Below are 72,089 nucleotides of genomic sequence, written 5' to 3'. Positions count from 1 at the left end.
TCTCATTGATGGCAGGTGCCCACCCCGCTTATGTGCATATTTAGATAGTGGGTGCCCACCCCACATGGTGCCTTATGCTTATCTGAAAGCGGGTGCCCACCCCGCACTTTACCGAAGGAAGAATCACCGCTGCCGGCCTGGGCCGGAAGTCAGGCAGCATCATGCCTGTCGTGGGGCGGGACTTCCGCCTTTCCGAGGGAAGCCCGCGCCCACGGGATTGCCATGAGACAAAGTGGTTCGGCGGGGCCCCATGTCAAAGGGAGAGCCCCGCCGTGGTGTCCGAAGTGAAGAGGAGTCCCGGGTCCCAGGAGGGGGCCCGGGTGAAGAGACGTGCAGCCGGATCCCCAGCGAGGCTCTAATGAGCGAGAGAGCCCCGCCTGCTGCCCGCGGTGTCCAAAGTGAAGAGGAGTGCCTCCCCAGACCAATCCGGTGAGTGGGGGCTCCAGGGGGCCCATTGTCGGAGCCGATCGCGGCACCATGACGGTAGAAGTACCGAGTCAGAGCGGCCCCGGATGGCAGCAGGCCGCTCCAATAAAGGGGGCATGTTTGTGTTTACAGAGCCTATGTGGCTCCAACGATGGGGGCAAAGTTAATTACAAGCCCAGTAGGGTCCCGAGGGCACAGAGGTGCCAGGGCCCCTTTAGTTTTGGCCACCCCAGCTGCCCCGCTAGACAGAGGGTAGCTGCAACGGTTTGCGCATTGATTGTTCTAGAGCCTAGAGGGCTCCAATGATTGGCGCAGTTTGTTCTAGAGGGCTAGTGAGAGCCCCCTGCCACAGTTTGACTTTACAGCTGCCCAGCAAGTAGTGGGCAGCTGCACTGTTTAGGTCTTTTTTTCCTAGGGACTTGCTTTTTGTGAACTCAGGAGTGGGACACACTCCTTCGCCCCTACTTTGGCCTTCCAGCTGCGCAGCACTTAGTGCCAGTTGCAGCGTTTAGGCCCTGTTCTTGTCCCCAGCTGCCCAGCAAGTAGTGAGCAGCTGCTACGTTTAGGTTCTGGTGCAACCTGGACCCTAATGTGATTTAGGTGCTATTGTGATTTATATACTAATGCTTTGGGTGTTAGGAAATTTACCGTGTGTAGTATGTTTTGGGCACCCTGTGTTTTATACCTCTAGATATGATTTCTGCATAGGAGGTTGTTTTACCTGTTTAGGTTTATGTTAGGGAGATTATACTTCCCTGTGTGATGTACGCCCCTAGTGTAATTATACTTAGGAGGTAGGGTCTAATGCAGGGATACTCATAGTACGGCCCGCGGGCCGCTGGCGGCCCGCCTGGCCTTCATTGGCGGCCCGCGGACCTTGTTCGATTACATGCCGCAGTTCCTTCCTTGGAGTAAACAGGGAAGATGGCTGCAGAAGCAAACGTTGTGAATACGCTTGAATACGTATTCACAACATTTCCTCCTGCGGCCATAGTCTCTGCTTACTGCTTGCCTCTGATTGGCCTGCCTGCCTCCGAGTCACACACGGAACCGGTGAGTTAGTGCAACAAAGAGACCTCAGAGCGATGTAGGAACACACCGCCATTGAAAGTGAGAGAGGCGTGTAGTCCGGAAGGGGCGGAGCTAAAAGGATTCCTTGTAGTCGCCTGGAAGAGTGCCTGAGGAGAGGTGCGTGTGGATGGGGGTTGTTGGGGTTAAAGATGTTTATGGAGCGGTAAAAAGAGGCTGGATTAAAACCCGAGCTTAGTCAAATCCGAGTAGATGCTGTAGCGCAGCCTCTTCTCTCCTGAAACTGAGTTGCTTTCGAGGTAGAGTTGGCATCTCTCAGTCAATTCATCCCCATTTGGAGGTTGTCACACACTCATTGGACTCGGTGGCATACCTCAAATAATCAAAATTACCCCTTACACCTCCCCTACACGGGAGCATCTCCCTGTAAAATGCTTATTCTCCAGTGATTTCAACAGCATAACACCCCCAAACTGCTCAATGTCACCCCTTGTCGCAGATTCAGCATGTTTCTTGTGTAGTTCATGCCGTCAAATAAAAATGTATTATCGAAATGTGCTCTTTGTAGTTGCATCTGATTGTGAAATACAGCATTGTCTAATGTTTTGAAAGTTTTTTATTTTTTACTCTAGCTCCGCCCCCCACTGATCCCACCCCCACTGACTCCACCCCTACCAGTGCGGCCCTCGGCCACTAACCACACTGTAATTTTGGCCCCCAACAGAAAGTTTGTGAGTACCCCTGGTCTAATGCGTTAGACTTGTGAGAGATTGCATAATGTGTTTATGCCCCTGTGATGTATACAGGATAGGTTTTATACCTGATTCTATTGTGATAATGCTGAGGTCATTATTGCGCCAGGAGTTACTGGTTGTGCTCTACAGTTATAATTTGTGTTACAGTTGGTATATGTTCTACATTTACAATTGGTGATTTGTGCTAATTCTGACAGTGGTCCATGTAGCCCTGTCTTGTGTAAATAGCCCCCTGTAAAATTCTTCCCAGTGCCAGTTGGCACAGTGTAAATTATGTGATTACCATCTAATGTGTTTATTATAATACAAAGGCTATTTTTTATATATAACCTTGTGTGGAGTTTCTTTTGTGGTGGGCCTAGGGTGTTGTTGCTGTGTGCACGCGCAAACGCTTTACACATTGCCTCCGGGATAAGCCTGACTGCTCGTGCCAAGCTACCAAGGGGGTGAGCAGGGGTTATCTTTGGCGTGTAACTCCCCAGCCCTGACTTAGAGTGGTGGTCTCTGCCTGGCTTTGGCGCAAGCCTTAGCTAACCAGAGATCCCATTTCTAACACCTGTGAATAGTTAAGAGTGTCTAAAAGGTCTTCTAAGGAGTGCCAAGAGACTTTCTGATGAGTGGATGAAGAGGCAGCGGCAGTTCTAACTTGGGGCATGTTTAAGAAGGAGGTAAGAGTAATTCCTGCTTTTCTGGCCTGTAACTTCACCTATTATCTGGTTTGACCAGTAATGAATATCTCCTCTCGTACCACACCTCTGGTGCTCCCCTGCAAGAGAGCCCTTCTCAGTGCTCCAAAAGGTAGATCCCAGAGGAGAGTCTGTAAAATGAGGAAAACAGGAAGGAAGAAGGTGACCGCCGAATCCGATCTAATTGCTCTTTCAAATGGGAAAGCACCATGCTCACTTGTTACTTCAATAAAGAATTTTGTTCTCAAACATTTTAATACAGGAGTCCGTTCGTTACCGGAGGAGGGGATCAAGATACCCCACAAACCACCTAGAGTCTAAGACTTAGCAACAGATGTACTGTGTTCAGCAATGGATGGAGTGCAAATAGCCAACCTTTCGGTGTCTTCTTTGTAGACTGCAAGTGAGAGCCCAAGCAGGGGCCCAAGATTGTCTTCTTCACCACGTTTCGATATTTCTTTATCATCCTTCTGCTCCGATGATCCTGAACTCTCACAGCCGAATTGCAGAGAAGACCATCCAAATCGAATAATTACATCACCTTACATGGCCTCCTTGGTCGGGAAACCAAACTCAACATTTGGATCCCAGGGAGGGTTCATAACAATCCAGCCTACCTCCTTGTCATCTCAGCTGGATGTAATGCTTCTTATGCAAACTACTTTACATGGCATTTTGAAAGCGCTAATGTCGATAAGGTCAAATCAGGTGGATCACTCAAAGTTTTTGAAAGACATTTAACATGAACTTCAACATTTTAAAAACAACACCGCAAATGTAGGCGAAACCATGATCACTAAGCCGTTTATTGCAGCACTGATCTCAGAGCTTTGGTGGGGGGTCGTAGTGTCCTTTTAGGAAACAGTGAGGGTCAGTTAAATTTGGTAGGCTCTGGCTAAATTTCAAAAGGCCGTATGCTTGTGAGGAGAAAGCACAATCTTTTTAATCCTTTTAAATTTTCCTCAATGTTCCACTGTGCACAGAGGGCCATTACTCGGAATAGATTTTTAGGTGTCCATACCCTATGTGCGGGCAAAAAGAAGGCCCTGAGTACAAAGGGATATAGACTGCAAGGGTCCTTGCTCCCAAGATCAATACTTGAGGCCCCCTGGTGATAGATCCGTAGATGTATCCACCTATAAAAAAGGCAAAAGCAAAATTTAGTATTAAAGCTATCTCCGATTCCATTCTTTTACCCTGAAATATCCGCCCCTCTTTAAATAATAAAGGCCTAATATCAGCTCGAAATAAGGTGTCTGAGCCCTTGATTCCCAATAAATCTCTGGCCCTAAATCTTTCCCCAGCTTTGAGTTGGCGTCCCCAGAGCTATTGCTGGATATTACCCACAGGGGGGAAAAAGCAAAGAAACTACAGCCTTTGAACCTCTCAAAAGCCCTCTATATATTTAATCAAATCCCCTCCCTTTCAAGAATATCTTCATTGGATTTAACCTCAGTTGGGTTTCAACATGGCTAACAAGGTAGAGAAGTTTCCAGAGTCTCTTTTATTTCGCCCTGTATTTCGCAGCTAGTGCTCAAGGCAGTAGAGGATTTAGCTAAGGTAGGACTACAAGCTTTCTGCCCTTCTAAAAGGATCTCCATCCCACTAGATTTTCAGCCAGGCCCTATTCCACCTGCTGTTTTAAATATCCATGGTGGATTATCTGCCTCCCATAGGGAGTGGTTTATACCTTACAAACACCTCACAAGGCCTGGAAGTTCATGGCAAGGCAGCCAGTCGCCCACAAATCTAAGGATGGTTATAGTAAATGACAGACCACTCAGGCAGCCTGAGCAATCGGTATGGGGCCAGGGTAATAGGTTATCTCCCTTGCGAAGCATTTTGGAAGATGGTGACTGGAATACCAGGCTTAGTTCCCCCTAGAGTGAGGGGTCCTCTCTAAACCTGAGAGTCCTGTGTTGGAATATCCATGGGTACGGACGCTTTAGGGACAGTGGTGAACTGGAAGAAAGTTTGAAACCCTTTCACTTGGTGTTCCTTCAGGAGTCCTGGTTGAGAGAGGACAGTAGAAGGTTTTATGGTATTGAACAGTAAAGACCGAGCCGGGGTAAGGAGAGAGCGTCCGCAGGTGTCCTAACCCTAATATCTAAAAAGGTGATTAAGAAATCATTGGAGATTATAAACGTGTCATGTAGTCTGCAGTCTGTTGTTGAAATGGGCTTGAGCAACAACATTAATAGATTCTTCCTTCTTTTAAATGTCTATATCCATAAAGAAGACCATTGGCAAATGAAAGGCTGGCTGGAATCATATGAACTCTCCTTCCAGCATCTGGCATCAAAATATCCGGAAGCAGTCATAATAATGGCTAGAGATGTCAATGCCCATCTTTTTCCTCTACAGTTGGATTTACAGCTGGAGGAAGCGCTGGAATTTTATAACATTCCTCCAGCGCAATTTCCTCCTGGTGTTATTAAAAAGGAGATTACAGTGCTGAGCCAGTGACTGGTGAATTATGGTTTGATTTATCTAAACGGACGATCCAAAAATAAAATACCAGCAGCAGCAACTTTCCGGCAGGGTCTGTCAACAGGCCGAATTGAATATATATTTGTGTACTTTTGGCACTTCAATCTCTTCATGAATTTTGAAGTGGAAAAATATGAGGGTAATGACCACTGGGCAACTTCAGCAGTTCTTAGCCTGTGCGAGCCAGTGACCCCAGAGAGGGTACTGCCTCTAGAGGTGTCCTACCAGCGGAGCCTTTCAACATGCTAAGATCCCATTAATCTCCAACATCTAGCCGCCTTTCAACTAAATGAGAAGACTGATATCCTCCCTAACTGTGTTGATAATATCATTGTGTGGTACAATATAATTATACACCAAGTTGTGGGCTGTATCACAGTAAATATAAGAGAGAAGGGATTGCTAGTAGGCCCCATCTCAAGGGGGGGTCGGGTCTGGTTTGATTCTGTTTGCCAAGGCGAGGCAATTGGTGAGACAGAGAGCCAGGAGTGCCAGGCAGCACCCAGGTACTTTAGGTTTCCAGGAGCTGGCTAAGCTTAAGCTACAATATAAATCTCTTGTGCAGATGAAAAAAGCTGCCTTCTACCACAGTAAGTGGGACGAGATGCAGAAAAGTATCCTCTGCTAGGATCAGCAAAAGTTATGGGCAAATGTCAATGAGCCTAGTGCTCTTCATAGGGGTACCCTTACATGCATGAACCCGGAAGATCAGTGGGCTACCTATTTGACAGATTTATATAGGAGACCTAGGTGCCGATCACGATCCGGTAAAAACCGGGTACGAACCGTCGGACGGAGCATATTCTCCGTCCGACGCGTACCCGGTCGTCAATTTCTACAAACAAGGAATTACGAATCGCACGGGTACACCATGACCGTACGATTCGTAAAAAAGTCCGACCGAACAAAAAAACACCTACCAATGCGATCCGGGAAAGTGCCGACCTGACGTCGGGACGCTCGCAGCCAGCCATTCACGACCCAGGAATCACGATTCGCACCGACGTCACCCCGCACGGTGAATATTTTGCGGCAGCCAAAAACTGCCGGGAAATCAGGACGACGCGAACAAGGACCACCAGTACGCGACGGACAGACGACGACGCGAACAAGGAGGACCAGTACGTGACGGACACACAGGACGACGCCACCAAGGAGGACCCGTACGCGACAGGACGACGCGATTGGAGTACCAGTACGCGACGGACAGACATGGACCCGAACCTACGAGTCATCCCTGCCCTCATAGCAGTCCACCTGCTCTACAGGCACCGACGCAGACGCCGCAGAAGGTCAGAATAACTAAGGGAGGGGGGAAAGTGGGGTGGGGTGGGGGTGGCACGACCAGGGCAGACCACAAAACAACCACATAAGTCACACATGGCCTGGACATACCTGACTCCCATGCCCTGGTCACCACGAGGGGGTGGGGGTGTCCCGGGTGAAGAGACGTGCAGCCGGATCCCCAGCGAGGCTCTAATGAGCGAGAGAGCCCCGCCTGCTGCCCGCGGTGTCCAAAGTGAAGAGGAGTGCCTCCCCAGACCAATCCGGTGAGTGGGGGCTCCAGGGGGCCCATTGTCGGAGCCGATCGCGGCACCATGACGGTAGAAGTACCGAGTCAGAGCGGCCCCGGATGGCAGCAGGCCGCTCCAATAAAGGGGGCATGTTTGTGTTTACAGAGCCTATGTGGCTCCAACGATGGGGGCAAAGTTAATTACAAGCCCAGTAGGGTCCCGAGGGCACAGAGGTGCCAGGGCCCCTTTAGTTTTGGCCACCCCAGCTGCCCCGCTAGACAGAGGGTAGCTGCAACGGTTTGCGCATTGATTGTTCTAGAGCCTAGAGGGCTCCAATGATTGGCGCAGTTTGTTCTAGAGGGCTAGTGAGAGCCCCCTGCCACAGTTTGACTTTACAGCTGCCCAGCAAGTAGTGGGCAGCTGCACTGTTTAGGTCTTTTTTTCCTAGGGACTTGCTTTTTGTGAACTCAGGAGTGGGACACACTCCTTCGCCCCTACTTTGGCCTTCCAGCTGCGCAGCACTTAGTGCCAGTTGCAGCGTTTAGGCCCTGTTCTTGTCCCCAGCTGCCCAGCAAGTAGTGAGCAGCTGCTACGTTTAGGTTCTGGTGCAACCTGGACCCTAATGTGATTTAGGTGCTATTGTGATTTATATACTAATGCTTTGGGTGTTAGGAAATTTACCGTGTGTAGTATGTTTTGGGCACCCTGTGTTTTATACCTCTAGATATGATTTCTGCATAGGAGGTTGTTTTACCTGTTTAGGTTTATGTTAGGGAGATTATACTTCCCTGTGTGATGTACGCCCCTAGTGTAATTATACTTAGGAGGTAGGGTCTAATGCAGGGATACTCATAGTACGGCCCGCGGGCCGCTGGCGGCCCGCCTGGCCTTCATTGGCGGCCCGCGGACCTTGTTCGATTACATGCCGCAGTTCCTTCCTTGGAGTAAACAGGGAAGATGGCTGCAGAAGCAAACGTTGTGAATACGCTTGAATACGTATTCACAACATTTCCTCCTGCGGCCATAGTCTCTGCTTACTGCTTGCCTCTGATTGGCCTGCCTGCCTCCGAGTCACACACGGAACCGGTGAGTTAGTGCAACAAAGAGACCTCAGAGCGATGTAGGAACACACCGCCATTGAAAGTGAGAGAGGCGTGTAGTCCGGAAGGGGCGGAGCTAAAAGGATTCCTTGTAGTCGCCTGGAAGAGTGCCTGAGGAGAGGTGCGTGTGGATGGGGGTTGTTGGGGTTAAAGATGTTTATGGAGCGGTAAAAAGAGGCTGGATTAAAACCCGAGCTTAGTCAAATCCGAGTAGATGCTGTAGCGCAGCCTCTTCTCTCCTGAAACTGAGTTGCTTTCGAGGTAGAGTTGGCATCTCTCAGTCAATTCATCCCCATTTGGAGGTTGTCACCTACTCATTGGACTCGGTGGCATACCTCAAATAATCAAAATTACCCCTTACACCTCCCCTACACGGGAGCATCTCCCTGTAAAATGCTTATTCTCCAGTGATTTCAACAGCATAACACCCCCAAACTGCTCAATGTCACCCCTTGTCGCAGATTCAGCATGTTTCTTGTGTAGTTCATGCCGTCAAATAAAAATGTATTATCGAAATGTGCTCTTTGTAGTTGCATCTGATTGTGAAATACAGCATTGTCTAATGTTTTGAAAGTTTTTTATTTTTTACTCTAGCTCCGCCCCCCACTGATCCCACCCCCACTGACTCCACCCCTACCAGTGCGGCCCTCGGCCACTAACCACACTGTAATTTTGGCCCCCAACAGAAAGTTTGTGAGTACCCCTGGTCTAATGCGTTAGACTTGTGAGAGATTGCATAATGTGTTTATGCCCCTGTGATGTATACAGGATAGGTTTTATACCTGATTCTATTGTGATAATGCTGAGGTCATTATTGCGCCAGGAGTTACTGGTTGTGCTCTACAGTTATAATTTGTGTTACAGTTGGTATATGTTCTACATTTACAATTGGTGATTTGTGCTAATTCTGACAGTGGTCCATGTAGCCCTGTCTTGTGTAAATAGCCCCCTGTAAAATTCTTCCCAGTGCCAGTTGGCACAGTGTAAATTATGTGATTACCATCTAATGTGTTTATTATAATACAAAGGCTATTTTTTATATATAACCTTGTGTGGAGTTTCTTTTGTGGTGGGCCTAGGGTGTTGTTGCTGTGTGCACGCGCAAACGCTTTACACATTGCCTCCGGGATAAGCCTGACTGCTCGTGCCAAGCTACCAAGGGGGTGAGCAGGGGTTATCTTTGGCGTGTAACTCCCCAGCCCTGACTTAGAGTGGTGGTCTCTGCCTGGCTTTGGCGCAAGCCTTAGCTAACCAGAGATCCCATTTCTAACACCTGTGAATAGTTAAGAGTGTCTAAAAGGTCTTCTAAGGAGTGCCAAGAGACTTTCTGATGAGTGGATGAAGAGGCAGCGGCAGTTCTAACTTGGGGCATGTTTAAGAAGGAGGTAAGAGTAATTCCTGCTTTTCTGGCCTGTAACTTCACCTATTATCTGGTTTGACCAGTAATGAATATCTCCTCTCGTACCACACCTCTGGTGCTCCCCTGCAAGAGAGCCCTTCTCAGTGCTCCAAAAGGTAGATCCCAGAGGAGAGTCTGTAAAATGAGGAAAACAGGAAGGAAGAAGGTGACCGCCGAATCCGATCTAATTGCTCTTTCAAATGGGAAAGCACCATGCTCACTTGTTACTTCAATAAAGAATTTTGTTCTCAAACATTTTAATACAGGAGTCCGTTCGTTACCGGAGGAGGGGATCAAGATACCCCACAAACCACCTAGAGTCTAAGACTTAGCAACAGATGTACTGTGTTCAGCAATGGATGGAGTGCAAATAGCCAACCTTTCGGTGTCTTCTTTGTAGACTGCAAGTGAGAGCCCAAGCAGGGGCCCAAGATTGTCTTCTTCACCACGTTTCGATATTTCTTTATCATCCTTCTGCTCCGATGATCCTGAACTCTCACAGCCGAATTGCAGAGAAGACCATCCAAATCGAATAATTACATCACCTTACATGGCCTCCTTGGTCGGGAAACCAAACTCAACATTTGGATCCCAGGGAGGGTTCATAACAATCCAGCCTACCTCCTTGTCATCTCAGCTGGATGTAATGCTTCTTATGCAAACTACTTTACATGGCATTTTGAAAGCGCTAATGTCGATAAGGTCAAATCAGGTGGATCACTCAAAGTTTTTGAAAGACATTTAACATGAACTTCAACATTTTAAAAACAACACCGCAAATGTAGGCGAAACCATGATCACTAAGCCGTTTATTGCAGCACTGATCTCAGAGCTTTGGTGGGGGGTCGTAGTGTCCTTTTAGGAAACAGTGAGGGTCAGTTAAATTTGGTAGGCTCTGGCTAAATTTCAAAAGGCCGTATGCTTGTGAGGAGAAAGCACAATCTTTTTAATCCTTTTAAATTTTCCTCAATGTTCCACTGTGCACAGAGGGCCATTACTCGGAATAGATTTTTAGGTGTCCATACCCTATGTGCGGGCAAAAAGAAGGCCCTGAGTACAAAGGGATACAGACTGCAAGGGTCCTTGCTCCCAAGATCAATACTTGAGGCCCCCTGGTGATAGATCCGTAGATGTATCCACCTATAAAAAAGGCAAAAGCAAAATTTAGTATTAAAGCTATCTCCGATTCCATTCTTTTACCCTGAAATATCCGCCCCTCTTTAAATAATAAAGGCCTAATATCAGCTCGAAATAAGGTGTCTGAGCCCTTGATTCCCAATAAATCTCTGGCCCTAAATCTTTCCCCAGCTTTGAGTTGGCGTCCCCAGAGCTATTGCTGGATATTACCCACAGGGGGGAAAAAGCAAAGAAACTACAGCCTTTGAACCTCTCAAAAGCCCTCTATATATTTAATCAAATCCCCTCCCTTTCAAGAATATCTTCATTGGATTTAACCTCAGTTGGGTTTCAACATGGCTAACAAGGTAGAGAAGTTTCCAGAGTCTCTTTTATTTCGCCCTGTATTTCGCAGCTAGTGCTCAAGGCAGTAGAGGATTTAGCTAAGGTAGGACTACAAGCTTTCTGCCCTTCTAAAAGGATCTCCATCCCACTAGATTTTCAGCCAGGCCCTATTCCACCTGCTGTTTTAAATATCCATGGTGGATTATCTGCCTCCCATAGGGAGTGGTTTATACCTTACAAACACCTCACAAGGCCTGGAAGTTCATGGCAAGGCAGCCAGTCGCCCACAAATCTAAGGATGGTTATAGTAAATGACAGACCACTCAGGCAGCCTGAGCAATCGGTATGGGGCCAGGGTAATAGGTTATCTCCCTTGCGAAGCATTTTGGAAGATGGTGACTGGAATACCAGGCTTAGTTCCCCCTAGAGTGAGGGGTCCTCTCTAAACCTGAGAGTCCTGTGTTGGAATATCCATGGGTACGGACGCTTTAGGGACAGTGGTGAACTGGAAGAAAGTTTGAAACCCTTTCACTTGGTGTTCCTTCAGGAGTCCTGGTTGAGAGAGGACAGTAGAAGGTTTTATGGTATTGAACAGTAAAGACCGAGCCGGGGTAAGGAGAGAGCGTCCGCAGGTGTCCTAACCCTAATATCTAAAAAGGTGATTAAGAAATCATTGGAGATTATAAACGTGTCATGTAGTCTGCAGTCTGTTGTTGAAATGGGCTTGAGCAACAACATTAATAGATTCTTCCTTCTTTTAAATGTCTATATCCATAAAGAAGACCATTGGCAAATGAAAGGCTGGCTGGAATCATATGAACTCTCCTTCCAGCATCTGGCATCAAAATATCCGGAAGCATTCATAATAATGGCTAGAGATGTCAATGCCCATCTTTTTCCTCTACAGTTGGATTTACAGCTGGAGGAAGCGCTGGAATTTTATAACATTCCTCCAGCGCAATTTCCTCCTGGTGTTATTAAAAAGGAGATTACAGTGCTGAGCCAGTGACTGGTGAATTATGGTTTGATTTATCTAAACGGACGATCCAAAAATAAAATACCAGCAGCAGCAACTTTCCGGCAGGGTCTGTCAACAGGCCGAATTGAATATATATTTGTGTACTTTTGGCACTTCAATCTCTTCATGAATTTTGAAGTGGAAAAATATGAGGGTAATGACCACTGGGCAACTTCAGCAGTTCTTAGCCTGTGCGAGCCAGTGACCCCAGAGAGGGTACTGCCTCTAGAGGTGTCCTACCAGCGGAGCCTTTCAACATGCTAAGATCCCATTAATCTCCAACATCTAGCCGCCTTTCAACTAAATGAGAAGACTGATATCCTCCCTAACTGTGTTGATAATATCATTGTGTGGTACAATATAATTATACACCAAGTTGTGGGCTGTATCACAGTAAATATAAGAGAGAAGGGATTGCTAGTAGGCCCCATCTCAAGGGGGGGTCGGGTCTGGTTTGATTCTGTTTGCCAAGGCGAGGCAATTGGTGAGACAGAGAGCCAGGAGTGCCAGGCAGCACCCAGGTACTTTAGGTTTCCAGGAGCTGGCTAAGCTTAAGCTACAATATAAATCTCTTGTGCAGATGAAAAAAGCTGCCTTCTACCACAGTAAGTGGGACGAGATGCAGAAAAGTATCCTCTGCTAGGATCAGCAAAAGTTATGGGCAAATGTCAATGAGCCTAGTGCTCTTCATAGGGGTACCCTTACATGCATGAACCCGGAAGATCAGTGGGCTACCTATTTGACAGATTTATATAGGAGACCTAGGTGCCGATCACGATCCGGTAAAAACCGGGTACGAACCGTCGGACGGAGCATATTCTCCGTCCGACGCGTACCCGGTCGTCAATTTCTACAAACAAGGAATTACGAATCGCACGGGTACACCATGACCGTGCGATTCGTAAAAAAGTCCGACCGAACAAAAAAACACCTACCAATGCGATCCGGGAAAGTGCCGACCTGACGTCGGGACGCTCGCAGCCAGCCATTCACGACCCAGGAATCACGATTCGCACCGACGTCACCCCGCACGGTGAATATTTTGCGGCAGCCAAAAACTGCCGGGAAATCAGGACGACGCGAACAAGGACCACCAGTACGCGACGGACAGACGACGACGCGAACAAGGAGGACCAGTACGTGACGGACACACAGGACGACGCCACCAAGGAGGACCCGTACGCGACAGGACGACGCGATTGGAGTACCAGTACGCGACGGACAGACATGGACCCGAACCTACGAGTCATCCCTGCCCTCATAGCAGTCCACCTGCTCTACAGGCACCGACGCAGACGCCGCAGAAGGTCAGAATAACTAAGGGAGGGGGGAAAGTGGGGTGGGGTGGGGGTGGCACGACCAGGGCAGACCACAAAACAACCACATAAGTCACACATGGCCTGGACATACCTGACTCCCATGCCCTGGTCACCACGAGGGGGTGGGGGTGTGTCCTGATAAGCCAGCGACCGCCACAACGGAAGTCCGTCACCACGCGAACCGGCAACACAACCAGACAGGTACGTCCCGTACCCACGACTCAAGAGCGTGGGTATGAGTCGTACCACGCCCACACACACGTCACCCCAACAATGGCGGGACGGATCGTACCCACGTGGCAAAGGCCTGGGTACGGCCCGCACAAGCATCACATAGCGTGGGGACGGACATGTACGGACCCTACCCCCACCCGCGTATGCATGGAGCGTACCCCCACCCCAACAGTGTAAGTACGACTCGAACCCTCACCCGCGGACGTACGGACCGTACCCCCCATGCCAACAGTGGAAGTATGACCCGTACCCCCACCCGCGTATGCATGGAGCGTACCCCCCATGCCAACAGTGTAAGTATGACCCGTACCCCCACCCGCGTATGCATGGAGCGTACCCCCCACCCCAACAGTGTAAGTACGACTCGAACCCTCACCCGCGGACGTACGGACCGTACCCCCACCCCCACCAGTGTAAGTACGACCCGTACCCCCACCCGCGTATGCATGGAGCGTACCCCCCATGCCAACAGTGTAAGTACGACCCGTACCCTCACCCGCGTATGCATGGAGCGTAACCCCCATGCCAACAGTGTAAGTACGACTCGAACCCTCACCCGCGGACGTACGGACCATACCCCCACCCCCACCAGTGTAAGTACGAGCCGTACCCCCACCCGCGTATGCATGGAGCGTACCCCCCATGCCAACAGTGTAAGTACGACCCGTACCCTCACCCGCGTATGCATGGAGCGTAACCCCCATGCCAACAGTGTAAGTACGACCCGTACCCCCACCCGCGTATGCATGGAGCGTGCCCCCCACCCCAACAGTGTAAGTACGACTCGAACCCTCACCCGCGGACGTACGGACCATACCCCCACCCCCACCAGTGTAAGTACGAGCCGTACCCCCACCCGCGTATGCAAGGAGCGTACCCCCCACCCCAACAGTGTAAGTACGACTCGAACCCTCACCCGCGGACGTACGGACCGTACCCCCACCCCCACCAGTGTAAGTACGACCCGTACCCCCACCCGCGTATGCAAGGAGCGTACCCCCCACCCCAACAGTGTAAGTACGACTCGAACCCTCACCCGCGGACGTACGGACCGTACCCCCACCCCCACCAGTGTAAGTACGACCCGTACCCCCACCCGCGTATGCATGGAGCGTACCCCCCATGCCAACAGTGTAAGTACGACACGAACCCTCACCCGCGTATGCATGGAGCGTACCCCTCACCCCAACAGTGTAAGTACGACCCGTACCCTCACCTCGAATGCATGGAGCGCACCCACACCGTGTATGTCCCAAGCGTACATATCCAGAAATTGGAGGTGTGTGTGCAGAGTCCTCCCAGCAGTGCCCAGAGACAGGAGGGTGTGTGCAGAGTCCTCCCAGCAGTGCCCTGAGACAGGAGGGGTGGGTGCAGAGTCCTCCCAGCAGTGTCCAGACCCAGGAGGGGTGTGTGCAGAGTCCCCCCAGCAGTGTCCAGACCCAGGAGGGGTGTGTGCAGAGTCCTCCCAGCAGTGCCCAGAGACAGGAGGGGTGGGTGTGGAGTCCTCCCAGCAGTGCCCTGAGACAGGAGGGGTGGGTGCAGAGTCCTCCCAGCAGTGCCCTGAGACAGGAGGGGTGGGTGTGGAGTCCTCCCAGCAGTGTCCAGACCCAGGAGGGGTGTGTGCAGAGTCCTCCCAGCAGTGCCCTGAGACAGGAGGGGTGGGTGCAGAGTCCTCCCAGCAGTGTCCAGACCCAGGAGGGGTGTGTGCAGAGTCCCCCCAGCTGTGTCCAGACCCAGGAGGGGTGTGTGCAGAGTCCTCCCAGCAGTGCCCAGAGACAGGAGGTGTGTGTGCAGAGCCCTCCCAGCAGTGCCCTGAGACAGGAGGGGTGGGTGTGGAGTCCTCCCAGCAGTGCCCTGAGACAGGAGGGGTGGGTGTGGAGTCCTCCCAGCAGTGCCCTGAGACAGGAGGGGTGGGTGTGGAGTCCTCCCAGCAGTGTCCAGACCCAGGAGGGGTGTGTGCAGAGTCCTCCCAGCAGTGCCCTGAGACCGGAGGGGTGGGTGCAGAGTCCTCCCAGCAGTGCCCAGAGACAGGAGGGTGTGTGCAGAGTCCTCCCAGCAGTGCCCTGAGACAGGAGGGGTGGGTGCAGAGTCCTCCCAGCAGTGTCCAGACCCAGGAGGGGTGTGTGCAGAGTCCCCCCAGCAGTGTCCAGACCCAGGAGGGGTGTGTGCAGAGTCCTCCCAGCAGTGCCCAGAGACAGGAGGGGTGGGTGTGGAGTCCTCCCAGCAGTGCCCTGAGACAGGAGGGGTGGGTGCAGAGTCCTCCCAGCAGTGCCCAGAGACAGGAGGGTGTGTGCAGAGTCCTCCCAGCAGTGCCCTGAGACAGGAGGGGTGGGTGCAGAGTCCTCCCAGCAGTGTCCAGACCCAGGAGGGGTGTGTGCAGAGTCCCCCCAGCAGTGTCCAGACCCAGGAGGGGTGTGTGCAGAGTCCTCCCAGCAGTGCCCAGAGACAGGAGGGGTGGGTGTGGAGTCCTCCCAGCAGTGCCCTGAGACAGGAGGGGTGGGTGTGGAGTCCTCCCAGCAGTGCCCTGAGACAGGAGGGGTGGGTGTGGAGTCCTCCCAGCAGTGTCCAGACCCAGGAGGGGTGTGTGCAGAGTCCTCCCAGCAGTGCCCTGAGACAGGAGGGGTGGGTGCAGAGTCCTCCCAGCAGTGCCCAGAGACAGGAGGGTGTGTGCAGAGTCCTCCCAGCAGTGCCCTGAGACAGGAGGGGTGGGTGCAGAGTCCTCCCAGCAGTGTCCAGACCCAGGAGGGGTGTGTGCAGAGTCCCCCCAGCAGTGTCCAGACCCAGGAGGGGTGTGTGCAGAGTCCTCCCAGCAGTGCCCAGAGACAGGAGGGGTGGGTGTGGAGTCCTCCCAGCAGTGCCCAGAGACAGGAGGGTGTGTGCAGAGTCCTCCCAGCAGTGCCCTGAGACAGGAGGGGTGGGTGCAGAGTCCTCCCAGCAGTGTCCAGACCCAGGAGGGGTGTGTGCAGAGTCCCCCCAGCAGTGTCCAGACCCAGGAGGGGTGTGTGCAGAGTCCTCCCAGCAGTGCCCAGAGACAGGAGGGGTGGGTGTGGAGTCCTCCCAGCAGTGCCCTGAGACAGGAGGGGTGGGTGCAGAGTCCTCCCAGCAGTGCCCAGAGACAGGAGGGTGTGTGCAGAGTCCTCCCAGCAGTGCCCTGAGACAGGAGGGGTGGGTGCAGAGTCCTCCCAGCAGTGTCCAGACCCAGGAGGGGTGTGTGCAGAGTCCTCCCAGCAGTGTCCAGACCCAGGAGGGGTGTGTGCAGAGTCCTCCCAGCAGTGCCCAGAGACAGGAGGGGTGGGTGTGGAGTCCTCCCAGCAGTGCCCTGAGACAGGAGGGGTGGATGTGGAGTCCTCCCAGCAGTGCCCTGAGACAGGAGGGGTGGGTGTGGAGTCCTCCCAGCAGTGCCCTGAGACAGGAGGGGTGGGTGCAGAGTCCTCCCAGCAGTGCCCTGAGACAGGAGGGGTGGGTGTGGAGTCCTCCCAGCAGTGCCCTGAGACAGGAGGGGTGGGTGCCCATCACTCCCAGCAGTGCCCTGATACAGGAGGGGTGTAACACATGTGTGTGAGGCCAGAATTATCCACATGCATACTGGCTACAAGGGAACATGTCCCCATGAACTCATGTCAACAGACTCCACACACAAGTACAGTGATCACCAAGGATGCCACGATTGTCGCAGGTGGAGACATGGCCCTGCATGCATGGCCAAAGTAGAAGGGCTCCGTCACACACACAGCTCATGTAGACACAGCTCTGCGCTAAACATTGGGAACACCCTGCAGGGAAGAAAGCTGGGTACACAGAGGAAGGAATACACCCTGGGACAAGTGCACCATGCAGTAACTGCTTACATGAACAAAGAAAGTTAGCCAACACCTTGTGATGGCACACAGATCACAGGGTCCCACCAATGAGCAGTACACTACTACACATCCCACACACCCAAACCCTTACACACCACCCAAAACCATGTAGCAGCCCCACCAACACCAATACCAGCATAGCAGTAGTGTGATAATGAAAACAAAATTAAGCTTTATTCAGCATGAGCACAATGTCCGTGGATCGCAGGCAGTTCAATCTTCACAAAGCCCATAGGGCAGTCAATGATTCTCAGCTGGATGGGGGACACAGTGGGATGCGTGTCCCCTACATTGCCTGCACAGTCAAATGGCATCGTCTTCCACACTGGTGAGGGCATCAGGGGGGGGGGGGGGGAAGCAACAGGCACCGCAGGGACATCAGGGCAAAGGGGCGGCGTTGTGGGTGCAGGGATGGAGGACTCCACCACAGGGGGTGGGTCAGTGCCAAAGGCGGAGGCCAGGATGGCACTACACACCTTTGCAAGGTCCTCCAGGGAGTCCCCTGCACCCGAAGGGACCTCAGGCCCCAAGGAGGGGGGGGGTCAGAGGGATGGGTCGCAGCGCCACCGGGGGAGGGTGGAGACAGGGGGGGGAGACTCAACCACCCTGACCGGGGACCTCCTTGACCGCTTGCGTGGTGGTGTAACTGTGGGGCTCAGGGACAGAGCGGCCATGAAGGTGTCCTTGGGGGAGATGTGGCCAGGAGAGCTGAGGGGAGGGGATTTGGAGGGAGTGGACTGGGTGGAATGCGGACTCCCACTATGGCTGCGTGTCACACGTTTGCCCCCCGACCCAGTGGGTGTGCCTACCTCACCCTGTGTGTGCGTGTCAGGAGGAGTGCGGTGGACCTTCCCTGCTGGTGTGGTGCCCGTGTCTGTTGATGTGGGTGCATGCCGACGTCTGGGTGTACGTGTGACGGGCATGGGAGTGGGAAGTGTGGATGGGGCAGGGGTAGGTGGGGGGAGGTCGCGCTGCAGGAGACCCACTGCTGCAGTCAGTGTGGAGTCGATGGACCTCAGCAAGTTGCGTTGGTCAGCCTGCGATGAATGAATGCCCTCCAAGAAAGCCTCGATGTTGGTGAGGGTTTTGCCGTGGGCATGGAGGACATTAAGGATCGCAGCCTGACCAACCTGCAGTTGCCGCTGGATGTCCACAGACTCTGCATTGGCGGCAGCAGTGGAGACAGGGGCAGGGGGTGCGGTGCCTGGCAGGAAGGAGACATGCTGTGACCGGGCACGCTGGGAAGGGACACGAGCAAGTGGGAGGCGGCTGGTGGAAACTGAGGGGGCGGTGCGAGGTGTTGTTCCGCTGTCAGCTGCTGGTGCAGCCTCCGCCCACTCGGAGACATCGTCCCCGGACCTGTCAGCTTCGTAGTCTGATGTGCCAGTCGACAGGTCCTCGGCCACACTCTCCTCCGCCTCTGTACCACTCGATGTGCCAGACCCGATGTCACGGCTGGCACTGGTGCTCGGTCCCTCCGCCTGGTCTGTGTCCATGTCTCCCTCTGTGTCCCCCGACGATGCTGTGGGCAGGGTGGAGAGACAGAAATAATCAGACATCTGTACACATCTGTCACATGAGTCCAATCCACATAGGTAACATTGCATGGCCTGAAAAGGAAGATCCCTAACATCTACTGAACAGGGTACCGATGTAGGGCATGAAACACACAGTTGGTTGAGCCACCATGCCACTGAAATACCATGGAGAGCATGAGACAATAGCTAAACACAGGAAAAGGAGTCTGACATAGCACCCAGGCCCTGGGGACAATCCAGCACTGCATCTGCACCACACAGCGTTGGCGAAAATACCGATGACCAGGGACCATATCCATGAACTTGAGACACATGCTGCATAGGTAATGCTGAAAACATGCACAACATGACTCTGTCACTGCACATTGCGTGTGTGTCCAGACACATCACACACTGCCCAGACCCAGCAAGTGGTAATCAGGATTTAACACATAGGCATTGCCCGCCCCAACAAGACCCTACACGAGGCAAATTGTTGAGACACAGGTGGCACCAACATCTCATAGTCTGGGTGATACACACAGGGGCAGGCAAAAAGCGAGATTGAACGCCAAACAGCCAAGGTGCGCCTGTACAAATAATGTGGTACCAGTGCCCATCCTCAGATGAGTATAGCAAGACACACAGGCACTGGCAACTGTGAGTATGAAGAAGGACAATCAGGTCAGGCTGCACAGTGGACACCTGTACAAAATAGCACGTCTATATACATGGTGACAGGGGACAATGGCAGAGAGCACAACTTACGCTGTAGACACTGACAGTGGCCACGTTTATGATGACACATACACCACTGAGGAAAAGGTGCCCCAGGGGACAGTAGTGGGCACGCAACTACATGCTACTGAATGGTAATGACTGCAACACACGTCACCATCCCTGCACTATGTGTATCGCACACTCATGCACATCATATCACAGGCCACTACATGGGACATGCGCGCTGTAAGGCATGACACATGAGAGACCAACTCCCATGTCTGGAGTCAGCATCAGTGCCAACTGATATGGAACCCACATGCAGTGAACTTGACAGTGCACAGGCAATGTCCCACAACCTGTTACACACCACCCCCACACATGATGCTACAGACATTGTTCCCGTGGACAAAGCGCCAGCCTACATTACCCTGTGGAGGAGTGACTACACACAGACCAGGGAACACATTGCAAGGAGGGGAAGGGTGGCAGGGGCACAGCGCTATACTGGGGCAAACAGGATCTGCACAGCACCTTTAAACCCTGCCAGTGAATTCATGCTACTGTGCCCTTACAAATGCCGGTGACACACAACAAACACACATGTACCTACCCCCTTCCGGCTGCTGCATCGCCTGTAAGCGCCTCTCCAGGTCTGGAAAGACCACCGGCAGCACACGCCTGTGGAGGTGGCTCAGACGGCGGCGGCCGCGGTTCTTGTGGCTCTCAGGTGAGTCCCCCAGCAGGAGCCGTGCAATCCTCCGCGTCCAGCACCGGATATCCTGCCAGCGTTTCCTCACCTGGGGCAGGCTCCGCCTCCGACCATCCACACGCCTCACGGCACTGACGGCGGTCAGCCAGATCTGCTCCTTGGCAGTGGCGCCTACCTGTGAGGTAGAACAAGTGACACCACATCAATACACCAGCCACATGTCACAGAGAGACATATGGGTACAAATTAGCTGGTTACAACAAGGCATGTCATGCAGCCAACGCATTGCACCTTTGTCATAGGGACATCATCCCCTGTTGAGGGGAAAAAGCACTACGTGCCACAGTGGGTACACAGGTGGAATGATGGCAATGTCACAATCAATGATCAAGGCTCACACTGTGCATCACACCCACCCCTCCTGTCTCAGGGCACTGCTGTTAGTGATAGGCACACACCCCTCCTGTCTCAGGGCACTGCTGGGAGCACACTGTACCCACCCCTCCTGTCTCAGGGCACTGCTGGGAGCACTCTGTACCCACCCCTCCTGTCTCAGGGCACTGCTGTTAGTGATAGGCACACACCCCTCCTGTCTCAGGGCACTGCTGGGAGCACACTGTACCCACCCCTCCTGTCTCAGGGCACTGCTGGGAGCACTCTGTACCCACCCCTCCTGTCTCAGGGCACTGCTGTTAGTGATAGGCACACACCCCTCCTGTCTCAGGGCACTGCTGGGAGCACACTGTACCCACCCCTCCTGTCTCAGGGCACTGCTGGGAGCACTCTGTACCCACCCCTCCTGTCTCAGGGCACTGCTGTTAGTGATAGGCACACACCCCTCCTGTCTCAGGGCACTGCTGGGAGCACACTGTACCCACCCCTCCTGTCTCAGGGCACTGCTGGGAGCACTCTGTACCCACCCCTCCTGTCTCAGGGCACTGCTGTTAGTGATAGGCACACACCCCTCCTGTCTCAGGGCACTGCTGGGAGCACACTGTACCCACCCCTCCTGTCTCAGGGCACTGCTGGGAGCACTCTGTACCCACCCCTCCTGTCTCAGGGCACTGCTGTTAGTGATAGGCACACACCCCTCCTGTCTCAGGGCACTGCTGGGAGCACACTGTACCCACCCCTCCTGTCTCAGGGCACTGCTGGGAGCACTCTGTACCCACCCCTCCTGTCTCAGGGCACTGCTGTTAGTGATAGGCACACACCCCTCCTGTCTCAGGGCACTGCTGGGAGCACACTGTACCCACCCCTCCTGTCTCAGGGCACTGCTGGGAGCACTCTGTACCCACCCCTCCTGTCTCAGGGCACTGCTGTTAGTGATAGGCACACACCCCTCCTGTCTCAGGGCACTGCTGGGAGCACACTGTACCCACCCCTCCTGTCTCAGGGCACTGCTGGGAGCACTCTGTACCCACCCCTCCTGTCTCAGGGCACTGCTGTTAGTGATAGGCACACACCCCTCCTGTCTCAGGGCACTGCTGGGAGCACACTGTACCCACCCCTCCTGTCTCAGGGCACTGCTGGGAGCACTCTGTACCCACCCCTCCTGTCTCAGGGCACTGCTGTTAGTGATAGGCACACACCCCTCCTGTCTCAGGGCACTGCTGGGAGCACACTGTACCCACCCCTCCTGTCTCAGGGCACTGCTGGGAGCACTCTGTACCCACCCCTCCTGTCTCAGGGCACTGCTGTTAGTGATAGGCACACACCCCTCCTGTCTCAGGGCACTGCTGGGAGCACACTGTACCCACCCCTCCTGTCTCAGGGCACTGCTGGGAGCACTCTGTACCCACCCCTCCTGTCTCAGGGCACTGCTGTTAGTGATAGGCACACACCCCTCCTGTCTCAGGGCACTGCTGGGAGCACACTGTACCCACCCCTCCTGTCTCAGGGCACTGCTGGGAGCACTCTGTACCCACCCCTCCTGTCTCAGGGCACTGCTGTTAGTGATAGGCACACACCCCTCCTGTCTCAGGGCACTGCTGGGAGCACACTGTACCCACCCCTCCTGTCTCAGGGCACTGCTGGGAGCACTCTGTACCCACCCCTCCTGTCTCAGGGCACTGCTGTGAGTGATAGGCCCCCACCCCTCCTGTCTCAGGGCACTGCTGGGAGACATCAGGCACCCCCCCCCTGGGACCCCCCCGACAGTACATGGCATGTGTGTTACACCTGGACGCAATGGCAGAAGTCACAGTCACAACATAGGGACAGTCTGTGGCAGTGGCCTATGCACTCACCTGATACCCTGGTCGCCCATACAGCATGGGGTACTGTGGGAGGATCACATCCAGCAGAGCCATGTTCTCCTCCAGGGTGAATGGCTGTGTCCTCTCCACAGCCCTTGACATGGTTCCAGGGAATCAGTAGCAGCAGCTGGGTCGACGAATGCAAAGATGTGCAGGCAAGTGCTCCCTCATGGGACCTGGCTGCCTTATATGTGCCCTTCTGCCCAGTCTCATGCACAGGAGTACAGAGAGATTGGTCACTCACATTTGCATCCTATGTTTCCACCAATCCCTACAAACCTAGCAGTCTGTGTGTTCTCTATCGGTTTCATTCTCCTGCATGATGTCAGCCCCACAAACACATTGCAACAAAGTAGACAAATTCCAACTGACTTCTGCTGTGCACCTTCCAGAACAATTTCGAATTTTGAACTTGGTCTCCATGACAACCAGCATGCATGTAGGCCTTAATACTTGTCCCCTATGTAATTTGGAGCATCACACACAGGTACGGTGCGTGTGGGGGCCCTAGGGCACCCCAAATGCATGGCAACGGCCCGTACATGCATGCCTACCCTCTCCATCACTATGGGTCTGCACGCGTATGCGTACCCGTAGTGTTACGGACCGTACACTCGCATCTACGCTCACTATCACTATGGGTCTGCACGCGTATGCGTACCCGTAGTGTTACGGACCGTACACTCGCATCTACGCTCACTATCACTATGGGTCTGCACGCGTATGCGTACCCGTAGTGTTACGGACCGTACACTCGCATCTACGCTCACTATCACTATGGGTCTGCACGCGTATGCGTACCCGTAGTGTTACGGACCGTACACTCGCATCTACGCTCACTATCACTATGGGTCTGCACGCGTATGCGTACCCGTAGTGGTACGGACCGTACACTCGCATCTACGCTCACTATCACTATGGGTCTGCACGCGTATGCGTACCCGTAGTGGTACGGACCGTACACTCGCATCTACGCTCACTATCACTACGAGTACGCATACGCGTGCAGACCCATAGTGATGGAGAGCGTAGATGCGAGTGTACGGTCCGTACCACTACGGGTACGCATACGCGTGCAGACCCATAGTGATAGTGAGCGTAGATGCGAGTGTACGGTCCGTACCACTACGGGTACGCATACGCGTGCAGACCCATAGTGATAGTGAGCGTAGATGCGAGTGTACGGTCCGTAACACTACGGGTAAGCATACGCGTGCAGACCCATAGTGATAGGGCCGTACACTCGCATCTACGCTCTCCATCACTATGGGTCTGCACGCGTATGCGTACCCGTAGTGACACGGACCGTACACTCGCATCTACGCTCGCCATCACGATGGGTACACATACGGCAGCACTCCCACAGTGATTTGGGAACATGCACAGGCCCTCTCAGCAGCAGTACGGCGGATTTTACACATCACTGTGGTGATAGGCGACACACATGTAGGAATAGGGCGGACATACTTGTCCATGGATGGACATACTTGTCCAGGAATGGACATCAAGGCATCGTCTGTGCATTACCACATGTGTGGGGCACAGGTGTCACAGGCTGTGATGTGGAACATGCCTCCTGAGTGGAGAAGGCACCAGATGTATGATGAGATGTGTACATGTGTACTGTGTGAGGGTGCAATGTGTGCCAGGCATGCCCTTGACTCCTTTGACATGTGTGCATGTGGGACTGCGCACTTGGGGTGAGCGTCACTGGCATGGCACCGACACCAACACACGGAAGTGTCCCATGATGCCAGGTACAGGGGTCATGACACATGACTTATCACTACCCACAGTGCACAATGTGACTATGCCATATATGTGTCCGGGATTTACATCAGGTTGATGTTGTAGCACCCTCAAAAGCTGCAGCCGTTGCAGCAACCAACATGTGGCTGTGTGTAGATTGTCATTGCACACTGTTCCCAACACCATGCCACATGTGTTCTCGGATGTGAGGTGCACATGTATGCAAGGGACACGGAGTAGCGTGACAAGGCCATGTCAGCAAACTCACAAGGAATGTGTGGTGAGTCATGACATGTGAACCTTCATGGCATGGTGTGTGGGCTGGACTAGTGTAATGTCATGTGACCTGTGGCTCAAGTGTTCCGCTGCCAGTCTCTGCAATCGGCATCACACTTCTGCTGATGTGTGGGTGTATGTCACTCCTGTCTTGCGTCGGGCAGTGCACTTGCACTGGGACACAGCTATTTCCATGGCGTGGCATGGGGAGGTTCTCAATCACCGTGTGTAGCTGGGTCTTGGAAGGAGTGTCACCTTGCATCCATACGTGTCCTGGGCATGTAGCACATGCCTGACTCCCTATGTGGCATGTGTGTATTGCCAGATTTACATGTGCTCAGTAGACATGAGTTGTTCTCGTAGTGCACTCACTCTTCCTTGTCACTTCCAAATTACTGCAGAGCGCCTCCTGTTGCCCGAAGAATTCCAGACTTGGCCACCATGCAGGAGAATGACAGGATCCGGCTCTACCGCTTCACCCAACCGTTGATTCTGGAGCTGACGGCGAGACTGGCACCACACCTGCAACCGCAGCACAGGTATCCTACGGCACTGACACCCCAGCTGAAGGTAATGGCTGCCCTACATTTCCTTGCCACGGGTACCTTCCAAAATACCATAGCTCATGTTGGTGGCATGTCCCAGAGCATGTTCAGCGGTGTGCTGCATGATTTCTTGGAGGCCATGTTGATTCACCTGGATGACTTCATCAAGTTCCCAACCCCTGAACAGATGACTGAGGTCAAGCGTGGTTTCTATGCCCTGGGAGGGATGCCCCATGTCATTGGGTCCATAGATGGGACACATGTAGGTTTGGTACCACCACACGCACGGGAGGTGGCGTACCGCAATCGGAAGCACTACCACTCCATCAATGCCCTTGTGGTGTGTCTGTCCAACATGGTGATTTCACATGTCTGTGCTCGTTTCCCAGGATCAGCACACGATGCCTACATCATGAGGCGTAGCGGGATGCCTGATATGATGATGCAGCTGCGCAACGAACGAGCATGTGTTGTTGGTGGGTACAGTCTGTCTGTCCTGTATTCTGTTTGGCCGAGCAGCACTACCGCTTCGCCAGTTCTAACGATATCCATGTGCTTTCCGTTTAGGGGACGCTGGCTATCCCAACATGCCTTGGCTGCTGACACCTCTCCGCAACCCCATCACGCCGGCCCAGCTCCGCTACAACACCGCCCATGGCCGGACAAGGCGAGTGATAGAGAGGACGTTTGGCATGCTGAAGAGCCGATTCCGGTGCCTCCACAAGACCGGCGGCGCACTCCCATATGCCCCGGCAAAGGTTTGCAAGATCTTCATGGTCTGCTGCATGCTGCACAACATGGCAGTTGAAAGAGCTGTGCCACTCATCCTGAATCAACATGACGAGGACCATCCACCCGTGGAGGACGAAGGGCTTGGCAATGGGGCTAGTGATGTGGAGGATGTGGAGCCGCAAGAGGACATCCGGACTCGGCTCATACGCGACTTCTTTGCTTAGTGGTGAGTACCAGTGTCTGAGTGTGCACGCCTTGGTCCCCGTGTGGCATGTGTTGTGATGTGTGTGTCCACCTGCATGTATGGCACGTGAGTCAGAGGTGTGTGTGGGTGTGTCACTGGAGTGATGGTGGCAGTGATGGTAGTATTTCCCCAGTCATAATTGTGACCTAGCATGTTGTCATCCATACATGTGTCGAGTCAATGCACATGCAAGTGGCTGTGCTTTTTGTGGCTGACTTCTTGTGTGTCTCTCTTCCCCAGGTACCTGCGCATGCCGTTTGCTGGTTGCATTGTTGTGGCACTGCTATTCCTCATGGACATGACATCGTGGGCTGACTCAGCGTTACAGGCACGGACACGTTTGGAAGTCTCCATGGGGTAAGGGATGCATCTGGGGTGTATTGGGTGTGGCAGTTGTTCACGATGTGTGCACACTGCCCAGGTCGGGGTTTGGTTCCTCTGCAGTCATGTTGCATCCCCATGGGACACGACATGCAGCTGGGTACACCAGAATAGATGGGCTGCCTGGTTGTCAGTCATCAGTGATGGGATGGTGGATTGTGATGATGGCATCAATGTGTGTGACACTGCCCTCGGACACATACGGTTGACATTGGCTTGACATGGCGTGGGACTTCCACATCAGCGGATCTATGGTGTATGGCAGGCTCTCCATGTGCAGCTGTGGGTATTTAGCTGTTAGCCGACGCTTGTGTGCCAGTACCATGGCTATCACGCATTTGTGCTGCAGAAGGGGGGTGCCAGTGTTTGAGCCACATGTTACTCCACATGATGTGTTCATGTGTACTTCAAGTTGCCTCTGCAATCCCAAAAACATGACTATTAAAGGTGTCCCTATGCCTCCAAGGTGCCTCTGCTCAGTCAATGCTGGTGTGTTGGCACGGTGCATCCTGCATGTCTGGCATGGTATTACCAGATTGTGGCTATGTGTCAATGTGTCGAGTGGCAAGATGCAAGGTGTGTGTGTGTGCTGAGACTGTGTATTGGGCATGATGTCCATGACTGTGTGGGTAGTGTGACATGTGCCATCCCCATGCATCCAACGTTGTCCAGGCCCCCATTCTCTGCATCCACCGGACTCAAGCTTGCAGGACATGGTTCTGCCACCTGTCTACACGTACCTGGGTGCCCCCCAGGACACGGGCCAGGTTCCCTGACCTCTGCGCATGACTGTTGCTGTACTCAATGTGTCTGTCAGCACGGTTGTTCGGCCACCCCCTCAGCTGGTTCTGCACATCACGGGTGTGTATGGTGCTCCATGTCTGTCTTGCCTAATAAACTGTGACCCATGTGTCCTGTGCCAGACTCAGGCCCCAGGGTGTGGATGGTTGAAGTGAACAGATGACTCAGGCATGTTTAGACTGTACAAGACACATGTTAGGTAATAATGCTACCAGCAGGCATCTACTCTTAATAGTGTGATTTATTAGGGGGGGGGGGACAAAGTGGGGGGCTTTCCGGGATTAGGGAATCCAAAGTTCAGTAGGGGAGTTGGTGTCCTTGCCATTGGAAATCCTCAGAGTCCATGCCACAGTCTTTGTCAACATTGGTCAGCCAGTGACCAGCAGGGCCATGTGGCAGAGAATGTCTCTTGATGCTGTGATGCTGTTGCTCCAGTGGGCCAGGTGCCAGGCCAGGTGTCCTGGGAGATGGTGATGTAGCAGCCACCCTCACGGTCCTTTCCGTGGACGACCCGGCTTCCTGCGGGGAACCTCAGCAGCAGGCCGTGACGACGTCTGGGATGCTCCGTCGGATGTTTCCTCCTCCTCCTCATGATCCCTCCCTGTGGGTGGTGATGTTCTCCGCCTTCTGGCACAGGGAGGGTCGGCCATGGTGTCGGCCATCCGACGGAGTTCAGCGTGAATCCCCTGGGACGCCGTCACTTGCTCAGCCTGTCTGTCCTCCATCCTCCGTTGGTGTAGCTGTAGACAGGCTATTAGCTCCGCATGTTGCTGGGCCTGCTGGACCTTGATCCCCTCGAGGACGGACACAACCTGGGCCATGCCCGTGGTGTCCTGCCGGTATGAGTCCAGGATGTTACGGACATGTGAAAATACCGGATCCCCAGCCAACTGGTCAGGCTCGCGCCTCCGCCGTCCTCCACTCCCACCACCCCTGCCCACTTGCGTCTGGCCTGCACTTGTGGGCACATCGGGTCTCCGGGACCCCTGAGGGGTGGCATTGGCGTTGTCGCCTGCCTCCTCCTGGGTGCCCGGGACACCGTGTCCCTCCTGGCGAGCCTGGCTGCATTGTGGTGTTGGGGCAGGGATCCTGGGTGTCTCCTGGGATGTGGCAGGAGTGGGGGTGGTGGTTGGCACGGTTGTACCTGACGCAGGTGCTGCAGGTGGTTGGACACCAGAGGGGCCAGGTCGGTCGGGGTCGTCCGCAGAGTGGTGAGAGTGGTCGCTGCCGGTGGGATCGGTCTCCTGCAGATCCGGGTCCTGTGAGTGTTCCCCCCCAGTGTTGGGGGGTGCAGCACGACGTTGACCTGTGTGTGAGAGAGAAAATGTTAATTTTGATCCATGCAACATCCATGTTTCATCCGTTACAAAGTTGGCACATTTCCTCTTGGAATTAGGATCTGTCTTGCATTCCACTCACAGTGCACTTGTGCATGTGTGTGTCCCTTGGGCACCAATTTGGCCCCTTTAACTATGTGTGGCACAGTCTTACTTGCTGCGTCAAGTGTGACTGCAGTCAGCAGTGGAGTGTGCATGTGTGCCGAGCTATGCATTTGCGCCTTCCTTGTAGCACTGTACATGTGCACATGGAGTGGATCCACACACTCATATGATGCAGGTGGCTGTCCTTGTGCTCGTGTACAGGTTGTGACATGGCCCTGCGTTTTGCCATGATGAAGAGGGGGGGTTCTGGCACTGGCCACCCTTGTCTACATGCACGCAGTCCACCTGCTGACGAGCAGACATTCCCACACACCACAGGACTGATTTGCTCTCCCTGTGTCTCCCTCCTTCTCTGTCCCCCTCTCCCTCCCTCTCTGTCCCCCTCTCCCTCCCTCTGTGTCCCCCTCTCCCTCCCTCTCTGTCCCCCTCTCCCTCCCTCTGTGTGTCAGCCTCCTCCCTCTGTCCATCTTCCTGTGTCTCCCTCCCTCTGTGTCCCCCTCTCCCTCCCTCTGTGTGTCAGCCTCCTCCCTCTGTCCATCTTCCTGTGTCTCCCTCCCTCTGTGTCCCCCTCTCCCTCCCTCTGTGTGTCAGCCTCCTCCCTCTGTCCATCTTCCTGTGTCTCCCTCCCTCTGTGTCCCCCTCTCCCTCCCTCTGTGTGTCAGCCTCCTCCCTCTGTCCATCTTCCTGTGTCTCCCTCCCTCTGTGTCCCCCTCTCCCTCCCTCTGTGTGTCAGCCTCCTCCCTCTGTCCATCTTCCTGTGTCTCCCTCCCTCTCTGTCCCCCTCTCCCTCCCTCTCTGTCCCCCTCTCCCTCCCTCTGTGTGTCAGCCTCCTCCCTCTGTCCGTCTCCCTCCCTCTCAGTCCCCCTCTCCCTCCCTCTGTGTCCCCCTCTCCCTCCCTCTCTGTCCCCCTCTCCCTCCCTCTGTGTGTCAGCCTCCTCCCTCTGTCCGTCTCCCTCCCTCTCAGTCCCCCTCTCCCTCCCTCTGTGTCCCCCTCTCCCTCCCTCCGTGTGTCACCCTCTGTCACCTTGGCCCAGCTTCCTGGGCACACACTGTTAGCAGATCTTTGAGTGGCCTTTGGCCTGTTGATGTGAGTTTGTTTCTGATCTCCAGGCACCCATTTTGTCTGCTGTGTGTCTGTGCGCTGCTGCTGTGGTGGTGTGTGCTGCCACTCTTTCACACTGTTGGCTGATCATTAGCTGCTGGCATGTGCAAAACAGTGCCTTCACCCCCATGTGTTGATGCAAGGCATCCGCCATTTGCTGGCAAGTCATTCCTGTGTTGGGACACAGTGTTTGTCTGGCTGTGACCTAGGCCATATGGGCAGAGGGCATTGTTGTCTGCTTTGGAGTCGCACTATGTGATTCTTGGTGCCCAGCCTCCCGCCATCCGGGTTACCGTGTCATGTGTTGTTGTCTTCTGTGGCCTGTGACTTGACATTGTCCAGCTGGGTGCATGGGGCATGGTGGCAGCAGTGGCATGTGCCTGCTCATGGAGGGTGGTTGAGTAATGCGATGGCTTGTGGTGGTTGCGTGCCTGTTATTAATTTTGGTTGTGGTTGCAGTTCCCCCCATGTGAGGTGCGTTGTTTGTGTACTCACCCGGGTCTCGGAGTCCTTCTACTCCTTCAACTGCCTCCACCGGCAGTATGGCCATCACCCTCTCCTCCCAGGGATGGTACTGTACGGGTCTGCGGGAGGGCCCTCCTCCGGTGGCGTTGGCCTGGTCGTGTTCCTCCTGTCTCTTGGCTCTGACCCTCCTCCGCAGATCGTACCACCTGTTCTGGCAATCCTGCTTGGTCCTCCTGGTGTCCGCAACAGCATTCACAGCATCGACGATGGTCTGCCACATGGCTGTTTTGGCTGCCTGGCTGGTGCTTCTGACCAATGTTCCAAAGATCTGTGGCTCGACTCTGAGGATTTGATCAACAAGGACCTCCAACTCTCGGTGACTGAACTTTGGATTCTTGGTAGTGGGCATGGTGAGGGGTGTGGGTGGGGATGGTGTGGGTGTGGGGGGTGTGTGGATGTTGGGGGGGGTGTGGATGGTTGTGTGTGTGTGTGAATGTGATGAGAGGGTGTTTGTGAGGGTGGTCGTGTGAAGGTGTGCAAGTGTAAGATGTGGTGTCGCTTGTAGTCTGGTTCTGTGGTGTCTGGCAGCAGTGGGTCTGTTGCAAAGGCTCATGGTTTGTGTGTGTGGGCCCTTTTTATTGGTCCATGGGTGGGTGTGGCAGTGTTTGAATTTTGGGTGGGTGTGTTATAAGGAGTGGTGGTGTATTGGGCCTCTGTTTGTTTTTGACAGTTGCAGGTCAGTGATTGTGTTATTTTAGTGGTTGTTGGCCATGTTTAGTGGCTGTGTGCCTTTCGAATGGTGTATTGTTGAGTTGTTTTGTTTTGTCCTTGTTGTGTACGTGCGTTTTGAGCGTGTGTACGGTGTGTACATGGGCCATTTGGTTGTAAGATTTGGTCCTTGTGTGTGGCTTTGTACGACTCGTACATGCGGTTGTGATGTTGGGGCATGGGGTGCGCTCCGTACTTAGGAGGTTGTGTTGGGGGTGCGCCAGGAACGTACTGGGGTGGGGGTACGACTGGAACGTACTGGGGTGTACATAGACGGTGGTACGACACGTACAGGGGTGGGGGGTGTACATAGACGGTGGTACGACACGTACAGGGGTGGGGGGGTGTACATTGACGGTGGTACGACACGTACTGGGGTGGGGGTACGACTGGAACGTACTGGGGTGTACATAGACGGTGGTACGACACGTACAGGGGTGGGGGGGTGTACATAGACGGTGGTACGACACGTACAGGGGTGGGGGGGTGTACATTGACGGTGGTACGACACGTACTGGGGTGGGGGTACGACTGGAACGTACTGGGGTGTACATAGACGGTGGTACGACACGTACAGGGGTGGGGGGGTGTACATTGACGGTGGTACGACACGTACAGGGGTGGGGGGGTGTACATTGACGGTGGTACGACACGTACAGGGGTGGGGGGGTGTACATTGACGGTGGTACGACACGTACAGGGGTGGGGGGGTGTACATTGACGGTGGTACGACATGTACTGGGGTGGGGGTACGACTGGAACGTACTGGGGTGTACATAGACGGTGGTACGACACGTACAGGGGTGGGGGGGTGTACATTGACGGTGGTACGACACGTACTGGGGTGGGGGTACGACTGGAACTTACTGGGGTGTAGGTAGACGGGGCTATGACACGTACTGGGGTGGGGGTGTGGCTCGAACGTACTGGGGTGTAGGTACACGGGGGGTACGACACGTACTGGGGTGGGGGTACGACTGGAACGTACTGGGGTGTAGGTAGACGGGGCTGTGACACGTACTGGGGTGGGGGTGTGGCTCGAACGTACTGGGGTGTAGGTACACGGGGGTACGACACGTACTGGGGTGGGGGTACGACTGGAACGTACTGGGGTGTAGGTAGACGGGGCTGTGACACGTACTGGGGTGGGGGTGTGGCTCGAACGTACTGGGGTGTAGGTACACGGGGGGTACGACACGTACTGGGGTGGGGGTACGACTGGAACGTACTGGGGTGTAGGTAGACGGGGCTGTGACACGTACTGGGGTGGGGGTGTGGCTCGAACGTACTGGGGTGTAGGTACACGGGGGGTACGACACGTACTGGGGTGGGGGTGCGACTGGAACGTACTGGGGTGTACATAGACGGTGGTACGACACGTACAGGGGTGGGGGGGTGTACATAGACGGTGGTACGACACGTACAGGGGTGGGGGGGTGTACATTGACGGTGGTACGACACGTACTGGGGTGGGGGTACGACTGGAACGTACTGGGGTGTACATAGACGGTGGTACGACACGTACAGGGGTGGGGGGGTGTACATTGACGGTGGTACGACACGTACAGGGGTGGGGGGGTGTACATTGACGGTGGTACGACACGTACAGGGGTGGGGGGGTGTACATTGACGGTGGTACGACACGTACTGGGGTGGGGGTACGACTGGAACGTACTGGGGTGTACATAGACGGTGGTACGACACGTACAGGGGTGGGGGGGTGTACATAGACGGTGGTACGACACGTACAGGGGTGGGGGGGTGTACATTGACGGTGGTACGACACGTACTGGGGTGGGGGTACGACTGGAACGTACTGGGGTGTACATAGACGGTGGTACGACACGTACAGGGGTGGGGGGGTGTACATAGACGGTGGTACGACACGTACAGGGGTGGGGGGGTGTACATTGACGGTGGTACGACACGTACTGGGGTGGGGGTACGACTGGAACGTACTGGGGTGTACATAGACGGTGGTACGACACGTACAGGGGTGGGGGGGTGTACATTGACGGTGGTACGACACGTACAGGGGTGGGGGGGTGTACATTGATGGTGGTACGACACGTACTGGGGTGGGGGTACGACTGGAACGTACTGGGGTGTAGGTAGACGGGGCTGTGACACGTACTGGGGTGGGGGTGTGGCTCGAACGTACTGGGGTGTAGGTACACGGGGGGGTACGACACGTACTGGGGTGGGGGTGCGACTGGAACGTACTGGGGTGTACATAGACGGTGGTAAGACACGTACAGGGGTGGGGGGGTGTACATTGACGGTGGTACGACACGTACTGGGGTGGGGGTACGACTGGAACGTACTGGGGTGTACATAGACGGGTGGGGGTATACATATACGGGGGGTACGTGTCGGACGTACGGGGGCTGGGGGGAGTGTTGGGCGCGTATGCGGGCACATGTCTCCATGGTTGCTATTGGTGTTCGGTGCGGACGGTGTTTTTTCCATACGGTTGTAGGCTCGGACGCACGGGATGGATCGTGATTCCTCGGTCGGACTTGGATTTTTACGTTTGTAAGGTAAATCGTCCGAGGACGTGTCGGACACATTTTCCGACCCGAGGACGTGTGGGGAATGATTCCCGGTGCGGTTCGTATGGACTTTTTACCATGAGAATCGTGATTGCCAGTTCGTACGGCACTTGTACGATTCGTACGGTAAAAAGACCCGATACGAGTCGCACGGGGGAATTTTTTACCGGATAGTGATCGGCACCCTAATGTTCCAGCTAGATCTCAGCGAATTCTGGAACAAAAACACCGCCTTACTTGGTTTTCAATAAAGTAATTAAGAGCAGTCATTGAGAGAGTAAAGCTCTCCCAAGCCACTTGCCCCAATAACATTCCAGCAGTAATAATTAAGTCGAACAGCGTTTGGTGGGCCACGGTTTATTCATCTTCCTTCAGTTGGATTGCTTTGTCCGGCCTTCACCCTCCATCATGGAAAGGGTCTATAGTAAAACCTATTTTTAAAAAGGGAGTGGTACAAACCCCACACATCATATGAATATTAGCCTTCTAGATATTTCACTAACGGTCTTCTCTAAAATTATTTTATCTAAACTGGAAGACTGGGCTATTGAAACTAAGAGAATCCCAGTAGAGCAGGGGAGCTTTCGGGAGGCTCTCAAAAAAGGGAGCCTAGGGGGTCAAAGGGTAGGTAGCCCCCCTCTCAGGACCATGTAACAAAATGAGACCTACCCCGGGAAAGAAATTAATATTTTATATTTATTTTTGCTATAGGTACCCAATACTTGTAGTGCCTATCTCACTCACACCCTCTGGTGTTTCTGCCACGTAAGTGTAAAATCTGATATTATACACAGACCGTGTCTATTATTACAGGCTGTGAGAAGGGAAGCTCCTAAGTGTCTATGTGTTTCCCTACACTATTGTGCTTGATATTGACTTGATAGCCCATATCGGGGTACTCTAATAACTGTTACATCTTTGTGCCCTTCCAGAAACGCGGTTCCGCAGCCTCTGAACAAGCAGTCCAGGTTTTTAAGATACCACATATATTCACGCATACCAAAGGTTCAGGTGTGCTGACAGACATCATCTATGATGGTAAATATGAACGTCAGTTGTGGTGCAGGCACCATGGTGGACGAGCGGTTGCTCCTATGTACTTGTGACGGACCTGCATTGACCGTGTGGGTGATATACTGAGTGTGTGTTTTTAATTGTGTTTCCCCCAGGTGCTGATAAAGTAATCGCTAGTCTGTACTAGCGATGCAGAGAGACCAGTCGACCCTAGCCCTGAAGAAGTTGCCGACAAATTTAATTGGGCAACGAAACATGTTGGTTTTAATGAGCAGCTACACAGCATAGAATAAAGTTTCACACAGCCAGTGTAGTGCTGCTCGGTTTTAATTGGAGTGACTTGGGTCCTGATCAGACTCAGTCCCCCCGCTGTTGGGTCGACATTTCCTCTTTTTTTCTATATTATTAGACACATGTCACCATATAAATTGTTTTTTAGACACTAGATATTAGGATTAGTATGAGGGTTCCAGCACTCCTTATTGTTTTCTTTCTTTCCTGTTTCTGTTTGGGCGGCAGTAGCCGATGATGATAACAGGAGGTAGTAGGCGAGTACCTGTCTACACAAACCTCGTTGGGGCTGCTTCCGTGAGGCACTGCCGGCCTATCACACCTTTAATGGTTTTGCACTTTTGGCTTTACCATTAACAGTATTTTACAGCACAATAGTGTAGGGAAACACATAGACACTTAGGAGCTTCCCTTCTCACAGCCTGTAATAATAGACACGGTCTGTGTATAATATCAGATTTTCCACTTACGTGGCAGAAACACCAGAGGGTGTGAGTGAGATAGGCACTACAAGTATTGGGTACCTATAGCAAAAATAAATATAAAATATTAATTTCTTTCCCGGGGTAGGTCTCGTTTTGTTACATGAGCTTTCGGGAGGCCCACTACACAACAGATCACTGCTTTGCATTATGGGCCAGTATTTGGAAGGCCATGGAAGTAAATCAAGAGCTGTGCTGCTGTTTTGTCAACTTCAGGACAGCCTTTGATTCTGTGGTTAGGGGCATCCTATTGGCAAAACGTGCCACCTGGGAGCATCTGTCAAACCTCCTTAGTGTACTCCAATCTTTGCATTCTGGTAATTGGGCTCAGGTGGAGTTAGACAAGTCGGCCCGATTATCTCAAAGAATTTCCATCGAGAATGGCCTTCGGCAGGGGCACATTTTAACACCCCTGCTCTTTAGTCTATTTTTAGCCGACCATCCAACCTTTATCTTCCAATCCAAGTCTTTCTTCCCTAAAGTCAGGAAATAGCTTATTGATTGTCCGCTTTATGCAGAAGATCTGGTATTAATGGACTGCACCTCAATTGGTCTACAGAGGAAATTAAATGCCCTGGAAACCTATAGCAACAAGAACCAGCTTCACATTAATCTGAAAAAGAGCAAGATTTAGGTTTTTAGGAAAAAAAAAAGTAATTTAGCTGGTACTTAGACACACGGGAGGTGGAGCAAGTCGACCAATATAGATATTTGTGCTTGACCTTTAGGAGGAACCTGAACTGAGGCACACATTGGGATCGCACTAAGCAGAAGTCTCCATAGCAGACCAGTTGTCTGTCAAGATTTAACAGGAAATTTGCGGGGGCTATCCCATATTCCACTACTAAGGACTTACGAAGGGAAGATATCTCCGCTGGGTCTGTATGGAGGCGAGAACTTTTCCCTTGGTCCCACATATGACTGGGACCGATTATAAGGGGCAGTTCTCAGAAGGCTTTTATCACTCCCTCCAGGTTCCATGGTTCAGGCCATAAAGAGAGAGTTCAATTTGGTCTCCAGGAATCTGCTGGCCTTCACTCGGGCCCTAAGTTATTTCAATACCCTCTCGGAGGGTGATGAGGTATGTAAAGTCTCAAAATTGTGCTGGGATGACATTCAAGGAGGTGAAAGAAGGTGGGCAAAGGAATTAAGAATTAAATTGACTGTTATTAAGAACCTTTATTCAGACAGTGGTGCAATCACATCCTGGTCCCCCTTCACAGACAAGCAGGCATTGAAAGAGTCTGCAGTTTTTGTGACTGAAACTAATGACCTGTCCTATTTGAGCAAGACACCATCTATTAGTTTCTCAATCTCTACTTTAGGCCAGGACACTGTTTTTTCCATACCCGTTACAGTTACCAGACCCTTGGCTGCGAAATGAAATATTAAGGTGCCAATTACGATCCGGTAAAAAAAATTCCCGTACGACTCGTATCCGGTCTTTTTACCGTACGAATCGTACAAGTGTCGTACAAACTGGCAATCACGATTCGCATGGTAAAAAGTCCATACGAACCGCCTTGGGAATTATTCCCCACACGTCCTCGGGTCGGAAAATGTGTCCGACACGTCCTCGGACGATTTACCGTACAAACGTGAAAAGCGAAGTCCGACCGGGGAATCACGATCCATCCCGGGCGTCCGAATGTACAACCGTATGGTTAAAAGACCGTCCGCACCGAACTCCAATAGCAACCATGGAGACGTCCAAACAGGTGCCCGGTACGCGCCGTACCCCCCCCAGCCCCCGCATGTACGCGCCGTACCCCCCCCAGCCCCCGCATGTACGTGCTGTACCCCCCCCAGCCCCCGCATGTACGCGCCGTACCCCCCCCAGCCCCCGCATGTACGCGCCGTACCCCCCCGTGTATGTACACCCGAGTACGTGTCGAACCCACCCCGTGTATGTACACCCGAGTACGTGTCGAACCCCCGTGTATGTACACCCGAGTACGTGTCGAACCCCCCGTGTATGTACACCCGTGTACGTTCGAGTCGTAGCGCTGGGGGTACGCACCGTACATACACGGGTGGGGGTATGACTCGAACGTGCACGGGTGTACATACACGGGGGGGTTCGACACGTACTCGGGTGTACATACAGGGGGGGTTCGACACGTACTCGGGTGTACATACACAGGGGGGTTCGACACGTACTCGGGTGTACATACACGGGGGGGTTCGACACGTACTCGGGTGTACATACACGGGGGGTATGGCGCGTACATGTGGGGGCTGGGGGGGTACGGCGCGTACATGCAGGGGCTGGCGCGTACATGCGGGGGCTGGGGGGGTACGGCGCGTACATGCGGGGGCTGGGGGGGGTATGGCGCGTATATGCAGGGGCTGGGGGGGGTACGGCGCGTACATGCGGGGGCTGGGGGGGGTACAGCGCGTACATGCGGGGGCTGGGGGGGGTACGGCGCTTACCGGGCCACCTACTCTGGTCGTTTCGCGCCGTACTTCGCTTTTCTGGCACTTTTTGGGTGCCGTAAAAATATTGCCGTCCGGACTGCTGTCGGTTCGAATCGTAATTCCTGGGTCGTGAAACGCGGCCTGAGAGCGTCCCGACGTCACGTCGGCGCATTCCCCGGATCCCATTTGTATGTATCTTTTTGTCGGTCGGTGTTTTGTACGACTCGTACGGAAATGGTGTTTCCGTGCGAATCGTACTTGCATGTTTGTAAAGTTTTACGACCGGGTACGAGTAGGACGGAAAAAAGCCTCCGTCCGACGGTTCGTACCCGGTTTTTGCCGGATCGTAATCGGCACCTAAGTGTCAGGGTGGGATGTAATCCAATCCACCTCATCCGGCAAATGTCGAACCAGGGTTCAGGATGACAGCGGTCTCTGCCCCTGCCCCCTAAATGTAAAATGCTCTCTACTGCATATACTTATGTACTGTGTTTTTTATCTCTCAAACCATATTAAGTTTTCAAGACCTTTGTTTTTTAAATATGATACTGTCCATTATAGGAAAGCTGTGGAGCTTTTATTAGAAATGCGCTATTAAATGTGGTCGTTGGAATGGCTCAGTTTTTACGGTTTGTCAAACTGAGTTTTAATGATGAACTGTAGTGGGAAGGGGGTATTGGGTAGTCAAGATGGGGTTCAATTATTAATTTTGACTGTTAAATGTGTTTTTGGGATGTTTTATGGACAATATTCAAAATAAACATGTTTTCAACATTTCTAGCATAATTTGCTTGATTATCTTCATTCTAATTTTAATCTTGCAGCCAGTGACGATTAGTCTTGTACCAGTGGAGGATTATTTAGACAACTTGATAGACCTGCACCAGTGAAATTTCCACAGTACTCAGCTGTAAAGAGCCTGATTTTATATGAATAGAAAGGTGTAGGAAAAACACCTATTCCTAAATGTATGACTTATCTCGCCATCCTCTTCCTGGCTTTTGTGGAACCAGGAAGCACCCAGGCTCCCCATGGTTTGGCTCTCAGACAGAGAATGGGATCCTGAGCAAGGTCTCCACCCACGCTGTAATGCAGCCTGGGTGGAGAACATGCAAAGTGCGCAGGACATTTTGGCCGGACGGAGATGGCACACTAAGAAGTGCCTATCAATCCTCCGCCAGCCTCTAAACAGCCCAGCCCACCCCACCCTCAAACAACTGAGACAGTACGTTGAAATAAATTGATAATAACATTAAGTTATTATCGTTTTTAATTGCTCACTCAGTGAGCAGTGGGGCAACGCTCTTTCACCTTAGCGGAGGAGCCGCTGCTGATTAAGTCTATGGTAGCAGATAGCACAGCTGAATGTTGGTTCTGATATTATAGTCTGTTCAGGTGTCAATAAATTGAAAGACTTCTATTCAAAATGAGCTTAACTTGGGAAACCATCACACCATATTCCTCCTATCTCCACTGGAGATATTTGGATATTGAAAGCAAAAAGATGAAGCATTGTGTAAATACCCATCAAGCATTTTTGGAATATAATGCAGCATCCATGTTGCACAGAAGTGAATACCCGAAAATTGGTGCACCTAAATAATTAATTGCTGAGTTTGGACACATCAATCCAAATGGTTTTTTGAGATCCTAATCCCATACTCTTGACCTATTTGTTAAAAATATTTAACAATAAGGTCTTCATAATTATCTTGCCAATTAATGCAAAACACTTTCTTAAAAGCTTCGTAGGTTTCTTTAATTTAGCTGGCTGCTTTAACAATAAAAAATAAATCAGTTTTGGAATGCAGTCTTGGGGATGGTAGTCTGCTCTTTCTTGCAGCCCAGCATCCCTGTGATTTACCCCTCAGTTTAAAGGGGCCACGAATTGTGACCTGCCAAATTAATATTAGTAACGAAGGTCGTTCTGCGGCCACTGAAAACAGTGATTTTGCGAACCACCCTAATAGATCTGTTGGTTTGACAAATACATTTCCATTCACAAACGGTACAAAATCTTCAAGCACTTCTTGCAAATGGAATCTTTGTACATTTGGCACATGGAACTGAGCCACAAAACACATATTAAAAACTGTGAATTGTTAGCTGCTGGAGAAAAGTTATGTTTAAGAAAGGCGCCTCATATCAGGGACCAGTGCCAAACGTATTTTGGGGACCCTTGTTTGGAACCAATTTCACCTCTTTCAAGCCCTCATTTGCCAGGTAACTGACAGTGCTAAGACACACTCCTCCAAATTCTGAATATGTGTAAAGAAAGAGACATGTGTTATTAATATTGTAACAGCAGCAGCCCTCTAGTATTACTGCAAATAATCTCTGTGACACCCTCTCATTTCTTATATGTGAAGTTCTGTTTTGATCTAAAATAACGTTTTTTATGGATGTTGTATGAAACATAAAAACAACAGGCCGATTCACAGAACTAATCTGAGATAAAATCTTAAACTTACTACTTTTGGTATTCACAGAAGGCATTTAGTAGTAGTAAAGTTAGGACTCCTAACTTTACTACTACTAAATTGAGACAAAATCCTAACTTTACGATTTTCAGTATTCACAAAAGGCATTTAGTAGTAGTAAGCCCTAACATTACTACTACTAAGGGTCATATGTATCAAGCCTGTTTCCCGTTTGCAAACGGGCTGATTCTCAGAATCTGCCCGATTGCAAATGGGAAAAAGCCTTTTGGGATGTATCATCCCAAAAGGCCATCGCAAAATAGAGAATTGCAAAATTTGCGATTCTCTATTTTGTGAGTGCAATTAAGGAATTGCAAATTGCGATTCCTTAAATGCAATTCTGGAAGCACCAGAAATTTGCTATTTGGCCTTAAGGAATTGCAAATTACCACCAACTTCAAGTTGGTAGTACTTTGCGATTTTCTTTAAAACATCACTTTTTTGGGTTTTTAAAGTGCCATATGTCGCACATACATGCCCTTAGGGCATGTGCACACATGCATATTTCAGGGGTGCAACATGGTGCCCTTTTGGCACCCTTGCAACCTTGAAATTGCATTCTCAATTTCCGATTCTCTAATTGGTAATGGCAATTTAAGAATGTCTTCCCATTCATTCCTATGGGCCTTCTAGCACATAGGAATGAATGGGAAGGTATTCCTTATTTGCGAATCTCAATTTGCGATTCACAAATAAGGAATATGTAGGATTCAGAATTTTTTTGCAAATCCTACATACATTTCATTTTGGGATTCTCTAATTGCAATTCGCTAAAAATCGCAATTTGAGGATCACAAAACTCTTTTTTGATACATATGGCCCTAAATGCCTTCTGTGAATACCAAAAGTAGTAAATTTTGGATTTTATCTCAGATTAGTTCTTTGAATCATCCCCAACATTTCTCTGCAAAAGGTCTGTAATAGAGTTTTGCACATCGCCCACATTAAAAATGAATTAAAGGAAAAGGGTATTTAAAACAATCTATTTAGGAATTATTCAAGGTCATTGGAGCAAGACTCTGCAGAACAGAACTGGCTCTATGGGGGCCTGGGTCAGAGCTCGGTTTGCCCCTCCCTTAAAATGTCTCTGCTGCATATATAATTTTGATGGCCAATGAGGTCATTTTGTGGAATTCTACGTGTAATTTATGAATTTCTTATCGTTTCACTCAAATGTCTTTTTTCCAATGTTTTGGTTAGCTTGAATTAATAACGTAACGTCTCCCATCTTTCACACTACTCTGTTCTTCCCACCCCTTTTAAAGGAGACGCCCTACAATGGTGATATGTATACACTCTATAATACTATTTATATCTTTATTTATCTATGTTCAGTCATGGTTACTTAAATGTAATTTGTGTTTATCTTCATAGTTATTTTCTCTGTACATATGTTTTAAAATAAAAATTACAATTATCGATAAATGTAGGACTTTGGGTTAATTGTGATGCAGTGTAAATCTGCATTACTCTCGCATAAACACACCTGTGTCTCCTGCTTGCATCAGTTCTCCTCCTTTCATGCGACCTGTGATTATCCTCTTTTGAACTCTGTACCGCTTCTTCCTGTTTTTTTAAACTTTAAAAAAAAAAAAATTCTTGTCCTCATTTCACCATGACGCTGCATTCTGAACCTTGTCTATGCACCCTTGATCCGTCTATGGTCCATGCAGATTAAGACTCCGGGCCACCTTAGCCCGCTTCTTGGAGGAGGGGAACGGAAACTGAGTCAAGCCTCCACTGAGCCCATGGCATGATGTAATCATTGGACCTTTTTTTTTTTACCAACAGAATTATTGCCAGATCAACCTAATTTGGAGCTGCCTATTTTGACCATGTCAGATAATCCTTCCACGACTCATTCGGGAGACTGGAATTACATTTAGGCGCCGATCACGATCCTGTAAAAACCGGGTACGAACCGTCGGACGGAGCATATTCTCCGTCCGACGCGTACCCGGTCGTCAAAATCTACCAACATGGAATTACGATTCGCACGGAAACACCATTTCCGTACGAATCGTACAAAACCCCGACCGACGAAAATAAACCTACAAATGCGATCCGGGAAAGCGCCGACCTGACGTCGGGACGCTCGCAGCCTGCCATTCACGAACCAGGAATTACGATTCGCACCGACGTCATCCCGCACGGTGAATATTTTCCGGCTGCCACAAACTGCCGGGAAATCAGGACGACGCGAACAAGGAGTACCAGTACGCGACGGACAGACAGGACGACGCGAACAAGGAGTACCAGTACGCGACGGACAGACAGGACGACGCGAACAAGGAGTACCAGTACACGACGGACAGACAGGACGACGCGAACAAGGAGTACCCGTACGCGACGGACAGACATGGACCCGAACCTACGTGTCATCCCGGCCCTCATAGCAGTCGACCTCCTCTACAGGTTACGACGCAGATGCCGCAGAAGGTCAGAACAACTAAGGGAGGGGGGAAAGTGGAGGAAAGGGGGTGGGGCAGGACCAGGGGCAGGCCACAAAACCCCCACCATAGTCACACAGCACACATGCCCTGGACATACCTGACTCCCAGGCCCTGGTCACTACGAGAGGGTGGGGCCATGTCCAGCCAAGCCAGCGACCGCCACAACGGAAGTCCTTGACGACGCGAACCTGCAACACAACCAGACAGGTACGTCCCGTACCCACGCCTTAAGAGCGTGGGTACGAGTCGTACCATGCCCACACCTACGTCACCCCAACAATGGCGGGACGGCTCGTACCCATGTGGCAAAGGCCTGGGTACGGCCCGCACAAGCATCACATAGCATGGGGACGGATATGTACGGACCGTACCCCCACCCCATATGCATGGAGCGGACCCCCAACCCCAACAGTGCAAGTACGACACGTACCCCCACCCGCGGACGTATGGAGCGTACCCCCCACCCCAACAGTGTAAGTACGACACGTACCCTCACCCGCAGACGCATGGAGCGTACGCTCACCCCAACAGTGTAAGTACGACCCGTGGCCTCACCCACGGACGAATGGAGCGTACCCCCACCCCAACAATGTAAGTACGACCGTACCCCCACCCGCGGACGTATGGAGCGTACCCCCACCCCAACAGTGTAAGTACGACCCGTGGCCTCACCCGCGGACGAATGGAGCGTACCCCCACCCCAACAGTGTAAGTACGACACGTACCCTCACCTCGAAGGCATGGAGTGCACCCCCCACCCCAACAGTGTAAGTACGACCCGTACCCCCACCCGCGGACGTATGGAGCGTACCCCCACCCCAACAGTGTAAGTATGACTCGTGGCCTCACCCGTGGATGAATGGAGCGTACCCCCACCCCAACAGTGTAAGTACGACACGTACCCCCACCTCGAATGCATGGAGCGTACCCACATCCGTGTATGTAATGAGCGTACATATTGTGAAATAGGAGAGGTGTGTGCAGAGTCCTCCCAGCAGTGCCCAGAGACAGGAGGGGTGTGTGCAGAGTCCTCCCAGCAGTGCCCAGACACAGGAGGGGTGGGTTCCTATCACTCCCAGCAGTGCCCAGAGACAGGAGGGGTGTGTGCAGAGTCCTCCCAGCAGTGCCTGAGACAGGAGGGGTGGGTGCAGAGTCCTCCCAGCAGTGCCCAGAGACAGGAGGGGTGGGTGCCTATCACTCCCAGCAGTGCCCTGAGACAGGAGGGGTGTGTGCAGAGTCCTCCCAGCAGTGCCCAGAGACAGGAGGGGTGGGTGCAGAGTCCTCCCAGCAGTGCCCAGAGACAGGAGGGGTGGGTGCCTATCACTCCCAGCAGTGCCCAGAGACAGGAGGGGTGGGTGCCTATCACTCCCAGCAGTGCCCTGAGACAGGAGGGGTGTGTGCAGAGTCCTCCCAGCAGTGCCCAGAGACAGGAGGGGTGGGTGCCTATCACTCCCAGCAGTGCCCTGAGAGAGGAGGGGTGTGTGCAGAGTCCTCCCAGCAGTGCCCAGAGACAGGAGGGGTGGGTGCCTATCACTCCCAGCAGTGCCCAGAGACAGGAGGGGTGGGTGCCTATCACTCCCAGCAGTGCCCAGAGACAGGAGGGGTGTGTGCAGAGTCCTCCCAGCAGTGCCCAGAGACAGGAGGGGTGGATGCCTATCACTCCCAGCAGTGCCCTGAGACAGGAGGGGTGTGTGCAGAGTCCTCCCAGCAGTGCCCAGAGACAGAAGGGGTGGGTGCAGAGTCCTCCCAGCAGTGCCCAGAGACAGGAGGGGTGGGTGCCTATCACTCCCAGCAGTGCCCAGAGACAGGAGGGGTGGGTGCCTATCACTCCCAGCAGTGCCCTGAGACAGGAGGGGTGTGTGCAGAGTCCTCCCAGCAGTGCCCAGAGACAGGAGGGGTGGGTGCCTATCACTCCCAGCAGTGCCCAGAGACAGGAGGGGTGGGTGCCTATCACTCCCAGCAGTGCCCAGAGACAGGAGGGGTGTGTGCAGAGTCCTCCCAGCAGTGCCCAGACACAGGAGGGGTGGGTTCCTATCACTCCCAGCAGTGCCCAGAGACAGGAGGGGTGTGTGCAGAGTCCTCCCAGCAGTGCCCTGAGACAGGAGGGGTGGGTGCAGAGTCCTCTCAGCAGTGCCCAGAGACAGGAGGGGTGGGTGCCTATCACTCCCAGCAGTGCCCAGAGACAGGTGGGGTGGGTGCCTATCACTCCCAGCAGTGCCCAGAGACAGGAGGGGTGTGTGCAGAGTCCTCCCAGCAGTGCCCAGACACAGGAGGGGTGGGTGCCTATCACTCCCAGCAGTGCCCAGACACAGGAGGGGTGGGTGCAGAGTCCTCCCAGCAGTGCCCAGAGACAGGAGGGGTGGGTGCCCATCACTCCCAGCAGTGCCCATGGAATGCAAAGCGTGGAGTAGCCACAGATACCATACCCACAAATGTCAGTCAGGTGCACAAAGACCCTGCAGTACATGTACCACATGTGTGCGAGGCTGGGAGTATACGCATGCATAGGGCCAAAAAGAAAACATGTCCACATGAAGTCATGTCAACAGTCCACATACACAAGTACAATGACTACCAAGGATGCCACGAATGATGCAGGTGGAGAATGGCTCAGCATGCATGTGCAAAGGTGAAGGACTACATCACACACCCAGCTAATGTACACACAGCTCTGCGCTAAAGTCAGGGGACACCCTGCAGGGAAGAAGTCAGGGTACACAGAGGAAGGAATACACCTTGGGACAATTGCAACATGCAGCAACTGCTTACATGAATGGAGAAAGGTAGCTAACACCGTGTGATGGCAGACAGATCCCAGGGTCCCCCCTATGAGCAGCACACTACTACATTTCCCACACACCCAACACATGACCAACACCCACAACCATGTAGCAGCCCCACCAACAGCAATGCCAGCAAAGCAGGAGTGTTCCAAGGGCAAAAAATAAATAGCTTTATTCAGCATGAGCAAAAAACTAGTATGAAGTAAGTCCAATATTTACAAAGCCCATAGGGCAGTCCAGGAGTCCCAGCTGGATGGGGGACACAGTGGGATGCGTGTCCCCTAGCTTGCCTGCACAGTTACAAGCCGTTGTCTTCCACAGGGGTCAGGGCATCATGTTGGGGGGAAGGAACAGGCACCACAGGGACAGGAGGGCGAAGGGTAGGCGACGTGGGTGCAGGGATGGAGGACTCCACCACAGGGGGTGGGGCAGGGCCAAAGGTGGATTCTAGGAGCGCGCTGCACACCTCGGCAAGGTCCTCCAGGGACTCCCCTGCACCCGAAGGAACCACAGGCCCCAAGGAGGGGGGGGTCAGAGGGATGGGTCGCAGCACCACTGGGGGAGGGTGTGGACAGGGGGGGACTCAACCACCCTGACCGTGGACTTCCTTGACCGCTTGCGGGGTGGTGTCACTGTGGGGCTCAGGGACAGAGCGGCCATGAAGGAGTCTTTGGGGGAGATGTGGCCAGGAGAGCTGAGGGGAGGGGATTTGGAGGGAGTGGATTGGGTGGAATGCGGACTCCCACTCTGGCTGCGTGTCACACGTTTGCCCCCCGACCCAGTGGGTGTGCCTACTTCACCCTGTGTGTGTGTGTCAGGAGGTGTGCGGCGGACCTTCCCTGCTGGTGTGGTGCCTGTGTCTGTTGTGGTGGGTGCATGCTTACGTCTGGGTGTATGTGGGACAGGCATGGGAGTGGGAAGTGTGGAAGGGGCAGGGGTAGGGGGCGGGACGTAGCGCTGCAGGAGACCCACTGCTGCAGTCAGTGTGGAGTCTATGGACCTCAGCAAGTTGCGTTGGTCAGCCTGCGATGAATGAATGCCCTCCAAGTATGCCTCCATGTTATTGAGGACCTGGCTGGACGTTGGGAAGGGACACGAGCACGTGGGAGGCGGCTGATGCCAATGGAGGGGGCGGTGCCAGATGTAGGGCTGCTGTCAGATGGTGGTGCAGCCACCGCCCACTCGGAGAGATCATCCTCGGACCCGTCAGCTTCATACTCTGTTGTGCCAGTCGACAGGTCCCCGGGTTCACTCTCCTCCGCCTCAGTCCCACTCGAAGTGCCAGCCCCGATGTCACCGCTGGCACTGGTGCTCGGTCCCTCCGCGCCGTCTGTGTCCATGTCTCCCTCCGTGTCCCCCGACGATGCTGTGGGCAAGGTGAAGAGACAGAAATTAATCATACACCTGTATACATATGTCACATGAGTCAAATCTACTTAGGTTACAGTGCATAGCCTGAAACAAAGGAAGAGTTACAACTATAAAACAAGGTACATATGTAGGCCCTGCAAGACACAGTTGTGTGACCCACCATGCCATGGAAAAACTATGGAGAGCATGACACAATAGCAAATGAGATGACATGGAATTTTGACTGAGGAGCAAGGCCCTGAGGACAATACAGCACTGCATCTGCACCACACAGCGTGGCAGGAAATTGGGATGAGCAGGGACCATATCCAGGAACTAGAGGCACATGCAGCATAGGTAATACTGATAACATGCCCACCCTGACTGGCACACTGCACCTTGAGTGTATGTCCAGACAAACATCACACACTGGCCAGTCCGAGCAAGGAGATTACAGGTCTTGACATGTAGGCCATGGCCGCACCACCCACCCCCTACATGAGACAAATCTGTGGAGACACAGGAAGCACTTACATCTCTTAGTCTGGGTGAAATACACATGGGATGCAATAATTCAAGATTGCACACCAAATACCAAAGGTGCGCCTGTCCAAATAATCATGTACAAATGGGCATCATCAGATGATTGCTACAAGACACACAGGCAATGGCCACCGTGAGTATGTACTTGGAAAATCAGGTCAGGCTGGACAGTGGACACTTGTAATACATCTCACGTCAATAAACATGGTGCCAGGGGACAATGGCACAGAGCACAACCAATGCTGTAGACACAGAGATTGTCGACATTCTCGGATTACACACATGATACCTAGGAAAATATGCCCCTGGGGACAGTAGTGGCCACACAACTCCATGCTCCTGAATGGGAATGACTGCAACACACGCTAACATCCCTGCACTATGCGTAACGCACACTCATGCACATCATGTCACAGGCCACCACATGGGACATGCCTGCTGGAAGGCCTGGCACTCGAGAGATTAACTCCCATATCTGGAATCAGCATTAGTGCCAACTGACATGGAACCCACAAGTCCAGAACTGGACAGGGCACAGGCAAGGTCACAAAACCTGTTACACACCACCCCCACACATGATGCTGCAGGCATTGTACACTTGTAGAAGGTGTCAGGCTACATAACCTTGTGATGGAGTGACTACACACAGACCAGGGAACACATTGCAAGGAGGGGAAGGGAGGCAGGAGAGCACTGCAATACTGTGTGGAACAGGATCTGCACAGCACCATAAGCCCTGGAAGTGTATCCATGGAACAGTGCACTTACAAATGCTGGTGAAACACAACAAACACACACATGTACCTACCCCCTTCCGGCTGCTGCATCTCCTGTAGACGCCTGTCCAAGTCTGGCAAGACCACCGCCAGCACACGTTTCTGGATGTGGGAGAGACGGCGGCGCCCGCGGTTCTTATGGCTCTCAGGTGAGTCCCCCAGCAGGACCCGTGCGATCCTCCGCGTCCAGCACCGGATATCCTGCCAGCGTTTCCTCACCTGGGACAGGTGCCGCCTCCGACCATCCGCACTCCTCACGGCGCTGACGGCGTCCAGCCATATCTGCTCCTTGGCAGAGGCGTCTACCTGTGAGGTTGAACAAGTGACACTACATCAATACACCTGGCACATGTCACAGGGACACAGATTAGAACACATTTGCTGTTTACAACAAGGCATAGTGTGCATCCAACGCATTGCCCCTTTGTCATAGGGACATGATCCTCTGGGGGAAGGCCAAAAGCAGTACGTGCCATTGAAAGGACACAGGTGGAATGAGGGCAACTACACAATCAATGAGCCAGGCTCACACTGTGCATCACACCCACCCCTCCTGTCTCAGGGCACTGCTGGGAGGACTCTGCACCCACCCCTCCTGTCTCAGGGCACTGCTGGGAGGACTCTGCACCCACCCCTCCTGTCTCTGGGCACTGCTGGGAGGACTCTGCACCCACCCCTCCTGTCTCAGGGCACTGCTGGGAGTGATAGGAACCCACCCCTCCTGTCTCAGGGCACTGCTGGGAGTGATAGAAACCCACCCCTCCTGTCTCAGGACACTGCTGGGAGACATCAGGCATTCCCCCCCTGGGACCCCCCCTACAGTACATAGCATGTGTGTCACACCTGGACACAATGGCAGAAGTCACAGTCACAAAAAAGGGACACAGTCTGTGCCAGTGGACACTGCACTCACCTGATAACCTGGTCGCCCATACAGCATGGGGTACCGTGGGAGGATCACATCCACCAAAGCCACGTTCTCCTCCAGGGTGAATGGCTGTGACCTCTCCACAGCCCTTGACATGGTTCCAGGGAATCAGTAGCAGCAGCTGGGTCGTGGAATACAGAGATGTGCAGGCAAGTGCTCCCTCATGGGACTTGGCTGCCTTATATCTGCCTTGCTGGCCCATCTCATGCACAGGAGTACAGAGTGATTGGTCACTCACATTTGCATCCTATGTTTCCTCCAATCCCTTCAAACCTAGCAGTCTGTGGGTTCTCAATCTGTTTTTTTCTCCTGTATGATGTCAGCCCCACAAACACATTGCAACAAAGTAGATTCATTCCAACTGACTTCTGCTGTGCACCTTCCTGAACAAATTAAAAATTTGAACAACCAGCATGCATGTAGGCCTTAATACTTGTCCCTCATGTGTCCCCTATGTAATTTGGAGCTTCACACACAGGTACGGTGCGTTCCGGGGCCCTAGGGCACCCCAAATGCATAGCAACGGCCCGTACACGCGTGCCTACGTTCACTATCACTATGGGTGTCCTCGCGTATGCGTACTCGTAGTGGTACAGGCCGTACACACGCCTGTACGCTCCCTGTTACTATGGGTGTCCTCGCGTATGCGTACTCGTAGTGGTACGGGCCGTACACACGCCTGTACGCTCCCTATCACTATGGGTGTCCTCGCGTATGCGTACTCGTAGTGGTACGGGCCGTACACACGCCTGTACGCTCCCAGTCACTATGGGTGTCCTCGCGTATGCGTACTCGTAGTGGTACGGGCCGTACACACGCCTGTACGCTCACTATCACTACGTGTACGCATACGCGAGGACACCCATAGTGATAGGGAGCGTACAGGCGTGTGTACAGCCCGTACCACTACGAGTACGCACACGCGAGGACACCCATAGTGATAGGGAGCGTACAGGCGTGTGTACGGCCCATACCACTACGAGTACGCATACGCGAGGACACCCATAGTGATAGGGAGCGTACAGGCATGTGTACGGCCCGTACCACTACGAGTACGCATACGTGAGGACACCCATAGTGATAGGGAGCATACAGGCGTGTGTACGGCCCTACCACTATGGGTGTTCTTGCGTATGCGTACTCATAGTGGTACGGACCGTACACATGCCTGTACGCTCGCCATCACGATGGGTACACATACGGCAGCACTCCCATAGTGATATGGGAACGTACACAGGCCCTCTTACCAGCAGTACGGCGGTTTTCACACATCACAGTGGTGACAGGCAGCACACAGGAAGGAATAGGGCGGACATACTTGTCCATGGATGGACATACTTGTCCATGAATGGACATCAAGGCATTGTCTGTGCATTACTACATGTGTGGGGCACAGGTGTGACAGGCTGTGATGTGGAACATTACTCCTGAGTCGAGAAGGCACCAGATGTATGATGAGATGTGTACAGATGTAATGTGTGACGGTGCAATGTGTACCAGGCATTCCCTTGACTCCTTGGACATGTGTGCATGTCATACTGCGACACTGGCATGGCACGGACACCAACACACGGAAGTGTCCCCTGATGCCCGGTACAGGGGTTACCACACCTGACTTGTCACTACCCACGGTGCACGATGTGACTATGTCATGTATGTGTGGGGGCTTCCCATTTGGTTGATGTTGGAGCACCCTCAAAAGCTGCAGCTGTTGCCACAACCAACATGTGTCTGTGTGTAGATTGACATTGCACACTGTTCCGCACACCATGCCACATGTGGTTTCGGATGTGAGGTGCGCATGTATGCATGGGACACGGAGTAGCGTGACAAGGACATGTCTGCATCCTCTCAATGAATGTGTGGTGAGTCATGACATGTGCACCTTCATGGCAAGGTGTGTGGGCTGTCCTAGTGTAATGTCATGTGACCTGTGGCTCTAGTGTTCCGCTACCAGTCTCTGCAATCGGCATCCTACTTCTGCTGATGTGTGGGTGTATGTCACTCCTGTCTTGCGTCTGGCTGTTCACTTGCACTGAGACACAGATAATCCCATGGCATGGCATGGGGAGGTTCTCAATCTCCGTGTGTAGCTGGGTCTTGGTAGGAGTGTCACCTGGCAGCCATACGTGTCCAGGGCATGTGGCACATACCTCACTCCGTATGTAGCATATGTGTATAGACAGATTAACATGTGCTCAGTACAAATGATTTGTTGTTGTGGTGCACTCACTCTTCCTTGTCACTTCCAAATTACTGCAGAGTGCCGCCTCTTCCCCGAGCAATGCCGGACTTGGCTGCCATGCGGGAGAATGATCGGATCCGGTGCTACCGCTTCCCACAACGGTTGATTCTGGAGTTGACGGCGAGACTGGCACCACACCTGCAACCGCTGCACAGGTATCCTACGGCACTGACACCCAAGCTGAAGGTAATGGCAGCCCTACATTTTCTAGCCACGGGTACCTTTCAAAATACCATAGCTCATGTTGGTGGCATGTCCCAGAGCATGTTCTGCCGTGTGCTGCATGATTTCTTAGAGGCCATGTTGATTCACCTGGATGACTTCATCAAGTTCCCAACCCCTGAACAGTTGACTGGGGTCAAGCGTGGATTCTATGCCCTGGGAGGGATGCCCCATGTCATTGGGTCCATAGATGGGACACATGTAGCTTTGGTACCACCACACGCACGGGAGGTAGCGTACCGCAATCGGAAGCACTACCACTCCATCAATGCCCTTGTGGTGTGTCTGTCCAACATGGTGATTTCACATGTCTGTGCTTGTTTTCCAGGATCAGCACACGATGCCTACATCATGAGGCGTAGCAGGATGCCTGAAATGATGATGCAGCTGCGCAACGAACGAGCATGTGTTGTTGGTGGGTACAGTCTGTCTGTCCTGTATTTTGCATAGCCTACCAGCACGACCGCTTCACCAGTTCTAACGATGTCCATGTGCTTCCCATGTAGGGGACGCTGGTTATCCCAACATGCCATGGCTGCTCACACCTCTCCGCAACCCCATCACGCCGGCCCAGCTCCGCTACAACACCGCCCATGGCCGGACAAGGCGAGTGATAGAGAGGACATTTGGCCTGCTGAAGAGCCGATTTCGGTGCCTCCACAAGACCGGCGGCGCGCTCCCATATGCCCCTGCGAAGGTCTGCAAAATCTTTATGGTCTGCTGCATGCTGCACTACATGGCAGTTGAGAAAGCTGTGCCACTCATCCTGGATCAACATGACGAGGACCATCCACCCATGGAGGACGAAGGGCTTGGCAATGGGGCTAGTGATGTGGAGGATGTGGAGCCGCAAGAGGACATCCGGACTCGGCTCATACGCGACTTCTTTGCTTAGTGGTGAGTACCAGTGTCTGAGTGTGCACACATTGCTCCACGTGTGGCATGTGTTGTGATGTGTGTCTCCACCTGCATGTATGGCACGTGAGTCAGATGTGTGTGTGGGTGTGTCACTGGAGTGATGGCGGCAGTGATGGTTGTATTTCCCCAGTCATAATTGTGACCTAGCATGTTGTCATCCATACATGTGTCGAGTACATGCACATGTAAATGGCTGTGCTTTTTGTGGCTGACTTCTTGTGTGTCTCTCATCCCCAGGTACTTGCGCATGCCGTCTGCTGGTTGCATTGTTGTGGCACTGCTATTCCTCATGGACACGTCATCATGTGCTGACTCAGCGTTACACGCACGGACAAGTTTGGAAGTCTCCTTAGGGTAAGGGATGCATCAGGGGTGTATTGGGTGTGGCAGTTGTTCACGATGTATGCACACTGCCCCTGTCGCTGTTTGGTTCCTCTGCAGCCATGTAGCATCACCATGGGACATGCAGCTATGTACACCTGAATAGATGGTCTGACTGGTTGACAGTCATCAGTGATGGGATAGTGGATTGTGATGATGGCATCAATGTGTGTAACACTGCCCTCGGACACATACGGTCTGCATTGGCTTGACATGGTGTGGGACTTCTACATCAGCGGATCAATGGTGTATGGCAGTCTCTCCGTGAGCAGCTGTGGGTGTTTAGCTGTTGGCCGACAATTGTGTGCCAGTTCCATGGCTATCACGCATTTGTGCTGCAGAAGGGGGGTGCCAGTGTTGGACCCACATGTTACTCCACATGAAGTGCTCATGTGTACTTCAAGTTGCCTCTGCAATCCCGAAAACATGACTAATAAAGGTGTCCCTATGCCTCCAAGGTGCCTCTTCTCAGTCAATGCTGGTGTGTTGCCACGGTGCATCCAGCATGTCTGGCAGGGTTTCCCCTGATAGTGGCTATGTGTCTATGTGTCGAGTAGCAAGATGCAAGCTGTGTGTGTGGGCTGAGACTGTGTATTATGCATGATGTCCATGACTGTCTGGGTATTGTGACATGTGTCATCCCCATGCATCCAACGTTGGCCAGGCCCCCATTCTCTGCATCCACCGGACTCAAGCTTGCAGGACATGGTTCTGCCACCTGTCTACACATACCTGGGTGCCCCCCAGGACACTGGACTGGATCCCTGACCTCTGCGCATGACTGTTGCTGTACTCAATGTGTCTGTCAGCACGGTTGTGCGGCCACCCCCTCAGCTGGTTGGGCCCATCACGGGTGTGTATGGTGCTCCATGTCTGTCTTGCCTAATACACTGCGGCCCGTGTGTCCTGTGCCAGACTCAGGCCCCAGGGTGTGGATGGTTGAAGTCAAAAGAGAACTCAGGCATGTTTAGACTTTACAAGACACATGTAAGGTAATAATGCAACCAGCAGGCATCTTCTCTTCATTGTGTGAATTTTTATTTTTGGGGGGGGGTATGACGTGAGGGGCTTTCCGGGAGTTTGTAATCCAAAGTTCAGTAGGGGAGTTGGTGTCCTTGCCATTGGAAATCCTCAGAGTCCATGCCACAGTCTTTGTCCACATTGGTCAGACAGTGACCAGCAAGGCCATGTGGCAGAGAATGTCTCTTGATGCTGTGATGCTGTTGCTCCAGTGGGCCAGGTGCCAGGCCAGGTGTCCTGGGAGATGGTGATGTAGCGCCGACCCTCACGGTCCTTTCCGTGGACGACCCGGCCTCCTGCGGGGACCCTCAGAAGCAGGCCGTGACGATGTTTGGGATGCTCCATCGGATGTTTCCTCCTCCTCCTGATCCCTCCCTGTGGGTGATGATGTTCTCCGCCTTCTGGCACAGGGAGGGTTGCCCATGTTGTCGGCCATCTGACGGAGTGTATTGTGAATCCCCTGGAACACCGTCACTTGCTCAGCCTGTCTGTCCTCCATCCTCCGTTGGTGTTGCAGTAGACAGGCATGTTGCTCCGCATGTTGCTGGGCCTGCTGGGTCTTTATCTCATCGAGGGTCCCATTGATCTCATTGAGGGTGGACACAACCTGGGCCATGCCTGTGGTGTCCTGCCGGTATGAGTCCAGGATGTTACGGACATGGGAATATACCGGTTCCCCAGCCAACTGGTCAGGCTGGCGCCTCTGCCGTCCTCCACTCCCACCACCCCTGCCCGCTTGCACCTGGCCTGCCCTTGTGGGCACATCGGGTCTCCGGGACCCCTGAGGGGTGGCATTGGCATTGTCACCTGCCTCCTCCTGGGTGCCCGGGACACCGTGTCCCTCCTGGCCAGCCTGGCTGCTTTGTGGTGGTGGGGCAGGGATCCTGGGTGTCTCCTGGGATGTGGCAGGAGTGGGGGTGGTGGTTGGCCCCGTTGTACCTGACGCAGGTGCTGCAGGTGGTTGGACACCAGAGGTGCCAGGTTGGTCGGGGTCGTCCACAGAGTGGTGAGAGTCGTCGCTGCCGGTGGGATCGGGCTCCCGCAGATCCGGGTCCTGTGAGTCTTCCCCCCCCAGTGTTGGGGGGTGAACCACGACGTTGACCTGTGTGTGAGAGAGACAATGTTAATTTTGGTCCATGCAACATCCATGTTTCATCAGTTTCAACGTTGGCACAGTTCCTCTAGCAATTAGGATCTGTCTTGCATTCCACTCACAGTGCACTTGTGCATGGGTGTGTCCCTTGGGCACCACTTTGGCCCCTTTAACTATGTGTGGCACAGTCTTACTTGCTGCGTCAAGTGTGACTGCAGTCAGCAGTGGAGTGGGCAGGTGTGGCGAGCCATGCATTGGTGCCTTCCGTGTAGCACTGTACATGTGCACATGGAGTGGATCCACACACTTATATAATGCAGGTAGCTGTTGTTGTGCTCGTGAACAGGTTGTGACATGGCCCTGTGTTTTGCCATGGGGAAGAGGGGGGGTTCTGGCACTGGCCACCCTTGGCTACATGCACGCAGTCTACCTGCTGACGAGCAGACATTCCCACACACCACACGGCTGATTTGCTCTCCCTGTGTCTCCCTCCCTCTCTGTCCCCCGCTCCCTCACTCTGTGTGTCAGCCTCCTCCCTCTGTCCGTGTCCCTGTGTCTCCCTCCCTCTCTGTCCCCCTCTCCCTCCCTCCGTGTGTCAGCCTCCTCCCTCTGTCCGTCTCCCTGTGTCTCCCTCCCTCTCTGTCCCCCTCTCCCTCTCTCTGTGTGTCAGCCTCCTCCCTCTGTCCGTGTCCCTGTGTCTCCCTCCCTCTCTGTCCCCCTCTCCCTCCCTCCGTGTGTCAGCCTCCTCCCTCTGTCCGTCTCCCTGTGTCTCCCTCCCTCTCTGTCCCCCTCTCCCTCCCTCCGTGTGTCAGCCTCCTCCCTCTGTCCGTCTCCCTGTGTCTCCCTCCCTCTCTGTCCCCCTCTCCCTCCCTCCGTGTGTCAGCCTCCTCCCTCTGTCCGTGTCCCTGTGTCTCCCTCCCTCTCTGTCCCCCTCTCCCTCCCTCCGTGTGTCAGCCTCCTCCCTCTGTCCGTGTCCCTGTGTCTCCCTCCCTCTCTGTCCCCCTCTCCCTCCCTCCGTGTGTCAGCCTCCTCCCTCTGTCCGTGTCCCTGTGTCTCCCTCCCTCTCTGTCCCCCTCTCCCTCCCTCCGTGTGTCAGCCTCCTCCCTCTGTCCATGTCCCTGTGTCTCCCTCCCTCTCTGTCCCCCTCTCCCTCCCTCCGTGTGTCAGCCTCCTCCCTCTGTCCGTGTCCCTGTGTCTCCCTCCCTCTCTGTCCCCCTCTCCCTCCCTCCGTGTGTCAGCCTCCTCCCTCTGTCCGTCTCCCTGTGTCTCCCTCCCTCTCTGTCCCCCTCTCCCTCCCTCCGTGTGTCAGCCTCCTCCCTCTGTCCGTGTCCCTGTGTCTCCCTCCCTCTCTGTCCCCCTCTCCCTCCCTCCGTGTGTCAGCCTCCTCCCTCTGTCCGTGTCCCTGTGTCTCCCTCCCTCTCTGTCCCCCTCTCCCTCCCTCCGTGTGTCAGCCTCCTCCCTCTGTCCGTCTCCCTGTGTCTCCCTCCCTCTCTGTCCCCCTCTCCCTCCCTCTCTGTCCCCCTCTCCCTCCCTCCGTGTGTCAGCCTCCTCCCTCTGTCCGTCTCCCTGTGCCTCCCTCCCTCTCTGTCCCCCTCTCCCTCCCTCTGTGTCCCCCTCTCCCTCCCTCTGTGTGTCACCCTCTGTCACCTCAGCCCAGCTTCCTGGGCACACACTGTTAGCAGATCTTTGAATGGCCCTTGGCTTGTTGATGTGAGTTTGTTTCTGATCTCCAGGCACCCATTGGGTGTAGTGTCTGTCTCTGCGCTGCTGCTGTGGTGGTGTGTGCTGCCACTCTTTCACAATGTTGGCTGTTCATTAGCTGCTGTCATGTGCAAAACAGTGCCTTCACCCTCATGTGTTGATGCAAGGCATCCGCCATTTGCTGGCGAGTCTTTCCTGTGTGGGGACACAGTGTTTGTATGGCTGTGACCTAGGCCATATGGGCAGAGGGCATTGTTGTCTGCTTCTGAGTTGCACTATGTGAATTTTGGGGCCCACCCTCCCGCCATCCGGGTTACCGTGTCATGTGTTGGTGTCTTCTGTGGCCTGTGACTTGACATTGTCCAGCTGGGTGCATGGGGCATGGTGGTGCCAGTGGCATGTGCGTGTTCATGGAGTGTGGTTGAGTCATGCGATAGCTTGGGGTGGTTGCGTGCCTGTTAGCGATTTTGGTTGTGGATGACGTTCCCCCCATGTGAGGTGCGTTGTTTGTGTACTCACCCGGGTCTCGGAGTCCTCCTAATCCTTCGACTGCCTCCACCGGCTGTATGGCCATCACCCTCTCCTCCCAGGGCTGGTAGTGTACGGGTCTGCGGGAGGGCCCTCTTCCAGTGGCGTTGGCCTGGTTGTGTTCCTCCAGCATCTTGGCTCGGACCCTCCTCCGCAGATCGTACCACCTGGCTTGGCATTCATGCCTGGTCCTTCTGGTGTCCGCAACAGCATTCACAGCATCAACGATGATCTGCCACATGGCTGTTTTTGCTGCAATGCTGGTCTGTCTGACCAATGTTCCAAAGAGTTGTGGCTCGACTCTGAGGATCTCATCGACAAGGACCTCCAACTCTCGGTTACTGAACTTTGGATTCTTGTTAGTGGGCATGGTGAGGGGTGTGGGTGTGGATGGTGGGGGGTGTGTGTGGATGGTTGTGGGTGTGTGGGTGTGGTTGTGCAGGTGTGTGTGTGTGTGAATGTGATGAGGGGGTGTTTGTGAAGGTGGTTGTGTGAAGGTGTGCAAGTGTAAGGTGTGGTGAAGCTTGTAGTATGGTGCTGTAGGTTGTCTGTGGTGTCTGGCAGCAGTGAGTCTGTTGCAAAGGCTCATGGTTTGTGTGTGTGGGCCCTTTTTATTGGTCCATTGGTGGGTGTGGCTGTGTTTGAAGTTTGGGTGGGTGTGTTATAAGGAGTGGTGGTGTTTTGGGCCTCTGTTTGTTTTTGTCAGTTGCAGGTCAGTGAATGTGTTTTTTTAGTGTTTGTTGGACATGTTTTGTGGCTTTGTGCCATTCGAATGGTGTATTCTTGTGTTGTTTTGTTTTGTCCTGGTTGTGTACGTGCGTGTTTAGCGTGTGTACGGTGTGTACATGGGCCATTTGGTTGTACGGTGCTGTCCTTGTGTGTGGCTTGGTACGACTCGTACATGCGGTTGTGATGTTGGGGTCTGGGGTGCGCTCCGTACTTAGGAGGTTGTGGTGGGGGTGCGACTCTGACGTACACGGGTGTACATACAGGGGGGTACGACACGTACAGGGGTGTACATACATGGGGGTAGGACACGTACAGGGGTGGGGGTACGACTCGAACGTACAGGGGTGTACATACACGGGGGTACGACACGTACAGGGGTGGGGGTACGACTCGAAAGTACAGGGGTGTACATACACGGTGGTACGACACGTACACGGGTGGGGGTACGACTCGAACGTACCGGGGTGTACATACACGGTGGTACGACACGTACAGGGGTGGGGGTACGACTCGAACGTACAGGGGTGTACATACACGGGGGTACGACACGTACAGGGGTGGGGGTACGACTCGAACGAACACGGGTGTACATACAGGGGGGTACGACACGTACAGGGGTGTACATACATGGGGGTAGGACACGTACAGGGGTGGGGGTACGACTCGAACGTACAGGGGTGTACATACACGGGGGTACGACACGTACAGGGGTGGGGGTACGACTCGAACGTACAGGGGTGTACATACACGGTGGTACGACACGTACACGGGTGGGGGTACGACTCGAACGTACTGGGGTGTACATACACGGTGGTACGACACGTTCAGGGGTGGGGGTACGACTCGAACGTACTGGGGTGTACATACACGGTGGTACGACACGTACACGGGTGGGGGTACGACTCGAACGTACAGGGGTGTACATACACGGTGGTGCGACACGTACACGGGTGGGGGTACGACTCGAACGTACAGGGGTGTACATACACGGGGGTATGACACGTACAGGGGTGGGGGTACGACTCGAACGTACAGGGGTGTACATACACGGTGGTACGACACGTACACGGGTGGGGGTACAGCTCGAATGTACTGGGGTGTACATACACGGTGGTACGACACGTACACGGGTGGGGGTACGACTCGAACGTACAGGGGTGTACATACACGGTGGTACGACACGTACACGGGTGGGGGTACGACTCGAACGTACAGGGGTGTACATACATGGTGGTACGACACGTACAGGGGTGGGGGTACGACTTGAACGTACTGGGGTGTACATACACGGTGGTACGACACGTACACGGGTGGGGGTACGACTCGAACGTACAGGTGTGTACATACACGTGGTACGACACGTACAGGGGTGGGGGTACGACTCGAACGTACAGGGGTGTACATACACGGGGGTAGGACACGTACAGGGGTGGGGGTACGACTCGAACGTACAGGGGTGTACATACACTGGGGTAGGACACGTACAGGGGTGGGGGTACAACTCGAACGTACAGGGGTGTACATACACGGGGGTAGGACACGTACAGGGGTGGGGGTACGACTCGAACATACAGGGGTGTACATACACGGGGGTACGACACGTACAGGGGTGGGGGTACGACTCGAACATACAGGGGTGTACATACACGGGGGTAGGACACGTACAGGGGTGGGGGTACGACTCAAACGTACAGGGGTGTACATACACGGGGGTAGGACACGTACAGGGGTGGGGGTACGACTTGAACGTACTGGGGTGTACATACACGGTGGTACGACACGTACACGGGTGGGGGTACGACTCGAACGTACAGGTGTGTACATACACGTGGTACGACACGTACAGGGGTGGGGGTACGACTCGAACGTACAGGGGTGTACATACACGGGGGTACGACACGTACAGGGGTGGGGGTACGACTCGAACGTACAGGGGGGTACATACACGGGGGTAGGACACGTACAGGGGTGGGGGTACGACTCGAACGTACAGGGGTGTACATACACGGGGGTAGGACACGTACAGGGGTGGGGGTACGACTCGAACGTACAGGGGTGTACATACACGGGGGTAGGACACGTACAGGGGTGGGGGTACGACTCGAACGTACAGGGGTGTACATACACGGGGGTAGGACACGTACAGGGGTGTACATACACGGGGGTAGGACACGTACAGGGGTGGGGGTATGACTCGAACGTACAGGGGTGTACATACACGGGTGGGGGTTCGACACGTACACGGGTGTACATACAGGGGGGGTGTGTACATTAACGGGGAGTGCGACTCGAACGTATGGGTGCTGGGGGGAGTGTTGGGCGCGTATGCGGGGACATGTCTCAATGGTTGCAATGGGAGTTCGGTGCGGACGGTGTTTTTACCATACGGTTGTGAGATCGGACGCACGGGTTGGATCGTGATTCCTCGGTCGGACTTCACTTTTCACATTTGTACGGTAAATCGTCCGAGGACGTGTAGGACACATTTTCCGACCCGAGGACGTGTGGGGAAATATTCCGAATGCGGTTCGTATGGACTTTTTACCATGCGAATCGTGATTGCCAGTTTGTACGGCACTTGTACGATTCATACGGTAAAAAGACCGGATACGAGTCGTACGGGGAATTTTTTTACCGGATCGTAATTGGCACCTCAGTGTCTAGTTCACATTTCCATTTCATTAAATTCAGCCATGCTATTAGGTGTGGAGTGTCCGAGTCTAACCATTTTTTACAAATCTCTCTTCTCGCCAAAAGGAGCATGTAAAATAGTAATCCCCTTTGCATGCTATTTAATATTTGTCGAGGTGCGTTGTTTACCCCTAATAACACCAGCGTTTCTGTCAAAACGATGATCTTAGTAAGGGTGGGCGTAGTTCGCGAAGTAGCACTTCGCGAAGCTACGCAAAGTGAAGTTCGCACTACGCGAGCTACGCGTAGCACTTCGCGAACTGCGAAGTAACATGTTCGCACTGTGCAAGATGTTGTTTTCAATGATTGCACAGTGCGGACAAGCAACCGGCACTGTGCAATCATTGAAAATGGCATCTTGCACAGTGCGAGCTGTAGTTTTCTGCTGCTCGAGTAGATTTTTACTCGAGCTGCAGCTTTCTCAACGCGAACTGGTAGTTTCTCATCGCGAGCGGTCGCGAGCATACGCGACCCCTCGCAATGAGAAACCTGACCTTCTCGCGTTGGGAATCTCGCCGGGAGGTTTATTTTCCATGCTCGCGATCGCGAACAAGGAAAAAGTCTCGCCAGGATGTCATTTTGCTTGCTCGCGGTCGCCAACTTGACGTTGAGGACCGCGAGCAAGCAAAAAATGACCGCAGCACTACGCAACACTACGCTACGCGTGTTCGCACTGTGCTACGTGCAGTTCGCGTAGTGCGAAGTAGCGCGAACTTCGCAAACTACGCGAGCGTAGCGTAGTGCTTCGCCCAGGCCTAGATCTTAGTAAAAATGACCCTCAAAGTGTTTTCAACGTTCTTCCAGTAGGTTATATTCCTGGACAGGTGCAAAAGACATGAACATCACTGGCTTTTAAAAGCTTACACCTCTTACAACTTGGAACAGGTTGTGATACAAATTTAGCTAATCTCTCCGGAGTCCAATAAATCCTATGAATAACAAAGAAATTATGACGTTTGAGGTTAGCAGGTGAAACAAAGGCATATAAGTATTTTAGAGATTCAGTCCACAAAGATTGTACACAATCTTCTTGCAAAGTGCTTACCCAAGTATCTGATAAGGTCTTCATTCCATCCTCTTCAGCCTCCAGGATTTGGCCGTACCATTTCGCCACCTCTTTGGCACCTGGATTTGTAGCTTGTACCGCAACTTCAAAGTCCTAATTTCCCCCAACTCCTCTGTAATAGTAGAGAACCATGAAACAAGCTGAAAATATTTGAACTTAAATAGCTTGTTCCCTGACCTATTGTTCAACACATCACATGGGGTCAAGCCTTCTACAGACAGAAGATCCCCCCAGCAATTTATTCCAGCTTGTTTTAATGGTAAACTCAATGCATCTACTAAACAGTCCGGTGTTCCCGGGGATTCCCGGGTGGGGCGAAGGCTGAAAAATAAACAATCTTTAAAAGTCGTCTCACTGTTAGCCATTGTTTTAACGCTGACTTTAAAACATTTAACCTTACTTAAAAAAAAATAATAATTAAGCTCCAAATTTATATAAAAAAGCCTTCGGGCTTAAGTCTTTAACCATTTCCCCCAAAATACACCCCCATGTGTTGACCAAGGGCTTCCCAAGTAGCATGCGAATATTTTTTAATTGAAAAGCCAGACAGTACAATTTAAGATCTGGCAAGGCGAGTCCCCCCTTTTTAAGGCTACAACGTAATTTCTGCCATGACAAGCGGGCACCTCTAGATGCCTAGATGAAGCTCGTTATTTTCCCCTGAATTTTGTTAATTTCTTCTATTGGGAAGGTAAGAAGAATTCCATTAAAAAGGTAAGTTAACTTCGGCAGGATAGACATTTTAACCAAGTTCACTCTCTCACATATGGAGAGTGGCAGTTTCTTCCATCTGGTTAGCTGTTTCTCCACCTCCCTCATAATTCGCTTCATATTATAAGATGTAATCTCCTCTATTTTTTCAAGAATGTCTATCCCCAGGTATCTCATTTCCTTACATCTAGTACCTCCCCACCCCTCCATATTCCAACACATCACTCCCGTCTTCGATGAATTTATAGCATACCCTGAAAAGGACCCATATTCACTTGTCAGTTGTTCCATTCTTATTAATGTGTGGGTTGGATCAGAAGTATATATAATTAAATCGTCTGCATAGAGCGCAATTGTACTATGAGACGGGAGTTGACATATGGGACATAGGGGCTTAATTTGTTCATCTGCTCTCAATAAGTGTGCAAGCGGCTCTATATAGAGATCAAAGAGGAGTGGAGACAAGGGACAACCCTGTCCTGTCCCTCTATGTATCTCGAAACTTTTAGTCAACTTGCCATTGATGAGAATCTTGGCCGTCGGGAGACCATATAACATTTGCATAGCCCTTACAAAACCATAACTAAAACCCATTATATTCAGTAGCTCCCATAGGAATCGCCAACTGACTCATTCGAATGCCTTGGCAGTGTGCCGCTTCTTCTTGACAGATTGGGATATTCACATCCAAACATATTAGAGCCACTTTACAGAGTTTGCCAGTAAAACGCTTCTTTCATTTTCTCATCTTTCTTTAAACAACGGGGCATATTTACAAAGAAGTGACAGAGCAGTGGCGTTAGCCTTCTTGGCTTAATGCTGCGCTACGCCACTTCTGAAACGCAGGGCTGCACCATATTTACAACAATATGGTGCAGTCCTGCATTTCCCCCTGCGCTTGGCGCTAATTTCAGCTGCCTAGCGCCAACGCAGTCACTCTTGCACCATAGTGCAAGGGTGCCTGTGCTGCAGGGAATGATTGTTCATGTGCTGGAAGGTGTCACTTCCTGCACATAAACAATCTTAAATTGTGATTTATAACTTCTATGTGTGCTGCTATGTGCAGCACTTATAGAAGTTGCAACTCGTCATTTTTTAAATTATTGTTTATGTGCAGGAAGGGACACCTTCCTGTACATAAACAATCATGCATGGCGGTGAGCAGGCAAAATATCGAAACTAAAAGATCTACCTACACAAAAATCGAGTTTTAAATATCGAAGGGACAGAATATCGATGTCAATAATATCTATGGACAGAATATCGATCCTAAGGTAAGTATTTTAATATCGATGTTAGTAATATCGAAGTTAGTGATATCGACATCAAATATATCGATTTTACTAATATTGATGTTACTAATATCGATATTTATATTATTGTTATGTATTTTATTATGTATTTAATATGTATGTGTTATATGTTTTTAGTTAAGTGTTCTACTGGTTTTAACATATATGTATAACATTTTTATATGTTAACAATGGTTTTTTAAGTCAATTTTGTGTTTTAGTACCGTAGCGGGTTGTGGGTTTATAGGGGAATAGGGTGGGAAGTAATTTAATTATATGGAATTAATTATACATTTTTAGGAATTATAAATTAATTTTAATTATTTTTTGCGTTTAAGTTCTGTAGCGGGTTGTGGGTTTATAGGGGAATAGGGTGGGAAGTAATTTAATTATATGGAATTAATTATACATTTTTAGGAATTATAAATTGATATTAATAAATTTTTGCGTTTAAGTTCTGTAGCGGGTTGTGGGTTTATAGGGGAATAGGGTGGGAAGTAATTTAATTGTAATTAATTAATAATTTATTTTCATTTATTGGTATTGATAATTATATTATTGTTAATTAAGTATTAATTGTTAATTAATTTTTATTAATTGGCAATTAGTTTTAATTAGTTGATTAATTGATAATTATGTTAAGTGTATTATTTTATTAGTGGAGTGTGTCGTGCGTTTATAGGGGAATAGTGTTGGAAGTAATTGAAATCTAATTAAGTAATTATTAAATTAGTTGTTGGGTATTGATAATTAATTAATTGGACAGTAATTATTAATTGGTAAATATTTTAAATTATAATATTATGGTTATGAAAAATAATTAATTGTTGATTAATCATTAATTGTGAATTAAATATTATTAAATATTATGCATTGATATTTCTAATTAATATATTAATAAGTAATTATTAATTGGTAATTAATGTGTAATATTTATTATTTTGGCGTATGAAAAATATTTAATAGTTCAATATTTTTTAATTGGTAATTATTGTTTCATAATTATTATTTTGCGGTATATATTTTTTTAAATGGTTAAATATATTTTAATTGGTATTTACTTTTTAATATTTCATATGTTTTTGGTTATGAAAAATATTTTATCATTTAATATTTATTATTTGGTAAATAATATTTATTAATTATTATTTATTGGTATTTATTATTAATGTATTGTTAATTAATTATTCTTTGGTAGTTATGTTTGTAATAATTATTTATTGGTATTTGTAAATAATTTTGAGTTATTTAATAATTAAATCACTAATTATTTTAAATAATTATTTTATTTATAACTATGTTATTTTTAACTTCTACGCTATCCAACACTTTCCCTACTGTTGCACCCTCTGGAGTTGGAATAGTAAATTTTATCCCTACGCTATCCAACACTTTCCCTACTGTTGCATTCTCTGGAGTTGGAATAGTCATTTTTACCCCTACGCTATCCAACACTTTTCCTACTGTTGCACTCTCTGGAGTGGGAATAGTAATTTTTACCCCTACGCTATCCAACACTTTCCCTTCTGTTGCACTCTTTGGAGTTGGAATAGTAATTTTTACCCCGTCGCTATCCAACACTTTCCCTACTGTTGCACTCTGTGGAGTTGGAATAGTAATTTTTACCCCTACACTATCCAACACTTTCCCTACTGTTGCACTCTCTGGAGTGGGAATAGTAATTTTTACCCCTACGCTATCCAACACTTTCCCTACTGTTGCACTCTCTGGAGTTGGAATAGTAATTTTTACCCCTACGCTATCCAACACTTTCCCTACTGTTGCACTCTCTGGAGTGGGAATAGTAATTTTTACCCCTACACTATCCAACACTTTCCCTACTGTTGCACTCTCTGGAGTGGGAATAGAAATTTTTACCCCTACGCTATCGAACATTTTCCCTACTGTTGCACTCTGTGGAGTTGGAATAGTAATTTTTACCCCTACGCTATCCAACACTTTCCCTACTGTTGCACTCTCTGGAGTTGGAATAGTAATTTTTACCCCTCCGCTATCCAACACTTTCCCTACTGTTGCACTCTCTGGAGTGGGAATAGTAATTTTTACCCCTACACTATCCAACACTTTCCCTATTGTTACACTCCCTGGAGTGGAAATAGTAATTTTTAGCTCTACGCTATCCAACATTTTCTTTACTGTTTTTTTTTGGAGCTGGAGTAGTAGTTTTATTGTCGGTGCTATTTAATATTTTTTGTATTATTTTAGCTAATGTAATATATAATTAATTTTAACAATATTCAAATTAAATGTAATTTTTTAAATGTGTTATATGTAATTATTTAATTTTTATTCATGTTATTGTTTTATGTGTATGATGTATTTGTAATTTATAATAATTTTTAACAAGTTATAAGTTATTAAAACAATTATTAAAATGTATTATTAAGTAAGTATATAGATTATATATTATATGTATATGTTTAATTAATGTTTTATTACATTATATATATTAATTATTAATTTTAAACATTATAGCATATATTTAATTATGTTTATTTTATTTATAAGTATTATTTGGTTTATTTTACATATTTTTTTTAACTAAAAATACTTTATATTTTTAATAACAATATTTTTGACATTCTATATTTAATTTTCGATATTTTTGTACTTACCATGTTGTAGATAGGATCTCGATATTCTTGTCATCGATATTTTTGTGTCGATATTTTTGTAGGTCGATTTTCTGTCTGTCGATATTCTGTCAGACATTCATGCATGGCGTTATGCTGCTTTTATGTGTGCTGCACAATGCAGCACACATTAAAAACAGCAAAATTGAGTAGAAATAAAGCATTTCTCCTCGTTGCACCCTGTTAAGACCAGGTTGTTCCTGCTTACATTTCACATGCTTTACTTAATCTTGCATTCCCTATGAGTAATTGCTTTTTCCAAGATGTTATTACTTTTTTAAGGCAGCATATTACTCTTGTCGAGTGCATAATTTGAATTGAGTCACATCCAGGTGTTTATAGCGCAGCACAATTGGGTTCTAGCTGAAGGCAGTGCGAGTTTCTCTCAGTGAGGCAGTATGTTGCTCAGTGGGGGAGAGGATGTGGCACTACGGCTAGAGCTATCAAATTTGGAACTGGGGAACCAGGTTCAGCCTTCACGACCAGCCCACCAGATCACTTTACTGAGAGAGCACATTCCCATGCATGACCATAGAAGCCCCCGTCAGACTGTACAAGCCCTGGTGTCCTCGCACCAGCAGGTGGACCCTAGCGATAGCAAGTGTGGGTTAACCTCGAAGGCCTGTCCATCACAATCCATACTGAAGTTCACCTCCAGTCTCGCGGGTAGGCCTACGAAGCAGCACACCCCAGAGTGACAGTGACTCTGTCACTGATGTCACAGGACAATTGAAGCCAGTCCCCCTCACCCATTGGTATCACCATAGGCCTTGTTTCAGCAGTAGTAGCTGCCACTCACCAGGGATCGGCAATGCAGGATTTGCACGCACACCAAACTAAGTTCACAAACTTCATGGTCTCTGCTTCATGCACAAGCACTTTTAATATGTGCTGCCTGCTTTGGGGCCAGCAAAATTATGCAGCAATGGAGAATAAAATGATGCCGCAGTGTTGACTAAATTAAGGCTGCAGCATAATACAGTATATTTTCTGACACTTTATTATTTTTATATGTACTAACAGTCTCTGCAAATATTTTGTCTCATTAGTACCAGTGTAACATACAAATGCACCAGTGAGAAAGGTTACCAGTCAACCTTTTTTAAAGGGCCAACCACTTTTCAGCGACATAAGTCAAATTCTTTAGGAACTTTTGATCCGTTTAAGCTACAAACAATTTATTAGTTAAAATCATCAGATTATGCAGCGGAGGATGTATTATGTGGAAAATATGGCAAAGCCATAATTATGTGGAAAACATTTGAAAACTAGGATATATTGCCATTCATGTTTGAATTGCTCTTGTGGAAAAAGGGACGAGAAGTGCTGATGACAGAAACTGCATGGCTCAGACACAAATGGCTTATGATTCCACTCTTTAGCGTATTTAGTGCATTCTGTGATTGGAAACATATCCCACTTTTTTAATATATTTTAATGTCAATAACTCATTGAACCTTTAATAAACCAGTGTATCCATTGGTTGAATTAAATAATGTAATAAGTTGTAACTGGCCAGTGAAATGCCAAACAAATACGAACAAATTGGGATGTTTGGCTCTTTCTGGCCACACCTCGGACTCCACCCACTGACCCAATCCACAGGTTATTCCAGCCCTCTGATTCTCCACCCACAGTTCCCCTACTTTTCTTTCCCCACTTCGTCCACTGCCAGCACTGCTTCACTCTTGCAACCTCAGCTTTGAACCTAGTGCTGCCCCTTGTACTTTATGACGCTGCCCTTTGACAGCTGCTCTTTTGCTTTTTTTGCTACGGCCCCATTTATAACACACTCCACCCTTTTGCACCACGAGCTGCTCCTCATTGCACCATGCACTGCCCGCCAAACAAGTCGATCTCCTCCTCTCTTGCATCCTTTGCTACTGTTGCGTATCCTGTTTTTTCTGCCCCATTCTAGTACACTCCCTTTGCACCATGTGCTGCCACCCCTTTGTACCTTATGCAGCTCCTCACTTGCGTCCTGTGCTTTAGCCCCATGCACAACGCACTCGAACTTGCTGTACCCTGTACTGCTCTTTTATGCACACGTACTGCTTTTTTGCGTGCAATGTGTGCTGCTTGTCTCCTTGCATTCGGATGAGCCTTTCTATGTTCCTAATCTTGATTCCTGTGATTCCCCCTGTTTGCTCCTTGCATTACCCCCTTTTATACCCTGCACTGTTCCTTCCTTGCAACATGTGCTGCAACTGGGCTGTTCCATCCCTTCATCCTGTGTTGCTCCACCATGCACTGTTCTATCCTTGCATTCTGAGCCACTACACTTTGTGCTGTTGTATTCCTGCATCCTGTGCCACTACAATCTGTGCTGCTCCATCCTTTCATCCTGTGTTTCTAATATCTGTGCTGTACCGTCCCTACATCCTGCGCTGTTCCATCTCTGCATTCTGTTCTTCTGCACTCTGTGCTGTTCCATCCTTGCATCCTGTGCTTCTACAATCAGCGCTGTTCCATCCTTGCTTCCTGTGCTTCTAAACTCTACACTGTTCAATCCTTGCATCCTGTGCTTGTACAATCTGTGCTGCTCCATCCTTTCGTCCTGTGTTTCTGATCTCTGTGCTGTACCTTCCTTACATCCTGCGCTGTTCCATCTCTGCATTCTGTGCTTCTACACCCTGTGCTGTTCCATCCTTGCATCCTGTGTTTCTACAATCAGCGCTGTTCCATCCTTGCATCCTGTGCTTCTAAACTCTGCATTGTTCAATCCTTGCATCCTGTGCTTGTACAATATGTGCTGCTCCATCCTTTCATCCTGTGCTTCTACACTCTGTGCTGTTCCATCCTTGCATCCAGTGCTTCTACAATCTGTGCTGTTTCATCCTTACATCCTGTGCTTCTACACTATGTGCTCTTCCACCCTTTCATCCTATGCTGCTACTCCATTCAATAATCCAACCTTGCATCCTGCGGTGCTACACCGTGCACTGTTCCATCCTTTCAGCCTAAGCACACTACATTCTGTGCTGCTCCATCCTTGCATCCTGTGTTGCTACAATGTGCACTGCTCTATCCTTGCACCCAGTATTGAAGGAAGTGGCCCAATAAGGGTCACTCACGACCACCTCTCAACCTTCCATACAAATGAAGAGTCGGTCAGACAGTAGTAAATACAAACCAATAATAGTTTATTAAGAGTTCTCTCAGAGTGGAGCCCTGTCTGCCCAGTCGCTAAGAGTGCTGCAGTGAGAGTCTGACATCAGCAAACAATACAATTCATTATGTACATCTCAGAACGAATAAAAACACGCCCATCATGGAATTTTCCAGAGGGATGCAGCGGGACAGTAAATTACAAAGAAGTAAGTTTTGATCCTGAGGCCGGGCGCACATTATCTATCTTTCAAGGTTACTCTGCCCGTGCCTGCCACTAGACAAGTGGGAGAAGGCTTACATCTAAAGCAAAGGTATGCGCTAATAAGAATGGTGTATTCATTAGTGTAGCAAAACTCAGCTCTGAAGAAACATAACTTAGAGAAGGCCATTTCTCAGAAGTGGCAAAAGATTGGTTTTGACCATAATACAGAAATCACGCCTGTACACAAAATGGTGCCGCAAATGCTAACTTACGTAGAACAATACAAAAGCCTTATTTGTATTGCAACAGTGTTGCTGCTCTCTGCGCTGTTCCATACTTGCATCCTGTGCTGCTACACTCTGTGCTGTTCCATTCTGGGATCCTGCGCTTCTGCAATCTGCCCTGTTCCATGCTTAGAACCTGTGCTTCTACACTCTGACCTGTTCCATCCATGCATCTTGTGATGCTCCACTCTGACCTGTTCCATCCATGCATCTTGTGATGCTCCACTCTGCACTGTTCCATCCTTGCACCTTGTTCTTCTACACTCTTTGCTGTTCCATCCTTGCATCATGTACTGCGAAGCTCTGTGGTGCACCATTCTTGCATCCTGTGTCACTACATAGTGCACCGTTCCATCCTTGCATCCTGTTTTGCTACACTCTGCACTGTTCCATCTATGCATTCTGTGCTTTTACACTCTGTGCTGTTCCACTCTTACATCCTGTAATTCTACACTCTCCACTGCTCAATCCATGCATCCTTTGCTACCACACTCTGCACCGGTCCATCCTTGCATCATGTGCTTTGAAACTCTGCACCGTTTCATCCTTCCCTCTAGTGATTCTACTCTCTGTGCTGTTCCATACTTGCATCTTGTGCCACTACACTCTGAGCTATTTTATCCTTCAATCCTGTGCTTCTACATTCTGTGCTATTCTTACATCCTGTGCTGCTACACTCTGTGCTGTTCCATCCTTGAATCTTCTGCTTCTACACTCGATACTTGCATCTTGTGCTTCTACAGTATTGTGCTGTTCCATCCATGCACCCTGTGGTGCTCCACTCTGTACTGCTCCATCCTTGCATCCTGTGCTTAAACACTCTGGGGCAGATTTGCAAGAAACTGATGCATCTGTATAGATACGTCAGTTTCCCTGCGCCAGCCTGCGATACCCTTGCACCACAATGGATGTGATGTATTTACAATGGAGTCAAGCTATCCTGGCTGATGAGGGGTGAAACCCCGAAACCAGTCCTAGGATGCTTGTTTCCAGTCCAGGGAGGGCCTGGCCTGGCAGTTCAGGCTGGACTGTCCCCATTGGGCGCAGAGTCAAGACTGATCTGCATATGGCTGGGTGCGAACTGGAATGGCATGGGGAGCAAACAAACAATGGATTTAGGCCCAGATTCCTGTACTGGGGTGAAAGTCTGACACTGTTCTGCATTCTGTCCATCAACAGTTTTTTTTGCATTTACAATACGGGGCACCATGGCGCAAGGATTGACAGATGCGTCCGAAATTCAGACCCATCTGTTGGCCCAAAAGTCACTCATTGCTGGATTGTGTCGCAAGCACGACGCAACTCCAGCAATGCATGTTGAGGTCTATACTTATTGTACTGCGTCACTACTTATGCCTGCTTCGAGCAGGCGTACGGTTTTGCCGCAGTGGTGTCCTAGAAGTGGCACAGTGAAGTCTTCTAGATTTCACTGCATCACTTTTATGAGGCTTTCCTGAGTGGGAACGCCCACCCTGCATACGTTATACCTGATGCAGGTATAATGTGGCTCTGAACGTTACAACGTGATGCATCTTCCTAGATGCGTCACGTTGTAAATTTTCCGCATTGTTTGCGCCGCCGTTGTGTAAAAAAAAGTGATGCAATGGTGACGCAGAGGGGCGCAATGGGCTTGTAAATCTGCCCCTCTGTGCTATTCCATCCTTGCATCCTATGCTATTCTATTCTTGCATCCTGCACTTCTACATTCTGTGCTGCGCTATTCAGGCCTCCTGTGCCGAACACTCTGTGCTGTTCCATCCTTGCATCCTGTGCTTCTACACTATTGTGCTTTTCTATCCTGTGCAGCTACACTCTGTGCTGTCCCATCCTTGCATTCAGTGCTGCACACGTGCCTTGTTCCATCCTTGCATCCTGTGCTTCTACACTCTGTGATGCTCCATCCTTGCATCCTGTGCTTGTACAATTTGCACTGTTCCATCCTTGCATCATGTGTTGCTACACCGTGCACTGTCCCCCCTTGATCCCAGGGCAGCACTCTGCTCCTCTGCACTCAAAGATAACAAATAGCGCACAAATAGTCAATAACGTGTGCGATTGTCCACATAAATAACATAAGATATGGTATGTATGGTGGGAACACTGGAGTTGAATCATACGGGGTGACATGGGAACAATGATCCTGGGCATGAACCTGGACTTGCGGAATT

Source organism: Triturus cristatus, chromosome 1_2 (assembly GCF_964204655.1).
Source record: "Triturus cristatus chromosome 1_2, aTriCri1.1, whole genome shotgun sequence".
Taxonomy (NCBI): Eukaryota; Metazoa; Chordata; class Amphibia; order Caudata; family Salamandridae; genus Triturus; species Triturus cristatus.
Note: the sequence above shows the minus strand (reverse complement) of the source record.